The sequence below is a fragment of the Hyla sarda genome, chromosome 8, assembly GCF_029499605.1.
Source record: "Hyla sarda isolate aHylSar1 chromosome 8, aHylSar1.hap1, whole genome shotgun sequence".
Classification (NCBI taxonomy): domain Eukaryota; kingdom Metazoa; phylum Chordata; class Amphibia; order Anura; family Hylidae; genus Hyla; species Hyla sarda.
This window is the reverse complement of record NC_079196.1, coordinates 228,577,773-228,649,861: the sequence shown is the minus strand read 5'-3', so window position 1 is coordinate 228,649,861 and position 72,089 is coordinate 228,577,773. Positions and strand designations below refer to the sequence as shown.

The following is a 72,089-nucleotide window of genomic DNA, read 5'->3' as shown; positions in this document are numbered from 1 at the left end:
TCTGAGCTTAGTTCTCTACATCTACAGAAGATCTGAGCTTAGTTCTCCTACATCCACAGAAGATCTGAGCTTAGTTCTCTACATCTACAGAAGATCTGAGCTTAGTTCTTCTACATCCACAGAAGATCTGAGCTTAGTTCTCTACATCTACAGAAGATCTGAGCTTAGTTCTCTTACATCTACAGAAGATCTGAGCTTAGTTCTCCACATCTACACAAGATCTGGGCTTAGTTCTCCACATCTACAGAAGATCTGGGCTTAGTTCTCCTACATCTACAGAAGATCTGAGCTTAGTTCTTCTACATCCACAGAAGATCTGAGCTTAGTTCTCTACATCTACAGAAGATCTGAGCTTAGTTCTCTTACATCTACAGAAGATCTGAGCTTAGTTCTCCACATCTACACAAGATCTGGGCTTAGTTCTCCACATCTACAGAAGATCTGAGCTTAGTTCTTCTACATCCACAGAAGATCTGAGCTTAGTTCTCTACATCTACAGAAGATCTGAGCTTAGTTCTCTTACATCTACAGAAGATCTGAGCTTAGTTCTACATCTACAGAAGATCTGGGCTTAGTTCTCCTACATCTACAGAAGATCTGGGCTTAGTTCTCTACATCTACAGAAGATCTGAGCTTAGTTCTCTACATCTACAGAAGATCTGAGCTTAGTTCTCCTACATCTACAGAAGATCTGAGCTTAGTTCTCTACATCCGCAGAAGATCTGAGCTTAGTTCTCTACATCCACAGAAGATCTGAGCTTAGTTCTCTACATCCGCAGAAGATCTAAGAGATTACAATCATGATCATCATTATCATTATTATCTTCGTCATGGCAGTGATACATTAGATGAGGAGTTCTCCATAGAGGATGATGAAGCAGTGTCGGTGCGGTGAGGGGTGACGTGTCGGGGCGTGCAGAGCACAGGACGGTTATGTTGTGCAGGTGGAGACGTCTCCTGCTGACTCAGCAGATCCCGCTGTCTCGTGACTCCAGATAATCATCAGCACCGAGCAGATACAGACTGTGTGAAATGTCTCCAGAATCCTCCACATGGTATAAAGTCTGTGCCCAGGATCGGGGAGAATTGCCCGTATGCTCCGCCTGAGTGAGCGTCCATCCCATCACTAATAGTGATCACAACAGATAGGGAATATATATATATATACGCACACATACATGTATCTGGTATTCTGTAGTAGTACACTATGCAGTGAGCTCCCCCTAGAGGTGGCTGCAGGACGACACTATCATGTAATTACGCAGGGGATTTGTATCAGATATAAAGATACATTCTGAGAATATTGGAATCGAATGTGAAAATTCATAAGTACTTTTAGTGAGAAATTACTAAAACCATATTCAGATCTCCTGGACGTCTATATAATATCACACAAGCCATGTGACTATGTGTCAGTATAATACGGATCAGTTATCTTTGCTCCGACCCATTGACATATATTCATCTGAATGGCAGTAATATGATATTTTTCACAATTTTCAAAATGAAATCATTGATTTGTACATTTCCTTCATACCCTTTAGACTTGGGGTGTTTGTATTTATGTGGGGGGGGGGGGGATTCACCTAAACTTGCGTAGAGAAAAGTCATACAAAAGAGCTGATAAGTACTGGGAGGATTAAGATTTTTTTACAGAAGTAATTTACAATCTGTTTAACTTTCTGGCATTTAAAATATTTTTTTCCCACCGGAGTACCCCTTTAAGCTCCACCCAGGGACAGCTTGCCCACCTAATTTAGCTGAGGCTGCAGGTTACCTACTATCTACAGTGTGTATGTATTCCTAGTGTACACATGGTGAGGGTTGTAGTCCTGCAACAGCTAATAAATGCAATACTCAGGGAAAATAGATAATTTGATAATATAAGTGATTGACAAATACTAAAGTGTCTGCAGATCCCACCTGATTGTCCTGGGGTCCCCACCAGCCATAATCCGGCCATGTCTACATGCACACGGCTCTCAGACACAATATATTTCATAAAGAGCTATTACCGTATATACTCGAGTATAAGCCGAGTTTTTCAGCACGATTTTTTGTGCTGAAAACGCCCCCTCGGCTTATATTCGAGTGAAATCTCCGCCTGTCAATCCCTTCTCAGTGGTCTTCAACCTGCGGACCTCCAGATGTTGCAAAACTACAACTCCCAGCATGCCCGGACAGCCATTGGACCTCTGGAGGTCCGCAGGTTGAAGACCACTGCGGCCTTCGTCATCATCCAGACCCCCCTTTAGTTTTGTACTCACCTCCCCTCGGTGGGAAGGAAGGGTGAGCTGGTCCGGGCCATCTATGCTGCAGGGACCGTCCGGTGGGGAGGGTTAGTCGTTCCGGGCTGTCCATCTTCACCGGGGGGCCCTCTTCTCCGCTCCGGCCCCGGACGAGTGATGTTGCCTTGACAACGACGCAAAGGGACTTCCCTGCGCATGAACGTCCCTGTGCGTCGTCGTCAAGGCAATGTCACTAGTCCGGGGCCGGCCCGGAGCGGAGAAGAGGGCCTCCCGGTGAAAATGGACAGCCCGGAACGACTAACCCTCCCCACCGGACGGTCCCTGCAGCATAGATGGCCTGGACCAACTCACCCTTCCTTCCCACCGAGGGGAGGTGAGTACAAAACTAAAGGGGGGTCTGGATGATGACGAAGGCTGCAGTGGTCTTCAACCTGCGGACCTCCAGATGTTTCAAAACTACAACTCCCAGCATGCCCGGACAGCCGATGGCTGTCCGGGCATGCTGGGAGTTGTAGTTTTGCAACATCTGGATGTACGCAAGTTGAAGACCACTGATGAAGGGATTGACAGGCGGTGATGATGAAGGGGGGGGGGGGGGGATGATGTATTTCCCACCCTAGGCTTATAGTTGAGTCAATAACTTTTCCTGGGTTTTTGGGATGAAATTAGGGGCCTCAGCTTATATTGGGGTTGGCTTATACTCGAGTATATACGGTAAACACAGCTACATAACTTCTGAAGAGTACGGATGGAGAGATTTCTACTGGCGCCCTCTGGTGGTTACACAGAAAAGTACTGTTTGTGGAAGGAACTCTTCCTCCATAGTAAAATATTCTTATCAACTAAGAATAGTCAATTGGAAAATAAATCACCAGCGCCATCTTGTGCTGACAAACAGATATATACATAATTATCTAAAGCACCTCTTGCATATATTTTTGAAGGTCCTTTTCAAATAAAAGAAATGACTTTGCCCAATAGCAACAGCACAACTAGAGACAAGTCCCACGAACCCGGACCCGACCCGAATTTTGGGGTGGGTGCGACATGCAGAACTTTAGAACATTTCCGAGTTTGGTTTGCCTGAAGCTGGAAATATGCAAAATCATTAACATAAGGGATGAGGAATAGAGATGAGCGAATCGAAGGTGATGAACCCGAAATTGTTACGAATTTCATGAAATATTCGCTTCGCAACAAATGCGAATATCGCTGCGATTTGCTTCATTAAACTCCATTTTACAGCGTTCCAGGCTCTTGTAGAGCTAAGATGGCGGATCCACATGTGAGTACATGGGGCAGGGGATTATGGGAGGGCGGGAAACAGGGGCGGGAATGAAGGTAGGCGGGCTGACCCTGAATCACATGTGAGATGCAGCCTATCAGTGTTCACTGACCCCTGTGATGTCACAGCCCCTATATAATCGGCGGCCATCTTGCCTCTCTCCATTTCATCTATGCAGTCAGATGGAGAGGACAGGACTGTGTGTGTGTGAATAGCTCATACCACAGCGTTACACTGCAACTGCTAGTCACATCAGCATTAGGGAAAGGCAGGAGTGCAGAGTGCTGTGCTGTTACTCTGAGAAGGATCATTGATTGCTAAACCTCCTATTCACGTTATTGAGCATTGCAGCAGAGAGGGGCAGATAGCTGTCAGTTGCCTCATACAGATCTCCAAGCTGCCTCAACTTTATCAACCATCGTATCTCCTCATTTTTCAGCACAATTGAGTTTTTTTTTCTCCACAAATCTTCTGCTGCTCAGAATTGTGTGACAGAGTGCAATTTAGGGGTTAATCCATGGATTTTTTTTTTGTGGTGCTGCACTGTTGGGTCCTGCTGCTGTTCAGAAATACGTGATTGTTCAGCGGACTGTAGTGCATTTGTCTGCCCTCATACGTGCATAACACATGCCTACATCCAAGCAGTCTACTATTCTGTATCTGTAACAAGTCTAGATACAGGGAAAGTCCTGACTCCTGACAAAAGTAATCACCGGCTGGTGTTTTTTAAAAAATACTGATTTTTTCTGCGCATAGTTGCACATCTTACTGCCCTCATCAGTGCAGACCGCATATGTACATCCAAGTATTGTACCATTTAGTACCTGTTAATCTGTAATGGGCCTACATACTGTGAAAGGACAGCCGTAAGTAATCGCCTGCTGCTGTTCTAGACAAATACTGTATAAGAGTAGTGTAGCGTATTGTAATACCCTCATAAACGCACTAAGTATGTCAGGCAGAGAAGTGCCAGGATGTGCACAGAGGAGTGGCAGAGGCCTAAATACTTCAGGCAGAGTTGGCAGCAGACTAGGGGCGAGTGGCAGCAGGAGTCGCACAGTGGTTGTGTCTCCAGCAGCAACCCATCTGCCGTCGTCGATTGGTTATCACGCTCAACCACATCATCACAAGTGACATCTGACACCCCCAGTCAACAGTCGGTGGGTTCCTCAGACACAACCCTCAGTTGGCATGGCCCGGGAGCAGTCCGTGTCCTCCCATTGCCTTTGTCCTATGCTGTTCCCTCTCCTAGAGAAGTATCTTATGCTGTGGGTTCAGCTCCACTATTTACTGAGGACGATCTAATAGAGGACAGTCAGCAGCTACTGGACAGCCAAGAAGGGGAGGAGACATGCGCCGCTTGCTCCGCTAGGCAGCCAAGTAGTGATGAGGAGAGTGACATGGGAGGCGGTGTTGCAAGTGTTCAGGCTCCGGAAGCAGACACTGTTGGGGAACCTGAGGAGGATATCAGTGACGTGCACACACCTGTTAATGATGATGAAGCCGATCGCAATTGGGAGCCGGGTGCAGAAGGGGCTTCATCATCATCAGGAGAAGAGAGTTGCAGGTTGCCCTTGAGGCAGCAAAGCGGTAGCATGGTTGGCAGTCAGCGTGGTGGCAGGAGTGGAAATTCAGGAGCCAAATGTGCCCGGGGGAGACCACCTGCTTCGTGGCAGCCTACCTTTCTGGGAGGTAGTGGAACAGGGGTTCCTGGAGACGGCACCAGTAGCAGTCAATTTGATGGTGGGAAAATCAGCTACTCGGCGGTGTGGAAGTTTTTCATAAGTCATCCGGAGGAGATTCACGTAGCCACATGCAAGATCTGTTGGCAGAAGGTGAAGCGTGGCCAGGGTCCCAATTTCGGCACCACAGCCCTGCGTCAACACATGCTTCGCCACCATAAAGTGGCCTGGGAGAACCGTGGCTCCGATGTAGTGGTCCAGCCTGCCGCATCACCCAGTGGCCATCCGCTCCCTCCTTCATCCAGCCAAGGCTCCACCACCTCAGCCGAAGGGAGCTGTGTGTAAAACCCTCCTTCTGTCGCTCCTGCTTCTCCCGCTTTTAGTCAGCCATTCCGCCAACAATCCATCGGCGAAGCCATGTCCAAGAGACAACAGTATGCGCCCACTCATCCAACGGCGCAGAAGTTGAATGTGCTCCTGTCCAAGTTGCTGGTGTTGCAGTACCTCCCTTTTCAACTGGTGGACTCTGCACCTTTCAGGGAATTGATGGCTTGTGCCGAGCCGAGGTGGAGAGTCCCAAACCGTCATTTCTTTGCGAAGAAGGCAGTACCAGCCCTGCATAAGTTTGTACAAGAGAAGGTGGGCCAGTCCTTGAGCCTGTCAGCCCGTTGGTCCTGCGACAGTGTGCGACTCCGCCTCCACATCCTCCACTGTGTCCTAAGCCTCCACTGCCCGGACAAGTCTCAGTGGTCCTTCAGCATACCATGTGTGCAGGGCATGGCGGTGTCACGCTGTTCTTCACATGGTTTGCCTTGGTGAAAAGTCTTGGAAACAATGGCCGGTCAGGGCAATGGAGACGTTGGGCCTACATCTCACGACAACATGAGCCCTGTGGGGGCTTGTTAGATTAGGTCCTTTGTACCCACACGTAGGGGTCCCTGACACTAAAACTTGGGAGTTAACAGTTCAATTTCAAATTCATTGATTTAAATTTCAAATAAAAAAATCAGATATTTCAATGGTCTCCTCATGCATCAGCCAACTCCAGGCTGTGTCATTCAGGCAATATATGGTTTACTGATGCCGCTGCTGTGCTTGGGTCTGGGAATAAAAATTTTGTTATGGTAGGTAGCACCCGCTATCAAAATCTTTGGTTTAAATTTCTAAATTCATCTTCTAATCTTAGTGATTGTGAAGGCCTAGTGAATATTCATGCTGCTGTCAACTCCAGGCTGTGCCATTCAGCCACCATATGGTCTCCTCATGCTGCCAACATGTCCACGCTGTGTCATTCAGCCACTATATGGTCTCCTCATGCTGCCAACACCTCCACGCTGTGTCATTCAGTCACTATATGGTCTCCTCATGCTGCCAACATGTCCACGCTGTGTCATTCAGCCACTATATGGTCTCCTCATGCTGCCAACACCTCCACCCTGTGCCATTCAGTCACTAAATGGTCTCCTCATGCTGCCATCACCTCCACGCTGTGTCATTCAGTCACTATATGGTCTCCTCATGCTGCCAACACCTCCACACTGTGCCATTCAGTCACTATATGGTCTCCTCATGCTGCCAACAGCTCCACGCTGTGTCATTCAGTCACTATATGGTCTCCTCATGCTGCCATCACCTCCACGCTGTGTCATTCAGTCACTATATGGTCTCCTCATGCTGCCAACACCTCCACGCTGTGTCATTCATCCACTATATGGTGTCCTCATGCTGCCAACACCTCCACGCTGTGTCATTCAGCCACTATATGGTCTACTCATGCTGCCAACACCTCCACACTGTGTCATTCAGCCACTATATGGTCTCCTCATGCTGCCAACACCTCCACACTGTGTCCTTCATCTACTATATGGTCTCCTCATGCTGCCAACACCTCCATGCTGTGTCATTCAGCCACTATATGGTCTCCTCATGCTGCCAACACCTCCATGCTGTGCCATTCATCCACTATATGGTGTCCTCATGCTGCCAACACCTCCACGATATGTCATTCAGGCACTATATGGTCTCCTCATGCTGCCAACACCTCCACACTGTGTCATTCAGCCACTATATGGTCTCCTCATCCTGCCAACACCTCCACGCTGTGTCATTCAGCCACTATATGGTCTCCTCATGCTGCCAACACCTCCACACTGTGTCATTCAGCCACTATATGGTCTCCTCATCCTGCCAACACCTCCACGCTGTGTCATTCAGCCACTATATGGTCTCCTCATGCTGCCAACACCTCCACGCTGTCATTCAGCCACTATATGGTCTCCTGACACTGATGCCACCACCAGGCTCTGTCATTGTGCTGCTGTGCGGCAGTGATTCTAAGAGTGATGCCGGTAATCTGCATGTTATTCTGAACAACAGTATTATTTCACTACCCCAGCACACTCCATATGCGTGTTAGAACACAGCAAAGTGTTCGATACCCCTATAGAGGCTGTATGTAGGCAAGAAATAGCCATTTTTAATATAGATTTGTCGCAAAAAAATTCGGATCAAAACGAACTTTTTCGGAAGATTCAGCGAATCGGCCAAATCGAATTTTTGAAAAGTCTGCTCATCTCTAATGAGGAAAAAATGGTGGGGGGGGGGGGGGGGGGGAGATTTATCATGCCTCCTATGTACAAGAATATAACTACTATAATACTGCCTCCTATGTACAAGAATATAACTACTATAATACTGCTTCTATATACAAGAATATAACTACTATAATACTGCTCCTATATACAAGAATATAACTACTATAATACTGCTCCTATATACAAGAATATAACTACTATAATACTGCTCCTATATACAAGACTATAACTACTATAATACTGCCTCCTATATACAAGAATATAACTACTATAATACTGCTCCTATATACAAGACTATAACTACTATAATACTGCCTCCTATATACAAGAATATAACTACTATAATACTGCTCCTATATACAAGAATATAACTACTATAATACTGCCTCCTATATACAAGAATATAACTACTATAATACTGTCCCCTATATACAAGAATATAACTACTATAATACTGCTCCTATATACAAGAATATAACTACTATAATACTGCCTCCTATATACAAGAATATAACTACTATAATACTGCTCCTATATACAAGAATATAACTACTATAATACTGCTCCTATATACAAGAATATAACTACTATAATACTGCTCCTATATACAAGAATATAACTACTATAATACTGACCCTATATATAAGAATATAACTACTATAATACTGCTTCTATATACAAGAATATAACTACTATAATACTGCCCCTATATACAAGAATATAACTACTATAATACTGCTCCTATATACAAGAATATAACTACTATAATACTGCCCCTATATACAAGAATATACCTACTATAATACTGCCCCTATATACAAGAATATAATTACTATAATACTGCCCCTATATACAAGAATATAACTACTATAATACTGCTCCTATATACAAGAATATATCTACTATAATACTGCCTCCTATATACAAGAATATAACTACTTTAATACTGCTCCTATATACAAGAATATATCTACTATAATACTGCCTCCTATATACAAGAATATAACTACTATAATACTGCCCCTATATACAAGAATATACCTACTATAATACTGCTCCTATATACAAGAATATAACTACTATAATACTGCTCCTATATACAAGAATATAACTACTATAATACTGCTCCTATATACAAGAATATAACTACTATAATACTGCTCCTATATACAAGAATATATCTACTATAATACTGCCTCCTATATACAAGAATATAACTACTATAATACTGCTCCTATATACAAGAATATATCTACTATAATACTGCCTCCTATATACAAGAATATAACTACTATAATACTGCCCCTATATACAAGAATATACCTACTATAATACTGCCCCTATATACAAGAATATAATTACTATAATACTGCCCCTATATACAAGAATATAACTACTATAATACTGCTCCTATATACAAGAATATATCTACTATAATACTGCCTCCTATATACAAGAATATAACTACTATAATACTGCTCCTATATACAAGAATATAACTACTATAATACTGCTCCTATATACAAGAATATAACTACTATAATACTGCTCCTATATACAAGAATATAACTACTATAATACTGCCTCCTATATACAAGAATATACCTACTATAATACTGCCTCCTATATACAAGAATATAACTACTATTATACTGCCTCCTATATACAAGAATATAACTACTATAATACTGCTCCTATATACAAGAATATAACTACTATAATACTGCTCCTATATACAAGAATATAACTACTATAATACTGCTCCTATATACAAGAATATAACTACTATAATACTGCTCCTATATACAAGAATATAACTACTATAATACTGCCTCCTATATACAAGAATATAACTACTATAATACTGTCCCCTATATACAAGAATATAACTACTATAATACTGCTCCTATATACAAGAATATAACTACTATAATACTGCCTCCTATATACAAGAATATAACTACTATAATACTGCTCCTATATACAAGAATATAACTACTATAATACTGCTCCTATATACAAGAATATAACTACTATAATACTGCTCCTATATACAAGAATATAACTACTATAATACTGCCTCCTATATACAAGAATATAACTACTATAATACTGCCCCTATATACAAGAATATACCTACTATAATACTGCTCCTATATACAAGAATATAACTACTATAATACTGCTCCTATATACAAGAATATAACTACTATAATACTGCCCCTATATACAAGAATATAATTACTATAATACTGCCCCTATATACAAGAATATAACTACTATAATACTGCTCCTATATACAAGAATATATCTACTATAATACTGCCTCCTATATACAAGAATATAACTACTATAATACTGCTCCTATATACAAGAATATAACTACTATAATACTGCTCCTATATACAAGAATATAACTACTATAATACTGCTCCTATATACAAGAATATAACTACTATAATACTGCCTCCTATATACAAGAATATACCTACTATAATACTGCCTCCTATATACAAGAATATAACTACTATTATACTGCCTCCTATATACAAGAATATAACTACTATAATACTGCTCCTATATACAAGAATATAACTACTATAATACTGCCTCCTATATACAAGAATATAACTACTATAATACTGTCCCCTATATACAAGAATATAACTACTATAATACTGCTCCTATATACAAGAATATAACTACTATAATACTGCCTCCTATATACAAGAATATAACTACTATAATACTGCTCCTATATACAAGAATATAACTACTATAATACTGCTCCTATATACAAGAATATAACTACTATAATACTGCTCCTATATACAAGAATATAACTACTATAATACTGACCCTATATATAAGAATATAACTACTATAATACTGCTTCTATATACAAGAATATAACTACTATAATACTGCCCCTATATACAAGAATATAACTACTATAATACTGCTCCTATATACAAGAATATAACTACTATAATACTGCCCCTATATACAAGAATATACCTACTATAATACTGCCCCTATATACAAGAATATAATTACTATTGTTACGCCGAGCGCTCCGGGTTCCCGCTCCTCCCCGGAGCGCTCGCTTCACCTCCTCCGCTGCAGCGCCCCGGTCACGTCCTCTGACCCGGGGCGCTGCGATCCTGCTGCTAGCCGGGATGCGATTCGCGATGCGGGTAGCGCCCGCTCGCGATGCGCACCCCGGCTCTCCTACCTGACTCGCTCCCCGTCTGTTCTGTCCCGGCGCGCGCGGCCCCGCTCCCTAGGGCGCGCGCGCGCCGGGTCTCTGCGATTTAAAGGGCCACTGCGCCGCTGATTGGCGCAGTGGTTCCAATTAGAGTTATCACCTGTGCACTCCCTATATTACCTCACTTCCCTTGCACTCCCTTGCCGGATCTTGTTGCCTTAGTGCCAGTGAAAGCGTTCCTTGTGTGTCCCTTGCCAGTGTTTCCAGACCTTCTGCCGTTGCCCCTGACTACGATCCTTGCTGCCTGCCCCGACCTTCTGCTACGTCCGACCTTGCTTCTGCCTACTCCCTTGTACCGCGCCTATCTTCAGCAGCCAGAGAGGTGAGCCGTTGCTAGTGGATACGACCTGGTCACTACCGCCGCAGCAAGACCATCCCGCTTTGCGGCGGGCTCTGGTGAAAACCAGTAGTGGCTTAGAACCGGTCCACTAGCACGGTCCACGCCAATCCCTCTCTGGCACAGAGGATCCACCTCCTGCCAGCCGGCATCGTGACAGTAGATCCGGCCATGGATCCCGCTGAAGTTCCTCTGCCAGTCGTCGCTGACCTCACCACGGTGGTCGCCCAGCAGTCACAACAGATTGCGCAACAAGGCCAACAGCTGACTCAACTGACCGTTATGCTACAACAGTTGCTACCACAGCTTCAGCAGTCATCTCCTCCGCCAGCTCCTGCACCTCCTCCGCAGCGAGTGGCCGCTCCTGGGATACGCTTATCCTTGCCGGATAAGTTTGATGGGGACTCTAAGTTTTGCCGTGGCTTCCTTTCCCAATGTTCCCTGCATCTGGAGATGATGTCGGACCTGTTTCCCACTGAAAGGTCTAAGGTGGCTTTCGTAGTCAGTCTTCTGTCCGGAAAAGCCCTGTCATGGGCCACACCGCTCTGGGACCGCAATGACCCCGTCACTGCCTCAGTACACTCCTTCTTCTCGGAAATCCGAAGTGTCTTTGAGGAACCTGCCCGAGCCTCTTCTGCTGAGACTGCCCTGTTGAACCTGGTCCAGGGTAATTCTTCCGTTGGCGAGTATGCCGTACAATTCCGTACACTTGCTTCAGAATTGTCCTGGAATAATGAGGCCCTCTGCGCGACCTTCAAAAAAGGCCTATCCAGCAACATTAAAGATGTTCTGGCCGCACGAGAAATTCCTGCTAATCTACATGAACTTATTCACCTAGCCACTCGCATTGACATGCGTTTTTCTGAAAGGCGTCAGGAACTCCGCCAAGATATGGACTCTGTTCGCACGAGGCGTTTCGTCTCCTCGGCTCCTCTCTCCTCTGGTCCCCTGCAATCTGTTCCTGTGCCTCCCGCCGTGGAGGCTATGCAGGTCGACCGGTCTCGCCTGACACCTCAAGAGAGGACACGACGCCGTATGGAGAACCTCTGCCTGTACTGTGCTAGTACCGAACACTTCCTGAGGGATTGTCCTATCCGTCCTCCCCGCCTGGAAAGACGTACGCTGACTCCGCACAAAGGTGAGACAGTCCTTGATGTCTACTCAGCTTCTCCACGTCTTACTGTGCCTGTGCGGATGTCTGCTTCTGCCTTCTCCTTCTCTACAGTGGCCTTCTTGGACTCTGGTTCTGCAGGAAATTTTATTTTGGCCTCTCTCGTCAACAGGTTCAACATCCCAGTGACCAGTCTCGCCAGACCCCTCTACATCAATTGTGTAAATAATGAAAGATTGGACTGTACCATACGTTTCCGCACGGAGCCCCTTCTTATGAGCATCGGATCTCATCATGAGAGGATTGAACTTTTGGTCCTCCCCAATTGCACCTCGGAGATTCTTCTTGGACTTCCCTGGCTTCAACTTCATTCCCCAACCCTGGATTGGTCCACTGGGGAGATCAAGAGTTGGGGGTCCTCTTGTTCCAAGAACTGTCTAAAACCGGTTCCCAATAACCCTTGCCGTAACCCTGTGGTTCCTCCAGTAACCGGTCTCCCCAAGGCCTATATGGACTTCGCGGATGTTTTCTGCAAAAAACAGGCTGAGACTCTACCTCCTCACAGGCCTTATGATTGCCCCATCGACCTCCTCCCGGGTACTACTCCACCCCGGGGCAGAATTTATCCTCTCTCTGCCCCAGAGACTCTTGCCATGTCCGAATACGTCCAGGAGAATCTAAAAAGGGGCTTTATCCGTAAATCCTCCTCTCCTGCCGGAGCCGGATTTTTCTTTGTCTCCAAAAAAGATGGCTCCCTACGTCCTTGCATTGACTACCGCGGTCTTAATAAAATCACGGTTAAGAACCGCTACCCCTTACCCCTCATCTCTGAACTCTTTGATCGCCTCCAAGGTGCCCACATCTTCACTAAATTGGACTTAAGAGGCGCCTATAACCTCATCCGCATCAGAGAGGGGGACGAGTGGAAAACGGCATTTAACACCAGAGATGGACACTTTGAGTATCTGGTCATGCCCTTTGGACTGTGCAATGCCCCTGCCGTCTTCCAAGACTTTGTCAATGAAATTTTTCGTGATCTATTATACTCCTGTGTTGTGGTATATCTGGACGATATCCTAATTTTTTCTGCCAATCTAGAGGAACACCGCCGGCATGTCCGTATGGTTCTTCAGAGACTTCGTGACAACCAACTCTATGCCAAAATTGAGAAATGTCTGTTTGAATGCCAATCTCTTCCTTTTCTAGGATATTTGGTCTCTGGCCAGGGACTACAGATGGATCCAGACAAACTCTCTGCCGTCTTAAATTGGCCACGCCCCTCCGGACTCCGTGCTATCCAACGCTTTTTGGGGTTCGCCAATTATTACAGGCAATTTATTCCACATTTTTCTACCATTGTGGCTCCTATCGTGGCTTTAACCAAGAAAAATGCTGATCCCAAGTCCTGGCCTCCTCAAGCAGAAGACTCCTTTAAACAACTCAAGTCTGCCTTTTCTTCGGCTCCCGTGCTCTCCAGACCTGACCCTTCCAAACCCTTCCTATTGGAGGTTGATGCCTCCTCAGTAGGAGCTGGAGCTGTTCTTCTACAAAAAAATCCTTCCGGGCATGCTGTCACTTGTGGTTTTTTCTCTAGGACCTTCTCTCCAGCGGAGAGGAACTACTCCATCGGGGATCGAGAGCTTCTAGCCATTAAATTAGCACTTGAGGAATGGAGGCATCTGCTGGAGGGATCAAGATTTCCTGTTATTATCTACACCGACCACAAGAACCTCTCCTACCTCCAGTCGGCCCAACGGCTGAATCCTCGCCAGGCCCGGTGGTCTCTGTTCTTTGCCCGATTTAATTTTGAGATTCACTTTCGTCCTGCCGATAAGAACATTAGAGCCGATGCTCTCTCTCGTTCCTCGGATGCCTCAGAAGTTGATCTCCCTCCGCAACACATCATTCCACCTGACTGCCTGATCTCCACTTCTCCTGCCTCCATCAGACAGACTCCTCCAGGAAAGACCTTTGTTTCTCCACGCCAACGCCTCGGAATCCTCAAATGGGGTCACTCCTCCCATCTCGCAGGTCATGCGGGCATCAAGAAATCTGTGCAACTCATCTCCCGCTTCTATTGGTGGCCGACTCTGGAGACGGATGTTGGGGACTTTGTGCGAGCCTGCACTATCTGTGCCCGGGATAAGACTCCTCGCCAGAAGCCCGCTGGTTTTCTTCATCCTCTGCCTGTCCCCGAACAGCCTTGGTCTCTGATTGGTATGGATTTTATTACTGATTTACCCCCTTCCCGTGGCAACACCGTTATTTGGGTGGTCGTTGATCGATTCTCCAAAATGGCACATTTCATTCCTCTTCCTGGTCTTCCTTCTGCGCCTCAGTTGGCTAAACAATTTTTTGTACACATTTTTCGTCTTCACGGGTTGCCTACGCAGATTGTCTCGGATAGAGGGGTCCAATTCGTGTCTAAATTCTGGAGAGCTCTCTGTAAACAACTCAAGATTAAATTAAATTTTTCCTCTGCATATCATCCCCAGTCCAATGGACAAGTAGAAAGAATTAACCAGATCCTGGGTGATTATTTGCGACATTTTGTTTCCTCCCGCCAGGATGACTGGGCAGATCTCCTTCCATGGGCCGAATTCTCGTATAACTTCAGGGTCTCTGAATCTTCCTCCAAATCCCCATTTTTCGTGGTGTACGGCCGTCACCCTCTTCCCCCCCCTCCCTACCCCCTTGCCCTCTGGTCTGCCCGCTGTGGATGAAATTTCTCGTGACCTTTCCATTATATGGAGAGAGACCCAAAATTCTCTCTTACAGGCTTCTTCACGCATGAAGAGGTTCGCGGATAAGAAAAGAAGAGCTCCCCCCGTTTTTTCCCCTGGAGACAAGGTATGGCTCTCCGCTAAATATGTCCGCTTCCGTGTCCCTAGCTACAAGTTGGGACCACGCTATCTTGGTCCTTTCAAAATTCTGTGTCAGATTAATCCTGTCTCTTATAAACTTCTTCTTCCTCCTTCTCTTCGTATCCCTAATGCCTTTCACGTCTCTCTTCTCAAACCACTCATCCTTAACCGTTTTTCTCCCAAATCTGTTCCTCCCACTCCTGTTTCCGGCTCCTCGGACGTCTTCTCGGTCAAGGAGATTTTGGCTGCCAAAAAGGTCAGAGGAAAAAATTTTTTTTTAGTAGACTGGGAGGGTTGTGGTCCTGAAGAGAGATCCTGGGAACCTGAGGACAACATCCTCGACAAAAGTCTGCTCCTCAGGTTCTCAGGCTCCAAGAAGAGGGGGAGACCCAAGGGGGGGGGTACTGTTACGCCGAGCGCTCCGGGTTCCCGCTCCTCCCCGGAGCGCTCGCTTCACCTCCTCCGCTGCAGCGCCCCGGTCACGTCCTCTGACCCGGGGCGCTGCGATCCTGCTGCTAGCCGGGATGCGATTCGCGATGCGGGTAGCGCCCGCTCGCGATGCGCACCCCGGCTCTCCTACCTGACTCGCTCCCCGTCTGTTCTGTCCCGGCGCGCGCGGCCCCGCTCCCTAGGGCGCGCGCGCGCCGGGTCTCTGCGATTTAAAGGGCCACTGCGCCGCTGATTGGCGCAGTGGTTCCAATTAGAGTTATCACCTGTGCACTCCCTATATTACCTCACTTCCCTTGCACTCCCTTGCCGGATCTTGTTGCCTTAGTGCCAGTGAAAGCGTTCCTTGTGTGTCCCTTGCCAGTGTTTCCAGACCTTCTGCCGTTGCCCCTGACTACGATCCTTGCTGCCTGCCCCGACCTTCTGCTACGTCCGACCTTGCTTCTGCCTACTCCCTTGTACCGCGCCTATCTTCAGCAGCCAGAGAGGTGAGCCGTTGCTAGTGGATACGACCTGGTCACTACCGCCGCAGCAAGACCATCCCGCTTTGCGGCGGGCTCTGGTGAAAACCAGTAGTGGCTTAGAACCGGTCCACTAGCACGGTCCACGCCAATCCCTCTCTGGCACAGAGGATCCACCTCCTGCCAGCCGGCATCGTGACAACTATAATACTGCCCCTATATACAAGAATATAACTACTATAATACTGCTCCTATATACAAGAATATATCTACTATAATACTGCCTCCTATATACAAGAATATAACTACTTTAATACTGCTCCTATATACAAGAATATATCTACTATAATACTGCCTCCTATATACAAGAATATAACTACTATAATACTGCCCCTATATACAAGAATATACCTACTATAATACTGCTCCTATATACAAGAATATAACTACTATAATACTGCTCCTATATACAAGAATATAACTACTATAATACTGCTCCTATATACAAGAATATAACTACTATAATACTGCTCCTATATACAAGAATATATCTACTATAATACTGCCTCCTATATACAAGAATATAACTACTATAATACTGCTCCTATATACAAGAATATATCTACTATAATACTGCCTCCTATATACAAGAATATAACTACTATAATACTGCCCCTATATACAAGAATATACCTACTATAATACTGCCCCTATATACAAGAATATAATTACTATAATACTGCCCCTATATACAAGAATATAACTACTATAATACTGCTCCTATATACAAGAATATATCTACTATAATACTGCCTCCTATATACAAGAATATAACTACTATAATACTGCTCCTATATACAAGAATATAACTACTATAATACTGCTCCTATATACAAGAATATAACTACTATAATACTGCTCCTATATACAAGAATATAACTACTATAATACTGCCTCCTATATACAAGAATATACCTACTATAATACTGCCTCCTATATACAAGAATATAACTACTATTATACTGCCTCCTATATACAAGAATATAACTACTATAATACTGCTCCTATATACAAGAATATAACTACTATAATACTGCTCCTATATACAAGAATATAACTACTATAATACTGCTCCTATATACAAGAATATAACTACTATAATACTGCTCCTATATACAAGAATATAACTACTATAATACTGCCTCCTATATACAAGAATATAACTACTATAATACTGTCCCCTATATACAAGAATATAACTACTATAATACTGCTCCTATATACAAGAATATAACTACTATAATACTGCCTCCTATATACAAGAATATAACTACTATAATACTGCTCCTATATACAAGAATATAACTACTATAATACTGCTCCTATATACAAGAATATAACTACTATAATACTGCTCCTATATACAAGAATATAACTACTATAATACTGCCTCCTATATACAAGAATATAACTACTATAATACTGCCCCTATATACAAGAATATACCTACTATAATACTGCTCCTATATACAAGAATATAACTACTATAATACTGCTCCTATATACAAGAATATAACTACTATAATACTGCCCCTATATACAAGAATATAATTACTATAATACTGCCCCTATATACAAGAATATAACTACTATAATACTGCTCCTATATACAAGAATATATCTACTATAATACTGCCTCCTATATACAAGAATATAACTACTATAATACTGCTCCTATATACAAGAATATAACTACTATAATACTGCTCCTATATACAAGAATATAACTACTATAATACTGCTCCTATATACAAGAATATAACTACTATAATACTGCCTCCTATATACAAGAATATACCTACTATAATACTGCCTCCTATATACAAGAATATAACTACTATTATACTGCCTCCTATATACAAGAATATAACTACTATAATACTGCTCCTATATACAAGAATATAACTACTATAATACTGCTCCTATATACAAGAATATAACTACTATAATACTGCTCCTATATACAAGAATATAACTACTATAATACTGCTCCTATATACAAGAATATAACTACTATAATACTGCCTCCTATATACAAGAATATAACTACTATAATACTGTCCCCTATATACAAGAATATAACTACTATAATACTGCTCCTATATACAAGAATATAACTACTATAATACTGCCTCCTATATACAAGAATATAACTACTATAATACTGCTCCTATATACAAGAATATAACTACTATAATACTGCTCCTATATACAAGAATATAACTACTATAATACTGCTCCTATATACAAGAATATAACTACTATAATACTGACCCTATATATAAGAATATAACTACTATAATACTGCTTCTATATACAAGAATATAACTACTATAATACTGCCCCTATATACAAGAATATAACTACTATAATACTGCTCCTATATACAAGAATATAACTACTATAATACTGCCCCTATATACAAGAATATACCTACTATAATACTGCCCCTATATACAAGAATATAATTACTATAATACTGCCCCTATATACAAGAATATAACTACTATAATACTGCTCCTATATACAAGAATATATCTACTATAATACTGCCTCCTATATACAAGAATATAACTACTTTAATACTGCTCCTATATACAAGAATATATCTACTATAATACTGCCTCCTATATACAAGAATATAACTACTATAATACTGCCCCTATATACAAGAATATACCTACTATAATACTGCTCCTATATACAAGAATATAACTACTATAATACTGCTCCTATATACAAGAATATAACTACTATAATACTGCTCCTATATACAAGAATATAACTACTATAATACTGCTCCTATATACAAGAATATATCTACTATAATACTGCCTCCTATATACAAGAATATAACTACTATAATACTGCTCCTATATACAAGAATATATCTACTATAATACTGCCTCCTATATACAAGAATATAACTACTATAATACTGCCCCTATATACAAGAATATACCTACTATAATACTGCCCCTATATACAAGAATATAATTACTATAATACTGCCCCTATATACAAGAATATAACTACTATAATACTGCTCCTATATACAAGAATATATCTACTATAATACTGCCTCCTATATACAAGAATATAACTACTATAATACTGCTCCTATATACAAGAATATAACTACTATAATACTGCTCCTATATACAAGAATATAACTACTATAATACTGCTCCTATATACAAGAATATAACTACTATAATACTGCCTCCTATATACAAGAATATACCTACTATAATACTGCCTCCTATATACAAGAATATAACTACTATTATACTGCCTCCTATATACAAGAATATAACTACTATAATACTGCTCCTATATACAAGAATATAACTACTATAATACTGCTCCTATATACAAGAATATAACTACTATAATACTGCTCCTATATACAAGAATATAACTACTATAATACTGCTCCTATATACAAGAATATAACTACTATAATACTGCCCCTATATACAAGAATATAACCACTATAATAATGCTCCTATATACAAGAATATAACTACTATAATACTGCCCCTATATACAAGAATATAACCACTATAATACTGCTCCTATATACAAGAATATAACTACTATAATACTGCTCCTATATACAAGAATATAACTACTATAATACTGCTCCTATATACAAGAATATAACTACTATAATACTGCTCCTATATACAGGAATATAACTACTATAATACTGCTCCTATATACAAGAATATAACTACTATAATACTGCTCCTGTGTTCATAGATAGATGACATCTGTGATAGGATATTGTTTCGAGCTGTTTGTTGGTTGACACCTTTTATATTATTATTTCCTTCTTTGTAGGATCAGTATAATGTACATGTGATCCTCTCTTTGATGGTTACATTGGGCTGGATCCTGTAGTCATTGTGTTCTATTATTCCTCCGCAGGGCGGGTGAATGTCCTGGAATGTTATCTTGGGTTAATCATTAAGCTTTAGTCTCATCAGCTGCCGGAGCTCAGAGGGAGGAGCAAGGACATAATGAAAGTGAAACCTGTTCAGAAGTGAAAGTAACTACTAGTCATGGAGAATCTGACGGAGAGAAACACAGTGTGAACTAGATGACAGCCCCCCAGGATTCACAGAGGCCAGAGCTGGCACCATTTACATACACCTGGACTGGAACCACCGACACACAACACCACCGGGAAGACATAAAAGACAACAGAACCGGAACCGCCAACAGACAACAGGGCACGAAGAACCATCCACCGACAATAGAACCAGAACCACCAACAGACAACAGGGCCAGAACCACCAACAGGAACAGGGCCAGAAGAACCACCCACAGACAAAAGAACCAGAACCACCCACAGACAACAGGTCCAGAGCCACTCACAGGACTAGGACCATCTACAGACAATAAGGCCAGAGGAAACTCTTAAAGACAACAGAACCGGAACCACCCACAGACAATAGGGCCAGGACCATCTGCAGACAATAGTGCCAAAGGAACCACTTACATACAACAGAACAGAAACTACCCACAGACAACAGGGCCAGAAGAACCATCCGGAGACAAAAAGGTCAGAATAACCCACAGACAATAGGGCGAGAGGAACCACTCAAAGACAACAGGGCCAGAACCACCTACAGACAACAGGGTCGGAGCCACTCAGAGACACCAGGGCATAAAGCACCCACAGACGACAGGGTCTGAACAATCCACAGAGACCAGGGCCGACATCACTCACAGAGACCAGGGCCGGTACCATTCAGAGACAGGCCTGGCACCATTTACAAAGACCAGAGCCAGCACCACTCACAGAGACCAGGCCCGGCACCATTTACAAAGACCAGAGCCGACACCACTCACAGAGACCAGGCCCGGCACCACTCACAGAGACCAGAGCCGACACCACTCACAGAGACCAGAGCCGACACCACTCACAGAGACCAGGCCCGGCACCACTCACAGAGACCAGAGCCGACACCACTCACAGAGACCAGAGCCGACACCACTCACAGAGACCAGAGCCGGCACCACTCACAGAGGCCAGAGCCGACACCACTCACAGAGGCCAGAGCCGACACCACTCACAGAGACCAGAGCCAGCACCACTCACAGAGACCAGGGCCGACACCACTCACAGAGACCAGGGCCGGCACCACTCACAGAGATCAGAGCCAGCACCACTCACAGAAACCAGGGCCGACACCACTCACAGAGACCAGAGCCAGCACCACTCACAGAGACCAGAGCCGACACCACTCACAGAGACCAGGGCCGGCACCACTCACAGAGATCAGAGCCAGCACCACTCACAGAAACCAGGGCCGACACCACTCACAGAGACCAGAGCCAGCACCACTCACAGAGACCAGAGCCGACACCACTCACAGAGACCAGAGCCGACACCACTCACAGAGACCAGGGCCAGCACCACTCACAGAGACCAGGGCCGGCACCACTCACAGAGACCAGGCCTGGTACCATTTACATAGACCAGGGCCAGCACCACTGACAGAAATCAGGCCGGGTACCATTTACAGTGACCAGTGCTGGTATCATTTACAGAGACCAGGGCCAGCACCACTCACAGAGACCAGAGCCGACACCACTCACAGAGACCAGTGCTGCTACCATTTACAGAGACCAGGGCCAGCATCACTCACAGAGACCAGGCCCGGCACCACTCACAGAGACCAGAGCCCACACCACTCACAGAGACTAGAGCCGACACCACTCACAGAGACCAGAGCCGGCACCACTCACAGAGACCAGAGCCAGCACCACTCACAGAGACCAGGGCCGACACCACTCACAGAGACCAGGGCCGACACCACTCACAGAGACCAGGGCCGACACCACTCACAGAGACCAGGGCCGACACCACTCACAGAGACCAGGGCCGGCACCACTCACAGAGATCAGAGCCAGCACCACTCACAGAAACCAGAGCCGACACCACTCACAGAGACCAGAGCCGACACCACTCACAGAGACCAGAGCCGACACCACTCACAGAGACCAGAGCCAGCACCACTCACAGAGACCAGAGCCAGCACCACTCACAGAGACCAGAGCCGGCACCACTCACAGAGACCAGAGCCGACACCACTCACAGAGACCAGAGCCAGCACCACTCACAGAAACCAGAGCCGACACCACTCACAGAGACCAGAGCCGACACCACTCACAGAGACCAGAGCCGACACCACTCACAGAGACCAGGGCCGGCACCACTCACAGAGATCAGAGCCAGCACCACTCACAGAAACCAGGGCCGACACCACTCACAGAGACCAGAGCCAGCACCACTCACAGAGTCCAGAGCCGACACCACTCACAGAGACCAGAGCCAGCACCACTCACAGAGACCAGAGCCGACACCACTCACAGAGACCAGAGCCGACACCACTCACAGAGACCAGGGCCAACATCACTCACAGAGACCAGGGCCGACATCACTCACAGAGACCAGTGCTGGTACCATTTACAGAGACCAGAGCCGACACCACTCACAGAGACCAGAGCCAGCACCACTCACAGAGACCAGAGCCGACACCACTCACAGAGACCAGAGCCGACACCACTCACAGAGACCAGAGCAGGCACCACTCACAGAGACCAGAGCCGACACCACTCACAGAGACCAGGGCCGACACCACTCACAGAGACCAGAGCCGACACCACTCACAGAGACCAGAGCCGACACCACTCACAGAGACCAGAGCCGACACCACTCACAGAGACCAGAGCCGACACCACTCACAGAGACCAGGGCCGGCACCACTCACAGAGACCAGAGCCGACACCACTCACAGAGACCAGAGCCGACACCACTCACAGAGACCAGAGCCAGCACCACTCACAGAGACCAGAGCCGACACCACTCACAGAGACCAGAGCCGACACCACTCACAGAGACCAGGGTGGGCCCCACTCACAGAGACCAGAGCCAGCACCACTCACAGAGACCAGAGCCGACACCACTCACAGAGACCAGGGTGGGCACCATTCTCAGTGATTAGTCCTATATTGTACAGCCAGACTGAGGTGACATTTGACCAGCTTCTAATCTCCCCCCCACAGAGGTTCCTGGACAATAATAAATGTTGAGTGGATCCCTGACCAGGTTCTGTCCCCTGTTATTATTTTTGGGAGTTGTAGATATGGAGTCACCTCTGTGTGACAGGAGACTTGTGTCCTCCAGTGATGATACAGAGGTGGACACTGCAGATATGTTGGACCATGGGGAAAAAACATCAACTATTAAGAGATAATCCATGAATATGGAGCTCTACATACCCCCAAAGCTTCCATACATGGGGGGTCCAAATCACAAGAAGTGACCCCAATACATTCCCCTAGATGTAAGGACAGAGGTGATAATAATGGTGGAGTAAAGAAAATAATAATAATAATAATCTCTATATCTCTTCTCTTTGTAGCTTTGTTTCTACAATTCAAAGATGAGAAAATTCAGCCTGTGCCTCCTCATTGTCCTGTGTATTGTGCCCAACGTCTCCACTCAAGGTGAATCAGCTCTACTGTCATATACTCATATCTATCTATATCTATCTCTATCTATCTATATCTATATCTATCTGTATATCTATCTCATATCTATCTATATCTATCTATCTATATCTATCTATCTCATATCTATCTATCTCATATCTATCTATATCTATCTATCTATATCTATCTATATATCTATCTCATATCTATCTATCTCTATCTATCTCATATCTATCTATATCTATCTATATATCTATCTCATATCTATCTATCTCTATCTATCTCATATCTATCTATATCTATCTATCTATCTATCTATCTATATCTATCTGTATATCTATCTCATATCTATCTATTTCATATCTATCTCATATCTATCTCATATCTATCTATCTCATATCTATCTATCTATTTCATATCTATCTCATATCTATCTATCTCATATCTATCTCATATCTATCTATCTATCTATTTCATATCTATCTCATATCTATCTATCTCATATCTATCTCATATCTATCTATCTCATATATATATATCTATCTCATATCTATCTATCTCATATCTATCTCATATCTATCTATCTCATATCTATCTCATATCTATCTATCTATCTCATATCTATATATCTATCTCATATCTATCTATCTCATATCTATCTATCTCATATCTATCTATCTCATATCTATTGTCACGATGCCGGCTGGCAGGTAGTGGATCCTCTGTGCCAGAGAGGGATTGGCGTGGACCGTGCTAGTGGATCGGTTCTAAGTCACTACTGGTTTTCACCAGAGCCCGCCGCAAAGCGGGATGGTCTTGCTGCGGCGGTAGTAACCAGGTCGTATCCACCAGCAACGGCTCAACCTCTCTGACTGCTGAAGATAGGCGCGGTACAAGGGAGTAGACAGAAGCAAGGTCGGACGTAGCAGAAGGTCGGGGCAGGCAGCAAGGATCGTAGTCAGGGGCAACGGCAGGAGGTCTGGAACACAGGCTAGGAACACACAAGGAAACGCTTTCACTGGCACAAGGGCAACAAGATCCGGCGAGGGAGTGAAGGGGAAGTGAGGTATAAATAGGGAGTGCACAGGTGAACACACTGATTGGAACCACTGCGCCAATCAGCGGCGCAGTGGCCCTTTAAATCGCAGAGACCCGGCGCGCGCGCGCCCTAGGGAGCGGGGCCGCGCGCGCCGGGACAGGACAGACGGAGAGCGAGTCAGGTACGGGAGCCGGGATGCGCATCGCGAGCGGGCGCTACCCGCATCGCGAATCGCATCCCGGCTGGAGACGGTATCGCAGCGCACCGGGTCAGTGGAGCTGCCCGGAGCGCTGCGGTAGCGAGAGAGAAGCGAGCGCTCCGGGGAGGAGCGGGGACCCGGAGCGCTCGGCGTAACATCTATCTATTTCATATTTATCTATCTCATATCTATCTATCTATCTCATATCTATCTATCTCATATCTATCTATCTCATATCTATCTATCTCATATCTATCTATCTATCTCATATCTATCTATCTCATATCTATCTATCTCATATCTATCTATCTCATATTTATCTATCTCATATTTATCTATCTCATATATATCTATCTATCTATCTTATATCTCTCTATCTCATATCTATCTATCTATCTTATATCTCTCTATCTCATATCTATCTCATATCTATCTATCTATCTCATATCTATCATCTATCTATCTATCTCATATCTATCTATCTCATATCTATCTCATATCTATCTATCCATCTCATATCTATCTATCTCATATCTATCTATCTATCTCATATCTATCTATCTATCTCATACCTCTCTATCTCATATCTATCTATCTCATATCTATCTATCTCATATCTATCTATCTATCTATCTATCTATCTCATATCTATCTCTCTCATATCTATCTCATATCTATCTATCTATCTATCTATCTCATATCTATCTCATATCTATCTATCTCATATCTATCTCATATCTATCTATCTATCTATCTATCTCATATCTATCTCATATCTATCTATCTATCTCATATCTATCTATCTCATATCTATCTCATATATATCTATCTCATATCTATCTATCTATCTATATCATATCTATCTCATATCTATCTATCTATCTATCTATCTATCTATCTATCTTGACAAGGGGTTGTGGCTTCACAGTGAATGGATGTGGCGTAACATATATCACACTAAGAAAAAAATATTTGTATATTTTTAAACAAAACTTCAAGTTGTTATAATGGATACAAATAAAAAAATGTTGCAGTATCTTGTAATAACCTTTTCTTATTGGACTAACAGAATTTTGTAAATTTGCTTTGGACTTTATAAAGGGAGGATCCCGAAAGCTTCTCTGCGAAATTCTGTTAGTCCAATAAAAAAGGTCATTACAAGATACTACAACATTTTATGATCTGCATCACTGGACTCATACGGCTGCTCAAATTTACTACAGTTGTTATAATAATTAGACAAGTCTAAAACTGAAGCTATACGTCTAGAAGCGTCCATACATTTACAAGACCTGTCATCAGTCACAGTCTCTACACCTCAGCTCTCACTTCAGTTCCTTTTCATCACAGACACAATAGGAGTCTCAGCTTAGTGTTACACCTAGTGGTTAAAATGAAAACTGCAAGATGTCAGGATTACTTTATAATTTCGATAGGAAAACAGAAAATAAAAAAATACAATTTTTTTTTTTTAAATATGCTTAACATAAAAACTTTATTGGTTGTTTCTGATGACACATTCTGTTAATGTTTCTAAACTTTATATCATATTTTATTTCCGGGGCAGGACTGATCCTGTTGACTGAGGCTCCCGGGGACACGTCTTCTGCTCATAATCAGTATTGGGGATAAATTAGCCAGGATTTGTAGCATTAGGGCAGGTTCACACAGGGCGCAACCACAGTGTATAACACGCTGCGTATTGGCCGAAGACTGTCACAGAGGGACTGCAGATCAAGCGCTGCAGCCGGGAGCTCGCTCGGCAGGCCTCTGTGACTGCCGTCAACCAATCCACAGCGGGAAACACGCTGCGGTTGCGGCCCATGTGAACCTTTCCTTTCCTATTGGAATGCTGGGAAAAAGAAAAACTTAAAAAAAACAGTCATTTTGTGAGTTGTGAAAATGCCGCAATTTATCCACAAACCATGACTACTCCAAGAGCCCCAGCCATAAGGTCGAAGGGGTCATCTAGAACTTTCCATCATCTAGGATACAGATAAGTAGGACATTGGCAGAGATAGGAGTGTCCCATATCCGTACATCTAGAATCTTCACTCTGACCCATGTGTTACGGCTGAGGTGAAGTGGATCCAATGAACCTGTGTGGATGACGCGGGCCGTACCAGGGAGCGGAGTCTAAGGTGCTGCTGGTTTTCACCAGAGCCTGCCACAAAGCGGGATGGACTTGCTGCGGCAGGCGGCACCCAGGTCGCTACCCCTGATACGACTTGTCCTCACAGGCTGCCGAAGTGTAACGTGGCACAAGAAGGATGAGACAGGCGGAAGGTCAGGGCTGGCGGCACTGTAGCAAGGTCAGGTCACGTAACAAGAGGTCAGAAGGCAGGCGGCACAGGAGCAAGGTCGGGAAACTTGGCAAAGGTCAGATACACGGAAAGGCAAGACACAAATGAAAGCTTTCTCTAAGGCAATGATAGCACAAAGATCCGGCAAGGCAATAGAGAAAGTGCCGGCACTTATAACATTACTAATTAGCAAGAACTAATTAAGGGCATACTGGCCCTTTAAATTTCTGAGAGCTGGCGTGCACGCGGCCTAGGAAGCGACCACACGTGCGCCAGCATACAGAGGAAGCAGGAGCGAGGCAGGATGAGTTACGGGCCGGTAGATGGAACAGCATGTCTGGCCGCAGCACAACCCCTAACACCATGTTCTTCTATGTTCTACCACCAGGACCTACACACAGTAATGATCGGATCCGGTGGTTCCTTCTGCTCAGTCCATTGCTGGTCCTTCTGCTCACTGTGATCTTCTGGGCACTAGGTAAGAGCTCAATGGTTCAGTCGTAGCCTCAACATCTATTACATTGTCTAGATTATTGTGGTTTTTTCCTTTTCATTATGTAATGGTTCACCCAACAATTAAAGGGGTACTCCGCCCCTAGACATCTTATCCCCTATCCAAAGGATAGGGGATAAAATGTCAGATCCCAGGGGTCCCGCCGCTGGGGACCCCGGGATCTACCATGCAGCACCCACCTTTAGCGGCTTCCGGAACCGTCCATCTCGACCACGAGGACGGAGCATAGTGACATCATGGCTCTGCCCCCGTGTGAGGTCACGCTCCGCCTCCTCAATGCAAGTCTATTGGACTTGTGACAGCTGTCATGCCCCCTCCCATAGGCTTGCATTGAGGGGGCGGAGTCATTACATCACTATGCTCCGTCCTCGTGATCACCAGTAATCAGACCTGGAGCGAACATGCTTTGGGGACTGATTCTAAAGGGGTGCGGCGTGGAAGATCACGGGGTCCCCAGCATCGGGACCCCCGCGATCAGGCATCTTATCCTCTATCCTTTGGAGTACCCCTTTAAGGTCCCTTTCACACTATAAATTCATCTGTTTTAAAGACCCGTTATAATGTTCCATTTTCAAAACCCTTAAAATCGTGTCTTTAAAAGGGATGAATTTATAGTGTGAAAGGGGCCTAAGACTAAGTACATGCAGTGAGTACACTAAACCCCACCATATAGTGCTCTTATCCGACCGCACCCGCTGTGCACAGGTAGAAATTATTTTATCTATTAAGGGATTCTCTGTCATGTCTTTTCTCAGGTAAAAATGTTCTACGGAAACCAAGGCAAGATGTCCAAAAAATTGTCCTCCCTGCCCCTAATGCAGAGTATGTATCCATTCACATGCAACTAGGACATGGCGGTTCCTGTGGAGTCCCCCAAAAAGAAGGTGAGACTGATATATGTATTACTGCAGGATACTATACATCTACAAGGTACAGGTCTCCCACCTCCATAAAACCATCAACATAGATTTTTGGGAACCTTTTTATTAAATGCAGATTTGCATTTTTATACAAGGAATTCTTTGCCTCCCCACTTATCAATAGATCCGAAAAACACAATTGTGATTATTTGCTATTGTGTTTCCACCTTTTTTATTTTTTTTTATGCATTTGGTGGCTAAATTTTGGCACATGTTTCGTGCACCAGATTTTGCACCCCCTAAAAATCTGATGAATACGGCCAACTCTCCACTTTTCTTGAAAACCCTTCCAAAATGGGATGTGTCTACTTGGGGAAAGGGGTGTGTCCCTGAAAAAAGGGGTGTGTCCCTGAAAAAAGGGCGTGAACCTGAAAAAAGTGTTATGTCTCCAACATATTTACTAAGGTATTCACAGAAAATGTGGTGGATTTGATAAGAGAAGGGGTACGATATTGCACAATAACCCTGCAATCAGTATATGTGGCCCATCTTATTTAAATGTATTTGTACACTTATTTAGTCTTGCACCATATGAAGATGCACCCATCATAAGCGCACAGTTTTAGCAAAACCTAGGGTTCTTCAGAGCGAACAGTTCCAAACATCTAGTCCTTTATAGATCCAAAGGTCCTACGTGTTTCTTCCGCCATTATTCATCAGGGACCTGTTGGTAACATTCTATTGCCATGACAGTGTTGTATTGTAGTTGCGGCTTTGATGGTGGCCGTCATCCTGTGATTATTAACAGTGTATGGAGCGGCCTCTGGACTCATTCCGTACCCAGCGGGACCATTGGTGGTTCAGTGGAATGGATGTAAACATTATGGGGGAGATTTTTCAAAACCTGTGGAGAGGCAAAAGTGCCCAGTTGCCCATAGCAACCAATCAGCTCCCTTCTTTCATTTTCACAGGCCTTGTTAAAGCGATCTGATTGGTTGCTATGGGCAACTGGGCAACTTTGCCTCTCCACAGGTTTTGATAAATCTCCCCCCATCTGATCTGTTAAAATACAGTATAACATTAAAGGAGATATGTGGCAGAAAAAAACCCTGATCCCAGCGGTTTAACCCCCCACGATCTCCCGTACAGGGCTCTGGCTCGGCCCCAGCTCTGCTCCTCTACTGCGTGTATCATACCCGGCACAAAACACGCCCCCTCCATTCATCTCTATGGTAGAGGCGGAGACACACGAACATTGAGATGAATGGAGGGGGCGGGTTTTGACCAGCTTCCGTTACGGACACGATACGCGCAATAGAGGAGCAGAGCTGGGGCCGAGCCAGAGCCCTGTACGGGAGATCGCGGGGGGTCCCCTCACGATCTGCTGAATATCTACTTTTAAGAAACTGCACATTGAATGGCATTAAAAAATAATAATAATAACAATAATCACAAAAGTAATACATTTTTTAAATTTATTTTAGTTTTTTTTAAAGCCAGAAATTTTTTTTTTTTTTTTTTTTGGTCACATCACATACCACAAAAATATGAATGAGAAGAGATGAAAAGATCAAATCACTGCCAAAAAGAGACCAATAAAAACTACACATGCAAATAACAGGCCCCCTATACAACTTTGTGGACAGGAAAGTAAATTAAAAGTTATAGGGGTCTGAAAATGGCAAATAACTAAATAAATAACAAAAAATAAATAAATAAATAAATAAATAGATAACAAAATAAACTAATAAAATAAATAAATACATACATTAAATAAATAAATAAATAAATAAATAACAAAATAAATGAATAACAAAATAAATAACAAAATAAATGAGTAACTACAATAAATAAATAAATAGATAACAAAATAAACAAATAAAATAAATAAATACATACATTAAATAAATAAATAACAAAATAAATGAATAACAAAATAAATAAATAAATAAAAAATAAAAACATATTAAAAGCAATAAATAAATTATATATATATATATATATATATATATATATATGTATATATATATACATATATCTTTAGTAGTAAAACGTAAAATAAAGCAGACAAGTTGAATATCGTTGGAATATTACTGTACTCTTTTTTTTTTTAAATCAACTGGTGCCAGAAAGTTAAACAGATTTGTAAATTACTTCTATTAAAAAATCTTAATCCTTCCTGTACTTATTATCTACTGAATACTACAGCTGAAATTCTTTTCTTTTTGGAACACAGTGCTCTCTGCTGACATCATGAGCACAGTGCTCTCTGCTGACATCTCTGTCCATTTTATGAACTGTTCAGAACAGCATATGTTTGCTATGGGGATTTCCTTTTACTCTGGACAGTTCTTAAAATGGACAGAGATGTCAGCAGAGAGCACTGTGCTCATGATGTCAGCAGAGAGCTCTGTGTTTCAAACGGAAAAGAATTTCCACTGTAGAGAATTTACAAATCTGTTTAACTTTCTGGCACCAGTTGATTTAAAAAAAAAAAACGTTTTTCACCGGAGTACCCCTTTAAGTAGTTGATGACTCTCTTTATACATTTTTTAGATTTCTTTAGAATTCTTAGATAGGTTGAATATTTGATTTAGAATTCTCAGGATCTGCTGTCCCTGGGACAAGATCAACAGGAGTCATTTCTAGGACTGTTGGGTCCCCAGCAGATGGAACCGTCCAATATTTCCACCTGTCAGAGGTCACTGATCTCATAGATGAAGATGTTCTAGATCATTTATGTGACTGGGAGAAGGTCATCGATAATGTCCTACAGACCGGGCATCGAAGGTTCCTTTTTTTAAATAATTTTTGTCATAAGACAAGATGCGGTAAAGGGACATTGTTGTACATTACTGGGGAATACTGTAGACGCAGTTTATTTGTTTAGAAAATGAAGAACTAGAAGAAATACAAAGCACTAATCAGGAGGAAAGTCGTCATTCCTCGCCGGTGGGTCCTGTGAGGGTCTCAGAGAAATCACATCTGAAGAGGGAAAGAAGCTCCAGTGAGACATCTTCTAGAAGAAACACTCAGACGGATCCCTCCAAGGAACAGCACAGGATAAAAGCGGCGCACAAGACTTCAAAGGTAAAGTGATTTATTTACCCGGCATGCAACGCGTTTCGCTGGACAACCAGCTTCATCAGGCTCCTGATGAAGCTGGTTGTCCAGCGAAACGCGTTGCATGCCGGGTAAATAAATCACTTTACCTTTGAAGTCTTGTGCGCCGCTTTTATCCTGTGCTGTTCCTTGGAGGGATCCGTCTTAGTGTTTCACCTGTGTTGCCAGGAGCGGCTGCCGATCTTCGCCCGTTGAGGGTTATCCCATGTTTACACCATAGTTGTACTTGGCTGTAGTACAATTATATTCGGTGAGCATTTTTGCTTTTTTCATCTCCTTTTTACATTACGTTATCACACTAGGAGCGCTTCTCCTTGTCTATATCTTCTAGAAGACACTCAGATGTAGGTCAGTGGTCTCAAACTGTGGCCCTCCAGATTTTGCAAAACTTCAACTCCCAGCATGCCCGGACAGCCAACGGCTGTCCGGGCATGCTGGGAGTTGAAGTTTTGCAACATTTGAAGGGCTATAGTTTGAGACCACTGATGTTGAGTCCACACTCTACGTTGGGGACGTCTATCGGGGTAGAGATGACCCCATCACCTTTGCTTCTCGAAAGTTAAATGGTGCTGGTTTCTACTTTCCACTGAAAAAACCCCCCAAAAAAACAAATAGTCCCTAAATGGTGTTGTCCCAGCATGGATGGTGCATCCCTACCAAACATACATAAGGTCATTGAGCATTGGTGGTTGTTCTTCGAAGGTATGGAATAATGGTGGCCATACATTATCAATAACTGTCTGCCAAACAATTCTCTCCCAACCTCCCGAATGTTCATGTTTTGTCCTTGGGAGGGAGTTAAAGGGGTACTCTCCCCCTAGACATTTTATTCCCTTTCCAAAGGATAGGGGATAAGATGTCTAATTGCAGGGGTCTGACCGATGGGACCCCCTGCGATCTCCAGTGCGGCACCGCTGCATTCTGAATGCGGAGGCCTGGCCGGAAAAAAAACCTGATCCCAGCGGTTTGAGCCCCCGTGATCTCCTGTACAGGGCCCTGGCTCGACCCCAGCTCTGCTCCTCTATTGCGTGTATCGTACCCGGCACAAAACACGCCCCTTCCATTCATCTCTATGGTAGAGGTGGAGACACACAAACATTGTGTCTCCTCCTCTCACATAGAGATGAATGGAGGGGGCGTGTTTTGTGCCGGGTACGATACACGCATTAGAGGAGCAGAGCTGGGGGTCGAGCCAGGGCCCTGTACAGGAGATCGCGGGGTTCCCATCGGTCAGACCCCTCACGATTAGATAGGAGCCCCTACTACCCTGCAGGTAGAATTTTTTTTCTGCTGAATATCTCCTTTTACGAAACTGCACAGTGAATGGCATGAAATTAATTAGTAAATAAATAATAATAGTAATGAAAAAAAAAAGGGGTACTCTGCCCCTAGACATTTTATTCCCTTTCCGAAGGATAGGGGATAAGATGTCTGATTGCGGGGGTCTGACCATTGGGACCCCATGCGATCTCGGGTGTGGCACCGCTGCATTCTGAATGCGGAAGCTTGGAGCTTTCAGTTTGTGATAGCACACCACACCCCCTTCATTCATTTCTATGAGAGGGGGCGTGACGGCTAGTACATAGCCATCACGACTCCTCCCATAGATATGAATGGAGGGAGCGTGAAGGGTGTGGCCGCCCGGCATCTGGCATGGAGCTGAGCTCGCTCCGTGCATCGGATGACTGGGGTGCCGCGCTGGAGATCGTGGACCCCTGCAATCAGACATGGTATCCCCTATTCTTTGGATAGGGGATAAGATGTTTAGGGGCAGAGTACCCATTTAAAATCCAACATGCCGGACCCTCCCCTCCACCGATATTGGAGAGTTGGGATGCCGCCATACACCTTAGATAGTCTAAGTATAAAATGTATGGGCACCTTAAAGGGGAACTACTCTGCTCAGCGTTTGGAACAAACTGTTCCAAACGCTGGAGCCAGCGCCGGGAGCTTGTGACGTCATAATTTTGCCCCCTCATGACATCAAAACCCGCCCCCTCAATGCAAGTCTATGTGAGGGGGCGTGACAGCCATCACGCCCCGTCCCATACACTTTCATTGAGGGGGCGGGGCATGACGTCACAAGGGGGCAGGGCTATGCCGTCACGAGCTCCCGGCGCCGACTCCAGCGTTCGTAACAGTTTGTTCCAAAGGCTGAGCAGCAGAGTACCCCTTTAATTTGAGAATAGTGCCCGTCATGTCCACAACTAGACCAACCACATGCCTATTTTCCACCCGTGGAAGTAGTGAATCGGCTTAGCTTTTGAGTTTCTCTGACTCTCTGAATAATATTAAAGGGGGTGACTGTGGTGGCCCAGAACAGCTGCCCCAGCTGAAGGCCTGTATTACTGTGTTTTCTATGTTACACATGGGTCTTTCTAGATGTTTGTGTAATGTCATCCATACGATGAGCTATACAGGATGCAGAAGGTTGACCATTGCACATTGCACTGCATTTTCATGTAAAGCAAATAGAGTTGGTCTGCTAGCCAATGAGTCCAAAAACCTGTCCTATCTCTACCCACCTAGCCTGGGAAAAGAGGTGGAGGTTGATCTTTTGTAGAGTTCACAGCTGGGTGCACATGTTAATTACTCGGCTCCTGTCACGTTCCTCTAGGTATAGCCAAGTAAGTCAGGCTGCAGTTAGGCCCCATCACATTGTTGGGCTATGGGGGCAGTAGATTTAGGATACTGTAAAAAAAAAAAAGAATCTGAGACATACAGTAGCATACTTAATTCTTTTGAGAATAAGGGTAAGTCCTTCAACACCGCTCATCAGACCTTGGCATCCATGATATGTGATGTTCTTTATAATTGCTCTCATATAAAGCTCAATCACATACTGGATAATTCTGGTGTTTTTCGTTACTGTTGGTCAATATGACTCTCCTGGTAAGACACCATTTGAGTAAAGTGTAAACCTCACAATCATCTTCAGGTACATTGGTATAATGTCTGTTTGACCTGAAGGGTTTAACTTTCTTGAGCTTTGGTTTGGTTGCTATGGCCACACCCTAGCTACCTGGGCTGGTCAGCTGACCGTACTGAGATCGCACCTGTGTATCTAGCTGGCTTTTTAAACATGCAGTGTTCTTCTAGACCTTACCAGTGAAAGAACTTAGTTTGAGTAACCAGCATTGTATGTTCTCTGTAATTTGGATATTGATCTTGGCTTGAGTTTTGACCTTTCTTCTGCTCTTATGTATTGGCACTTCACTATCTCCAGTTGCTGGCCTGGCTATTCTGACCACAATTTCTGTGGGCTGTTCTTCAACTCCGACTGTTTTGTATTTTATTATTTTGACTCTGTCTGTCCCAAAAGGACCGTCCTTGTGGTTGTGGACCCGTTGTTTAGGATGGGTATGCAGGTAGGGAGGGGCAGTGGCTGTGGGCAAGAGTAGGGCTTCACTCTATCACCGCCCAACGTGTCAGTTGGGTTGGGGGTCAGTGTAAACCAGTGTAAAGTTCACCATTGTGGAAATGTTGTATGATGTTCTCACGTTAATTTACAGAAACAAATCTAGAATTACGAGATGAGAGAATTTGTCCAAGAGGAGAAAATACAAGAAGTCCTGATGATCATCAGTACCCATCTCCAGAGAGCGGAAGAACAATAGACTTAGAAGATGTCACAGTCAGGGGAGAACATACAGGTAGGACCTCACCATCACTTCTGCTATCTCTCTATCATCCTTAGGAAACATGGAAACCTTTACTTCATTTTCCATCATTGAAATTGTGACAATATCTCGGAACTTCTTAATTTGGGTTTTAAAATATTTATTTAATATTATTTATATAAGGTCTTTTTACACAGGTTGATTATTGGGAAAATTAGTGTTCGTAGGAAACCTGATAATTTGAGGAATGAGAAAACTCTAGATCTCTGGCTGATTGCATTGTTTCAGCCGCAAATCCCCCTGTGTAAACAGGTGATGTGCGGCCAACAATGATGACATAAAGGGTCCCATAACTCATCAAGCCTTATCTGCAACTGTCTGACAGGGCCCTTAGTCTGTGATAGTCAGTAATATTCCTGATGGATTAATGTTATTTCTGTTATAAGCAGTGATGGATCAATCATTTCTTATTCACAGAAAATGAATCAACTCCAGTGAAAAAAGACGAAATATCACAGGAAGGTGAAGACCAATGTTGTCCAATTGTCAAACATTACAGTAACTTGTCCAGTAAAACTTTCCTTCCAATTATTTTAGGACAATGTATTAGATGTTAAGGCTTAATGTGTACTTGTCAATAAGAAAACATTTTGACATGTCCCGAGAGCTCAGATACTGACCAATCACAAGAATGCTCTTCTCTCCCCGCTCTGTGTCTATGAGACCAGGACATGTCCTCTCCCCGCTCTGTGTCTATAAGATCAGGACATGTCCTCTCCCCACTCTGTGGCTATAAGATCAGGACATGTCCTCTCCCCGCTCTGTGTCTATGAGACCAGGACATGTCCTCTCCCCGCTCTGTGTCTATAAGACCAGGACATGTCCTCTCCCCGCTCTGTGTCTATAAGACCAGGACATGTCCCCTCCATGTTCTGTGTCTATAAGATCAGGACATGTCCTCTCCCCGCTCTGTGTCTATGAGACCAGGACATGTCCCCTCCATGTTCTGTGTCTATAAGATCAGGACATGTCCTCCCCCCGCTCTGTGTCTATAAGACCAGGACATGTCCTCTCCTCGCTCTGTGTCTATGAGACCAGGACATGTCCTCTCCCCGCTCTGTGTCTATAAGACCAGGACATGTCCTCTCCTCGCTCTGTGTCTATAAGACCAGGACATGTCCCCTCCTTGTTCTGTGTCTATGAGACCAGGACATGTCCTCTCCTCGCTCTGTGTCTATAAGACCAGGACATGTCCTCTCCCCGCTCTGTGTCTATAAGATCAGGACATGTCCTCTCCCCACTCTGTGTCTATAAGACCAGGACATGTCCTCTCCCCGCTCTGTGTCTATGAGACCAGGACATGTCCCCTCCATGTTCTGTGTCTATGAGACCAGGACATGTCCTCTCCTCGCTCTGTGTCTATAAGACCAGGACATGTCCTCTCCCCACTCTGTGTCTATGAGACCAGGACATTTCATCTCCTTGTTCTGTGTCTATAAGACCAGGACATGTCCTCTCCTCGCTCTGTGTCTATGATACCAGGACATGTCCTCCCCCCACTCTGTGTCCATGAGACCAGGACATGTCCTCTCCTTGCTCTGTGTCTATGAGACCAGGACATGTCCTCTCCTCGCTCTGTGTCTATAAGACCAGGACATGTCCCCTCCTTGTTCTGTGTCTATGAGACCAGGACATGTCCTCTCCTCGCTCTGTGTCTATAAGACCAGGACATGTCCTCTCCCCGCTCTGTGTCTATAAGATCAGGACATGTCCTCTCCCCGCTCTGTGTCTATAAGACCAGGACATGTCCTCTCCCCGCTCTGTGTCTATGAGACCAGGACATGTCCCCTCCATGTTCTGTGTCTATGAGACCAGGACATGTCCTCTCCTCGCTCTGTGTCTATAAGACCAGGACATGTCCCCTCCTTGTTCTGTGTCTATGAGACCAGGACATTTCCTCTCCCCGCTCTGTGTCTATAAGACCAGGACATGTCCTCTCCTTGCTCTGTGTCTATGAGACCAGGACATGTCCTCTCCTCGCTCTGTGTCTATGAGACCAGGACATGTCCCCTCCTTGTTCTGTGTCTATAAGACCAGGACATGTCCTCTCCCCGCTCTGTGTCTATAAGACCAGGACATGTCCTCTCCTTGCTCTGTGTCTATGAGACCAGGACATGTCCTCTCCTTGTTCTGTGTCTATAAGACCAGGACATGTCCTCTCCCCGCTCTGTGTCTGAGACCAGGACATGTCCCCTCCATGTTCTGTGTCTATAAGACCAGGACATGTCCTCTCCCTGCTCTGTGTCTATGATACCAGGACATATCCTCTCCCTGCTCTGTGTCTATGATACCAGGACATGTCCTATTCTCGCTCTGTGTCTATGAGACCAGGACATGTCCTCTCCGCTCTGTGTCTATGAGACCAGGACATGTCCTCTCCCTGCTCTGTGTCTATGAGACCAGGACATGTCCTCTACCCGCTCTGTGTCTTTGAGACCAGGGCATGTCCTCTCCCCACTCTGTGTCTATGAGACCAGGACATTCCATCTCCTTGTTCTGTGTCTATAAGACCAGGACATGTCCTCTCCTCGCTCTGTGTCCATGAGACCAGGACATGTCCTCTCCTTGCTCTGTGTCTATGAGACCAGGACATGTCCTCTCCCTGCTCTGTGTCTATGAGACCAGGACATGTCCTCTCCCCGCTCTGTGTCCATCAGACCAGGACATGTCCTCTCCCCACTCTGTGTCCATGAGACCAGGACATTTCCTCTCCTCGCTCTGTGTCTATGAGACCAGGACATGTCCTCTCCCTGCTCTGTGTCTATGAGACCAGGACATGTCCTCTCCCCACTGTGTCTATAAGACCTGGACATGTCCCCTCCCCTCTCTGTATCTATGATACCAGGACATGTCCCCTCCCCGCTCTGTGTCTATGAGACCAGGACATGTCCTCTCCCCACTGTGTCTATGAGACCAGGACATGTCCTCTCCCCACTGTGTCTATGAGACCAGGACATTTCCTCTCCACTCTGTGTCTATGAGACCAGGACATGTCCTCTCCCCGCTCTGTGTCTATGAGACCAGGACATGTCCTCTCCCCGCTCTGTGTCCATGAGACCAGGACATGTCCTCTCCCCGCTCTGTGTCTATGAGACCAGGACATGTCCTCTCCCCACTGTGTCTATGAGACCAGGACATTTCCTCTCTCCTCTCTGTGTCTATGAGACCAGGACATGTCCTCTCCCCGCTCTGTGTCTATGAGACCAGGACATGTCCTCTCCCCGCTCTGTGTCCATGAGACCAGGACATGTCCTCTCCTCGCTCTGTGTCTATGAGACCAGGACATTTTCTTTCCTCGCTCTGTGTCTATGAGACCAGGACATGTCCTCTCCCCGCTCTGTGTCTATGAGACCAGGACATGTCCTCTCCTCGCTCTGTGTCTATGAGACCAGGACATTTTCTCTCCTCGCTCTGTGTCTATGAGACCAGGACATGTCCTCTCCTCGCTCTGTGTCTATGAGACCAGGACATTTCCTCTCTGCTCTGTGGCTATGAGACCAAAACATGTCCTCTCTCTGCTCTTAGTTTAGCACACCCGAACATGCTGTCATATAAAACTCCATCACATACTTGATGAATCTGGCATCCTTATTTACTGTTGGTCATTATGACTTGTCTGGTACGACACCGTTTGAGTGAAGTGTAAACCTCACAATCATCTTCAGATTCATTGGGTTGTGGATCAGTGTAAATTTCATATGATGTTTTGACATTAATTTACAGAAACAAATAAAGAAGAATTACGAGATACGAGATTGTGTCCAGAAGAAAAAGATACAATGATTCCTGATTGTCACGATTCGGCTGGCAGGAGGTGGATCCTCTGTGCCAGAGAGGGATTGGCGTGGACCGTGCTAGTGGACCGGTTCTAAGCTGCTACTGGTTTTCACCAGAGCCCGCCGCAAAGCGGGATGGTCTTGCAGCGGCGGTAGCAACCAGGTCGTATCCACTAGCAACGGCTCAACCTCTCTGACTGCTGAAGATAGGCGCGGTACAAGGGAGTAGACAAGAGCAAGGTCGGATGTAGCAGAAGGTCGGGGCAGGCAGCAAGGATCGTAGTCAGGGGCAACGGCAGGAGGTCTGGAACACAGGCTAGGAACACACTGGGAAACGCTTTCACTGGCACGATGGCAACAAGATCCGGCCAGGAAGGGAAGGGGAAGTGAGGTTATATAGGGAAGTGCACAGGTGAATACACTAATTAAACCAACTGCGCCAATCAGCGGCGCAGTGGCCCTTTAAATCGTAGAGACCCGGCGCGCGCGCGCCCTAAGGAGCGGGGCCGCGCGCGCCGGGACAGGACCGACGGAGAGCGAGTCAGGTACGGGAGCCGGGGTGCGCATCGCGAGCGGGCGCCACCCGCATCGCGAATCGCATCCCGGCTGGAAGAGGTATCGCAGCACACCCGGTCAGCAGGTCTGACCGGGGCGCTGCGATTGCGAGGATGTTGCGAGCGCTCCGGGGAGGAGCGGGGACCCGGAGCACTCGGCGTAACAGTACCCCCCCCCTTGGGTCTCCCCCTCTTCTTGGAGCCTGAGAACCTGAGGACCAGACTTTTGTCTAGGATATTGTCCTCAGGTTCCCAGGATCTCTCTTCAAGACCACAGCCCTTCCAATCTACCAAAAAAAATCTTTTTCCTTTGACCGTCTTGGAGGCCAATATCTCCTTTACGGAGAAGATGTCAGAAGAACCGGAAACAGGAGTGACCCCATCTGAGAATCCCGAGACGTTGGCGTGGAGAAACGAAGGTCTTCCCTGGAGGAGTTTGCCTGATGGAGGCTGGGGAAGTGGAGATCAGACAGTCAGGAGGAATGATGTGTTGCGGAGAGACCTCTGCTTCCGAGGCATCCGAGGAACGAGAGAGGGCATCGGCCCTAATGTTCTTGTCGGCAGGGCGAAAATGAATTTCAAAGTTAAAACGGGCAAAGAACAACGACCACCTGGCCTGGCGAGGGTTCAGCCGTTGGGCAGACTGGAGATAGGAGAGATTCTTGTGATCGGTGTAAATGATAACTGGAAATTTTGATCCCTCCAGCAGATGTCTCCATTCCTAAAGTGCCAATTTAATGGCCAGTAGTTCTCGATCCCCGATGGAGTAGTTTCTCTCCGCCGGAGAGAAGGTCCTAGAAAAAAACCCACAAGTAACAGCATGCCCGGAAGAATTTTTTTGTAGAAGGACCGCTCCAGCTCCCACTGAGGAGGCATCTACCTCCAATAGGAAGGGTTTAGATGGGTCAGGTCTGGAGAGCACGGGAGCAGAAGAAAAGGCAGACTTGAGCCGTTTAAATGCGTCTTCCGCTTGGGGAGACCAGGACTTGGGATTGGCATTTTTCTTGGTTAAAGCCACGATAGGAGCTACAATGGTGGAAAAGTGTGGAATAAATTGTCTGTAATAATTGGCGAACCCCAAAAAACGTTGGATAGCACGGAGTCCGGAGGGGCGTGGCCAATCCAAGACGGCAGAGAGTTTATCCGGGTCCATTTGTAATCCCTGGCCAGAGACCAAGTATCCTAGGAAAGGAAGAGATTGACATTCAAACAGACATTTCTCCATTTTGGCATAAAGTTGATTGTCTCGAAGTCTCTGAAGAACCATGCGGACATGCTGGCGGTGTTCTTCTAAGTTGGCAGAAAAAATCAGAATATCGTCCAGATACACAACAACACAGGAATATAAGAGATCACGAAAAATTTCATTAACAAAGTCTTGGAAGACGGCAGGGGCGTTGCACAGGCCAAAGGGCATGACCAGATACTCAAAGTGTCCATCTCTGGTGTTAAATGCAGTTTTCCATTCGTCCCCCTCCCTGATGCGGATGAGATTATAAGCACCTCTTAAGTCCAGTTTGGTAAAGATGTGGGCACCTTGAAGGCGATCAAAGAGTTCTGAGATAAGAGGTAGAGGGTAGCGGTTCTTTACCGTGATTTTATTAAGTCCGCGGTAATCAATGCAAGGACGCAGGGAGCCATCTTTTTTGGACACAAAAAAAAATCCAGCTCCGGCAGGAGAGGAGGATTTGCGGATAAACCCCTTTTTTAAATTTTCCTGGATGTATTCAGACATAGCAAGAGTCTCTGGAGCGGACAGAGGATAAATTCTGCCCCGGGGTAGAGTAGTGCCCGGGAGGAGGTCAATAGGACAGTCATAAGGCCTGTGAGGAGGTAAAGTCTCAGCTTGCTTTTTGCAAAATACGTCAGCATAGTCCATATAAGCCTTAGGGAGACCGGTTACAGGGGGAACCACAGGGTCACGGCAGGGAGTACTGGGAACCGGTTTAAGACAGTCCTTGAAACAAGAAGTACCCCAGCTCTTGATTTCTCCTGTGGACCAATCAAGGGTTGGGGAATGGCGTTGAAGCCACGGTAATCCAAGGAGAATTTCGGAAGTGCAATTGGAGAGGACCAAAAACTAAATTTTTTCGTGATGAGGTCCGATGCACATTAGGAGGGGTTCCGTGCGGTAACGCACGGTACAGTCCAATCTTTGATTGTTAACACAATTGATGTAGAGGGGTCTGGCGAGACTGGTCACCGGGATGTTGAACCTGTTGATGAGAGAGGTCAAAATAAAATTTCCTGCAGATCCGGAGTCCAAGAAGGCCATAGTAGAGAAGGAGAAGATGGAGGAAGATATCCGCACAGGCACAGTAAGGCGTGGAGAAGCAGAGTAGACATCAAGAACTGTCTCCCCTTTGTGCGGAGTCAGCGTACGTCTTTCCAGGCGGGGAGGACGGATAGGACAATCCTTCAGGAAGTGTTCGGTACCGGCACAGTACAGGCAAAGATTCTCCATGCGGCGTCGTGTCCTCTCTTGAGGTGTCAAGCGAGACCGGTCAACTTGCATAGCCTCCACGGCGGGAGGCACAGGAACGGATTGCAGAGGACCAGAGGAGAGAGGAGCCGGGGAGAAAAAACGCCTTGTGCGAACAAAGTCCATATCCTGGCGGAGCTCCTGACGCCTTTCGGAAAAACGCATGTCAATGCGAGTGGCTAGATGAATGAGTTCATGCAGGTTAGCAGGAATTTCTCGTGCGGCCAGAACATCTTTAATGTTGCTGGATAGGCCTTTTTTAAAGGTCGCGCAGAGGGCCTCATTATTCCAGGATAATTCGGAAGCAAGAGTACGGAATTGGATGGCGTACTCTCCAACGGAAGAATTACCCTGGACCAGGTTCAGCAGGGCAGTCTCAGCAGAAGAGGCTCGGGCAGGTTCCTCAAAGACACTTCGAATTTCCGAGAAGAAGGAGTGTACAGAGGCAGTGACGGGGTCATTGCGGTCCCAGAGCGGTGTGGCCCATGACAGAGCTTTCCCAGACAGAAGGCTGACTACGAAAGCCACCTTAGACCTTTCAGTAGGAAACTGGTCCGACATCATCTCCAAGTGCAGGGAACATTGCGAAAGAAAGCCACGGCAAAACTTAGAGTCCCCATCAAATTTATCCGGCAAGGATAGTCGTAGGCCGGAAGCGGCCACTCGCTGCGGAGGAGGTGCAGGAGCTGGCGGAGGAGATGATTGCTGAAGCTGTGGTAGTAGCTGCTGTAGCATCATGGTCAGTTGAGACAGCTGGTGGCCTTGTTGCGCTATCTGTTGCGACTGCTGGGCGACCACCGTGGTGAGGTCGGCGACAACTGGCAGTGGAACTTCAGCGGGATCCATGGCCGGATCTACTGTCACGATTCGGCTGGCAGGAGGTGGATCCTCTGTGCCAGAGAGGGATTGGCGTGGACCGTGCTAGTGGACCGGTTCTAAGCTGCTACTGGTTTTCACCAGAGCCCGCCGCAAAGCGGGATGGTCTTGCAGCGGCGGTAGCAACCAGGTCGTATCCACTAGCAACGGCTCAACCTCTCTGACTGCTGAAGATAGGCGCGGTACAAGGGAGTAGACAAGAGCAAGGTCGGGCGTAGCAGAAGGTCGGGGCAGGCAGCAAGGATCGTAGTCAGGGGCAACGGCAGGAGGTCTGGAACACAGGCTAGGAACACACTGGGAAACGCTTTCACTGGCACGATGGCAACAAGATCCGGCCAGGAAGGGAAGGGGAAGTGAGGTATACATAGGGAAGTGCACAGGTGAATACACTAATTAAACCAACTGCGCCAATCAGTGGCGCAGTGGCCCTTTAAATCGTAGAGACCCGGCGCGCGCGCGCCCTAAGGAGCGGGGCCGCGCGCGCCGGGACAGGACCGACGGAGAGCGAGTCAGGTACGGGAGCCGGGGTGCGCATCGCGAGCGGGCGCCACCCGCATCGCGAATCGTATCCCGGCTGGAAGAGGTATCGCAGCGCACCCGGTCAGCAGGTCTGACCGGGGCGCTGCGATTGCGAGGATGTTGCGAGCGCTCCCGGGAGGAGCGGGGACCCGGAGCGCTTGGCGTAACACTGATGATCATGGATACACATCTCCAGAAAGAACAAAATCCTCAGAAGATGTCACAGTCAATGGAGAACATACAGGTGGGACCTCACCATCACTTCTGTTATCTCTTATTGTCCATTGTTCTGAAGCGTTATCATTCGAAAAGATGTGAAAGTTTATTTTATTTCCATCATACAGGCATTGGAACTCACTAAATAAACTTTTGTAACATTTATTTAATGTGATAATAAAGGTCCTTTTACATGGGGCTATTATAGTGTGGATGAGCGTTCGTAGCCTCTGCATTCATTACATGGTCTAGAACAGTGTTTCTCAAGCGCGGTCCTCAAGTCCCCCCAACAGGTCATGTTTTCAGGATTTTCTTGGTCTTTCACAGGTGATATAATTGTGGTGATACCTGATGCACTGACCAGAATTATATAACCCGTGAAAGACTAAGGCTGGGTTCACATATGTACGGTGTCTAGCACAGTTTCTGTCAGGATGCCGGCTGGCAGGAGGTGGATCCTCTGTGCCAGAGAGGGATTGGCGTGGACCGTGCTAGTGGACCGGTTCTAAGTCACTACTGGTTTTCACCAGAGCCCGCCGCAAAGCGGGATGGTCTTGCTGCGGCGGTAGTGACCAGGTCGTATCCACTAGCAACGGCTCAACCTCTCTGGCTGCTGAAGATAGGCGCGGTACAAGGGAGTAGACAGAAGCAAGGTCGGACGTAGCAGAAGGTCGGGGGCAGGCGGCAAGGTTCGTAGTCAGGGTGGATAGCAGAAGTACTGGTACACAGGCTTAGGACACACAAAACGCTTTCACTGGCACAAGGCAACAAGATCCGGCGAGGGAGTGAATGAGAGGAGGTCAGATATAGTCAGGGACCAGGTGGAAGCCAATTAAGCTAATTGGGCCAGGCACCAATCATTGGTGCACTGGCCCTTTAAGTCTCAGGGAGCTGGCGCGCGCGCGCCCTAGAGAGCGGAGCCGCGCGCGCCAGCACATGACAGCAGGGGACGGGAACGGGTAAGTGACCTGGGATGCGATTCGCGAGCGGGCGCGTCCCGCTGTGCGAATCTCATCCCCAACGGCCATGACAGTGCAGCGCTCCCGGTCAGCGGGACTGACCGGGGAGCTGCAGGGAGAAAGACGCCGTGAGCGCTCCGGGGAGGAGCGGGGACCCGGAGCGCTAGGCGTAACAGTTTCCCTCTTGCGTGCACCGGAGGGAAACTGATGCTTATACTGATCCCCTTCATTTGAATGGGACAGTTCACCAGGACATGTCCTCTCCCCGCTCTGTGTCCATGAGACCAGGACATGTCCTCTCCTCGCTCTGTGTCTATGAGACCAGGACATGTCCTCTCCTCGCTCTGTGTCTATGAGACCAGGACATGTCCCCTCCTCGCTCTGTGTCTATGAGACCAGGACATGTCCTCTCCTCGCTCTGTGTCTATAAGACCAGGACATGTCCTCTCCTTGCTCTGTGTCTATGAGACCAGGACATGTCCCCTCCTCGCTCTGTGTCTATGAGACCAGGACATGTCCTCTCCTCGCTCTGTGTCTATAAGACCAGGACATGTCCTCTCCTTGCTCTGTGTCTATGAGACCAGGACATGTCCTCTCCCTGCTCTGTGTCTTTGAGACCAGGACATGTCTTCTCCCCGCTCTGTGTCCATCAGACCAGGACATGTCCTCTCCTTGCTCTGTGTCCATCAGACCAGGACATGTCCTCTCCTCGCTCTGTGTCTATGAGACCAGGACATGTCCTCTCCCCGCTCTGTTTCTATGAGACCAAGACATGTCCTCTCCCTGCTCTGTGTCTATGAGACCAGGACATGTCCTCTCCCTGCTCTGTGTCTATGAGACCAGGACATGTCCTCTCCTCTCCTCGCTCTGTGTCTATGAGACCTGGACATGTCCCCTCCCCTCTCTGTATCTATGATACCAGGACATGTCCCCTCCCCGCTCTGTGTCTATAAGACCAGGACATGTCCTCTCCTCGCTCTGTGTCTATGAGACCAGGACATGTCCTCTCCTCGCTCTGTGTCTATGAGACCAGGACATGTCCTCTCCCCGCTCTGTGTCTATGAGACCAGGACATGTCCTCTCCCCACTGTTTCTATGAGACCAGGACATTTCCTCTCCTTGCTCTGTGTCTATAAGACCAGGACATGTCCTCTCCCCACTGTTTCTATGAGACCAGGACATTTCCTCTCCCCGCTCTGTGTCTTTGAGACCAGGACATGTCCTCTCCCCACTCTGTGTCTATAAGACCAGGACATGTCCTCTCCCCACTGTTTCTATGAGACCAGGACATTTCCTCTCCCCGCTCTGTTTCTATGAGACCAGGACATGTCCTCTCCCTGCTCTGTGTCTATGAGACCAGGACATGTCCTCTCCTTGTTCTGTGTCTATAAGACCAGGACATGTCCTCTCCCTGCTCTGTGTCTATGAGACCAGGACATGTCCTCTCCTTGTTCTGTGTCTATAAGACCAGGACATGTCCTCTCCCCGCTCTGTGTCTATGAGACCAGGACATGTCTTCTCCTCGCTCTGTGTCTATAAGACCAGGACATGTTCTCTCCCCGCTCTGTGTCTATGAGACCAGGACATGTCCTCTCCCTGCTCTGTGTCTATAAGACCGGGACATTTCCTCTACTCTCTCTGTGTCTATAAGACCAGGACATGTCCTCTCCCCGCTCTGTTTCTATGAGACCAGGACATGTCCTCTCCCCACTGTTTCTATGAGACCAGGACATTTCCTCTCCCCGCTCTGTGTCTTTGAGACCAGGACATGTCCTCTCCTCGCTCTGTGTCTATGAGACCAGGACATGTCCTCTCCCCGCTCTGTGTCTATAAGACCAGGACATGTCCTCTCCTCGCTCTGTGTCTATGAGACCAGGACATGTCCTCTCCTCGCTCTGTGTCTATGAGACCAGGACATGTCCTCTCCCCGCTCTGTGTCTATGAGACCAGGACATGTCCTCTCCCCACTCTGTGTCTATAAGACCAGGACATTTCCTCTCCCCGCTGTTTCTATGAGACCAGGACATTTCCTCTCCCCGCTCTGTGTCTTTGAGACCAGGACATGTCCTCTCCCCACTCTGTGTCTAAAAGACCAGGACATGTCCTCTCCCCACTGTTTCTATGAGACCAGGACATTTCCTCTCCCCGCTCTGTTTCTATGAGACCAGGACATGTCCTCTCCTTGTTCTGTGTCTATAAGACCAGGACATGTCCTCTCCCTGCTCTGTGTCTATGAGACCAGGACATGTCCTCTCCTTGTTCTGTGTCTATAAGACCAGGACATGTCCTCTCCCTGCTCTGTGTCTATGAGACCAGGACATGTCTTCTCCTCGCTCTGTGTCTATAAGACCAGGACATGTTCTCTCCCCGCTCTGTGTCTATGAGACCAGGACATGTCCTCTCCCCGCTCTGTGTCTATGAGACCGGGACATTTCCTCTACTCGCTCTGTGTCTATAAGACCAGAACATGTCCTCTCCTCGCTCTGTGTCTATGAGACCAGGACATGTCCTCTCCTCGCTCTGTGTCTATGAGACCAGGACATGTCCCCTCCTCGCTCTGTGTCTATGAGACCAGGACATGTCCTCTCCTCGCTCTGTGTCTATAAGACCAGGACATGTCCTCTCCTTGCTCTGTGTCTATGAGACCAGGACATGTCCTCTCCCTGCTCTGTGTCTTTGAGACCAGGACATGTCCTCTCCCCGCTCTGTGTCCATCAGACCAGGACATGTCCTCTCCTTGCTCTGTGTCCATCAGACCAGGACATGTCCTCTCCTCGCTCTGTGTCTATGAGACCAGGACATGTCCTCTCCCCGCTCTGTTTCTATGAGACCAAGACATGTCCTCTCCCTGCTCTGTGTCTATGAGACCAGGACATGTCCTCTCCCTGCTCTGTGTCTATGAGACCAGGACATGTCCTCTCCTCTCCTCGCTCTGTGTCTATGAGACCTGGACATGTCCCCTCCCCTCTCTGTATCTATGATACCAGGACATGTCCCCTCCCCGCTCTGTGTCTATAAGACCAGGACATGTCCTCTCCTCGCTCTGTGTCTATGAGACCAGGACATGTCCTCTCCTCGCTCTGTGTCTATGAGACCAGGACATGTCCTCTCCCCGCTCTGTGTCTATGAGACCAGGACATGTCCTCTCCCCACTGTTTCTATGAGACCAGGACATTTCCTCTCCCCGCTCTGTGTCTATAAGACCAGGACATGTCCTCTCCCCACTGTTTCTATGAGACCAGGACATTTCCTCTCCCCGCTCTGTGTCTTTGAGACCAGGACATGTCCTCTCCCCACTCTGTGTCTATAAGACCAGGACATGTCCTCTCCCCACTGTTTCTATGAGACCAGGACATTTCCTCTCCCCGCTCTGTTTCTATGAGACCAGGGCATGTCCTCTCCCTGCTCTGTGTCTATGAGACCAGGACATGTCCTCTCCTTGTTCTGTGTCTATAAGACCAGGACATGTCCTCTCCCTGCTCTGTGTCTATGAGACCAGGACATGTCCTCTCCTTGTTCTGTGTCTATAAGACCAGGACATGTCCTCTCCCCGCTCTGTGTCTATGAGACCAGGACATGTCTTCTCCTCGCTCTGTGTCTATAAGACCAGGACATGTTCTCTCCCCGCTCTGTGTCTATGAGACCAGGACATGTCCTCTCCCTGCTCTGTGTCTATAAGACCGGGACATTTCCTCTACTCGCTCTGTGTCTATAAGACCAGGACATGTCCTCTCCCCGCTCTGTTTCTATGAGACCAGGACATGTCTTCTCCCCACTGTTTCTATGAGACCAGGACATTTCCTCTCCCCGCTCTGTGTCTTTGAGACCAGGACATGTCCTCTCCTCGCTCTGTGTCTATGAGACCAGGACATGTCCTCTCCCCGCTCTGTGTCTATAAGGCCAGGACATGTCCTCTCCTCGCTCTGTGTCTATGAGACCAGGACATGTCCTCTCCTCGCTCTGTGTCTATGAGACCAGGACATGTCCTCTCCCCGCTCTGTGTCTATGAGACCAGGACATGTCCTCTCCCCACTCTGTGTCTATAAGACCAGGACATGTCCTCTCCTTGTTCTGTGTCTATAAGACCAGGACATGTCCTCTCCCTGCTCTGTGTCTATGAGACCAGGACATGTCCTCTCCTTGTTCTGTGTCTATAAGACCAGGACATGTCCTCTCCCCGCTCTGTGTCTATGAGACCAGGACATTTCCTCTCCCCGCTCTGTGTCTATAAGACCAGGACATGTCCTCTCCCCACTGTTTCTATGAGACCAGGACATTTCCTCTCCCCGCTCTGTGTCTTTGAGACCAGGACATGTCCTCTCCCCACTCTGTGTCTATAAGACCAGGACATGTCCTCTCCCCACTGTTTCTATGAGACCAGGACATTTCCTCTCCCCGCTCTGTTTCTATGAGACCAGGGCATGTCCTCTCCCTGCTCTGTGTCTATGAGACCAGGACATGTCCTCTCCTTGTTCTGTGTCTATAAGACCAGGACATGTCCTCTCCCTGCTCTGTGTCTATGAGACCAGGACATGTCCTCTCCTTGTTCTGTGTCTATAAGACCAGGACATGTCCTCTCCCCGCTCTGTGTCTATGAGACCAGGACATGTCTTCTCCTCGCTCTGTGTCTATAAGACCAGGACATGTTCTCTCCCCGCTCTGTGTCTATGAGACCAGGACATGTCCTCTCCCTGCTCTGTGTCTATAAGACCGGGACATTTCCTCTACTCGCTCTGTGTCTATAAGACCAGGACATGTCCTCTCCCCGCTCTGTTTCTATGAGACCAGGACATGTCCTCTCCCCACTGTTTCTATGAGACCAGGACATTTCCTCTCCCCGCTCTGTGTCTTTGAGACCAGGACATGTCCTCTCCTCGCTCTGTGTCTATGAGACCAGGACATGTCCTCTCCCCGCTCTGTGTCTATAAGGCCAGGACATGTCCTCTCCTCGCTCTGTGTCTATGAGACCAGGACATGTCCTCTCCTCGCTCTGTGTCTATGAGACCAGGACATGTCCTCTCCCCGCTCTGTGTCTATGAGACCAGGACATGTCCTCTCCCCACTCTGTGTCTATAAGACCAGGACATGTCCTCTCCTTGTTCTGTGTCTATAAGACCAGGACATGTCCTCTCCCTGCTCTGTGTCTATGAGACCAGGACATGTCCTCTCCTTGTTCTGTGTCTATAAGACCAGGACATGTCCTCTCCCTGCTCTGTGTCTATGAGACCAGGACATGTCTTCTCCTCGCTCTGTGTCTATAAGACCAGGACATGTTCTCTCCCCGCTCTGTGTCTATGAGACCAGGACATGTCCTCTCCCCGCTCTGTGTCTATGAGACCGGGACATTTCCTCTACTCGCTCTGTGTCTATAAGACCAGGAGATGTCCTCTCCCCGCTCTGTTTCTATGAGACCAGGACATGTCCTCTCCCCACTGTTTCTATGAGACCAGGACATTTCCTCTCCCCGCTCTGTGTCTTTGAGACCAGGACATGTTCTCTCCCCGCTCTGTTTCTATGAGACCAGGACATGTCCTCTCCTTGTTCTGTGTCTATAAGACCAGGACATGTCCTCTCCCCGCTCTGTTTCTATGAGACCAGGACGTGTCCTCTCCTTGTTCTGTGTCTATGAGACCAGGACATGTCCTCTCTCTGTGTCCATGAGACCAGGACATGTCCTCTCCTCGCTCTGTGTCTATGAGACCAGGACATTTTCTCTCCTCACTCTGTGTCTATGAGACCAGGACATGTCCTCTCCCCGCTCTGTGTCTATAAGACCAGGACATGTCCTCTCTGCTCTGTGGCTATGAGACCAAAACATGTCCTCTCTCTGCTCTTAGTTTAGCACACCCGAACATGCTGTCATATAAAGCTCCATCACATACTAGATGAATCTGGCATCCTTATTTACTGTTGGTCATTATGACTTGTCTGGTACGACACCATTTGAGTGAAGTGTAAACCTCACAATCGTCTTCAGATTCATTGGGTTGTTGATCAGTGTAAATTTCATATGATGTTTTGACATTAATTTACAGAAACAAATAAAGAAGAATTACGAGATATGAGATTGTGTCCAGAAGAAAAAGATACAATGATTCCTGATGATCATGGATACACATCTCCAGAAAGAACAAAATCCTCAGAAGATGTCACAGTCAATGGAGAACATACAGGTGGGACCTCACCATCACTTCTGTTATCTCTTATTGTCCATTGTTCTGAAGCGTTATCATTCGAAAAGATGTGAAAGTTTATTTTATTTCCATCATGCAGGCATTGGAACTCACTAAATAAACTTTTGTAACATTTATTTAATGTGATAATAAAGGTCCTTTTACATGGGGCTATTATAGTGCGGATGAGCGTTCGTAGCCTCAGCATTCATTACATGGTCTAGAACAGTGTTTCTCAAGCGCGGTCCTCAAGTCCCCCCAACAGGTCATGTTTTCAGGATTTTCTTGGTCTTTCAAAGGTGATATAATTGTGGTGATACCTGATGCACTGACCAGAATTATATAACCCGTGAAAGACTAAGGCTGGGTTCACATATGTCCGGTGTCTAGCACAGTTTCCCTCTTGCGTGCATCGGAGGGAAACTGATGCTTATACTGATCCCATTCATTTGAATGGGACAGTTCACAATCATCCAGTGTCTCAATTTTGATGCAGCTTGATGCATTCCCCTGTCCGTTGCCCAGAAACAATGGACGCCGGATGCCATACAACTGATGACAAGTTGTCATCAGTTGTGGCATCAGTTGCATCGAGATTTAGGCTGCCAGACACCGGACATATGTGAACCCAGCCTAAGGAAATCCTGAAAACATGACCTGTTGGGGGCACTTGAGAACTGCAATTGGGAAACACTGCTCTAGATTATTCCATTTATTGGCTTTTACTACTGAATTGATTACCCGACAATTGAGTACATGCAGTGAGTATACTAAACCCGCCATACAGTGCTCTGATCTAACCTAACCCACTATACCCAGATAATATATTAAGTGATTCTCTGTTTTATTTTTTCTCAGGTACAAATGTTCTGTGTAAACCAACACAAGATGCCCAAAAAATTGTTCCCCCTGCCCCTAATACGCATTTTGTATCTATTGATGTTCAACCAGGACATGATGATTCTTGTGGAATCTCTCAAGAAAAAGGTGAGAAATAATGCAATAGCCATTAGAATTAGTTAACCGAGAAGCAAATCTCTGTATCCCCTGGGAAGAAGATGACTGGTGCCACCAGAACATACAGGTGTTTTTTTTCCCCATAACATGCCTGCCTCCTCCCTTCTCTCCCAGCCTACATGATTGGTGTACAGGGCTTGGCTTCCATCACTGAGCCTTGTTTGTCAATCAGTTGAAGCAGAGAGGGGTGGAGGGAGGAGGCAGGCATGCCGAGGCCTGGCACAATCTCTTGACACTTGAATTCTGAGCATGACCTGCAGCTGCCAATTAAAAAAAAAAAATCAAAATTTTTTAGAATTTTTAACATTGGCAAAACATGATGCAAAATTGGGTATTGTTTTAATTGTGCCGACCTAAGGTATCAAGATAACCTGTTGGTTTGCCTGCACGATGTCCACTCTCTGCTCTTTATAAAACCAAGATATTCTGTAGGCCAAAAGAAATTAGTTAGAAAAAAGAGACTAACCAAAAAATTGGACTTTTGCTAGTATCGGCGCTTCCCCTCTCAGGTAGTTCCAAGAAGTATATTCCGTGCCCAAGGTAGTTTAAATAAACCACTTCAATTTATTGGAGATTATTGCAGCAGAAATTTTTCGAGTCCAGTCCGGATTCTTCGTCAGGCAATGTATACAAAAGAAACAAAAACAATCACAAACATATTTAAAACCCACAGGATTTTTAGCACCCGGGTGAAAGGTACTGTAGGTCACAAGACCGGAAAAACATCACAAGTTACAGAATACTTTGGTGGTCAGTGTAAACCAGTGTAAAGTTCACCATTGTGGAAATGTTGTATGATGTTCTCACGTTAATTTACAGAAACAAATCTAGAATTACGAGATGAGAGAACTTGTCCAAGAGGAGAAAATACAAGAAGTCCTGATGATCATCAGTACCCATCTCCAGAGAGAGGAAGAACAATAGACTTAGAAGATGTCACAGTCAGGAGAGAACATACAGGTAGGACCTCACCATCACTTCTGCTATCTCTCTATCGTCCTTAGGAAACATGGAAACCTTTACTTCATTTTCCATCATTGAAATTGTGACAATATCTCGGAACTTCTTAACTTGGGTTTTAAAATATTTATTTAATATTATTTATATAAGGTCTTTTTACACAGGTTGATTATTGGGAAAATTAGTGTTCGTAGGAAACCTGATAATTTGAGGAATGAGAAAACTCTAGATCTCTGGCTGATTGCATTGTTTCAGCCGCAAATCCCCCTGTGTAAACAGGTGATGTGCGGCCAACAATGATGACATAAAGGGTCCCATAACTCATCAAGCCTTATCTGCAACTGTCTGACAGGGCCCTTAGTCTGTGATAGTCAGTAATATTCCTGATGGATTAATGTTATTTCTGTTATAAGCAGTGATGGATCAATCATTTCTTATTCACAGAAAATGAATCAACTCCAGTGAAAAAAGACGAAATATCACAAGAAGGTGAAGACCAATGTTGTCCAATTGTCAAACACTACGGTAACTTGTCCAGTAAAACTTTCCTTCCAATTATTTTAGGACAATGTATTAGATGTTAAGGCTTAACCCCTTAAGGACCGGGGGTTTTTCCGTTTTTGCATTTTCGTTTTTTGCTCCTTGCCTTTAAAAAATCATAACTCTTTCAATTTTGCACCTAAAAATCCATATGATGGCTTATTTTTTGCACCACCAATTCTACTTTGTAATGACGTCAGTCATTGTGCCCAAAAATCTACGGTGAAACGGGAAAAAAAATCATTGTGAGACAAAATTGAAAAAAAAAAAACGCCATTTTGTAACTTTTGGGGGCTTCCGTTTCTACGTAGTACATTTTTCGGTAAAAATGACACCTTACCTTTATTCTGTAGGTCCATATGATTAAAATGATACCCTACTTATACAGGTTTGAATTTGTTGCACTTCTGGAAAAAATCATAACTTCATGCAGAAAAATTTATACGTTTAAAATTGTCATCTTCTGACCCCTATAACTTTTTTATTTTTCCGTGTATGGGGCGGTATGAGGGCTCATTTTTTGCGCCGTGATCTGAAGTTTTTAACGGTATCATTTTTGCATTGATAGGACTTATTGATCGCTTTTTATTCATTTTTTCATGATATAAAAAGTGACCAAAAATGCACTATTTTGGACTTTGGAATTTTTTTGCGCGCACGCCATTGACGTGCGGTTTAATTAACGATATATTTTCATAATTCGGACATTTCCGCACGCGGCGATACCATTTATGTTTATTTTTATTTTTATTTACACTGTGTTTTTTCTTTTATGGGAAAAGGGGGGTGATTCAAACTTTTAATAGGGAAGGGGTTAAATGATGTTTATTCACTTTTTTTTTGCACTTTTTTTTTGCAGTGTTATAGGTCCCATAGGGACCTATAACACTGCACACACTGATCTTTTACATTGATCACTGGTTTCTCATAAGAAACCAGTGATCGATGATTCTGCCGCATGACTGCTCATGCCTGGATCTCAGGCACTGAGCAGTCATTCGGCGATCGGACAGCGAGGAGGCAGGTAGGGGCCCTCCCCGCTGTCCTGTCAGCTGTTCGGGATGCCGCGATTTCACCGCGGCTATCCCGAACAGCCCACTGAGCTAGCCGGCATGCTTTCGGTTTCACTTTAGACGCGGCGTTCAACTTTGAACGCCGCGTCTAAAGGGTTAATAGCGCGCGGCACAGCGATCAATGCCGCGCGCTATTAGCCACGGGTACCCGGCCGTTGTTAGAGGCCGGGCCCGAACCGCTATGACGCGGGGCCACGCCGTGGCCCCGCGTTATAGATCGGGAGTGGACACATGACGTTCCAGTACGTCATGTGTCCTTAAGGGGTTAATGTGTACTTGTCAATAAGAAAACATTTTGACATGTCCCCGAGAGAGCACACATACCGACCAATCACAAGAATGCTCTTCTCTCCCCGCTCTGTGTCTATGAGACCAGGACATGTCCTCTCCCCGCTCTGTGTCTATAACACCAGGACATGTCCTCTCCCCGCTCTGTGTCTATAAGATCAGGACATGTCCTCTCCCCGCTCTGTGTCTATGAGACCAGGACATGTCCTCTCCCCGCTCTGTGTCTATAAGACCAGGACATGTCCTCTCCCCGCTCTGTGTCTATGAGACCAGGACATGTCCTCTCCTCGCTCTGTGTCTATAAGACCAGGACATGTCCTCTCCCCGCTCTGTGTCTATGAGACCAGGACATGTCCTCTCCCCGCTCTGTGTCTATGAGACCAGGACATGTCCTCTCCTCGCTCTGTGTCTATAAGACCAGGACATGTCCTCTCCCCGCTCTGTGTCTATGAGACCAGGACATGTCCTCTCCCCGCTCTGTGTCTATAAGACCAGGACATTTCCTCTCCTCGCTCTGTGTCTATGAGACCAAGACATTTCCTCTCCTCGCTCTGTGTCTATAAGACCAGGACATGTCCTCTCCTCGCTCTGTGTCTATGAGACCAAGACATTTTCTCTCCCCGCTCTGTGTCTATGAGACCAGGACATGTCCCCTCCTCGCTCTGTGTCTATGAGACCAGGACATGTCCCCTCCTTGCTCTGTGTCTATAAGACCAGAACATGTCCTCTCCTCGCTCTGTGTCTATGAGACCAGGACATGTCCTCTCCTCGCTCTGTGTCTATGAGACCAGGACACTTCCTCTCCCCGCTCTGTGTCTATAAGACCAGGACATTTCCTCTCCCCACTCTGTGCCTATAAGACCAGGACATGTCCTCTCCCTGCTCTGTGTCTATGAGACCAGGACATGTCCTCTCCTCGCTCTGTGCCTATGAGACCAGGACATGTCCTCTCCCTGCTCTGTGTCTATGAGACCAGGACATGTCCTCTCCTCGCTCTGTGTCTATGAGACCAGGACATGTCCTCTCCCCGCTCTGTGTCTATGAGACCAGGACATGTCCTCTCCTCGCTCTGTGTCTATAAGACCAGGACATGTCCTCTCCTTGCTCTGTGTCTATGAGACCAGGTCATGTCCTCTCCCCCGCTCTGTGTCTATAAGACCAGGACATGTCCTCTCCCCGCTCTGTGTCTATAAGACCTGTCACGTACTGGCAGGACTGGTAGTGGATCCTCTGGACCAGAGAGGCGATGGCGCGGGTTGTACCAGAGGTTACTGGCTTTTACCAGAGCCCACCGCAAGGCGGGATGGTCTTGCTGCGGCGGTAACCACCAGGTCGTATCCTCCAGTAGCAACTGAACCTCTCAGGCAGCTGATAAGGCGTGGTACACAGGGAGCAGGCAGGAGCGTAGTCGGACGTAGCAGAGGTCAGGGCAGGCGGCAAGGGTTCACAGGTGAGTAGGCGGTAGCAACGGGTTCGGCAACAGGCAAGGCAATACACACAATAGGGAACGCTTTCTCAGAGGCACTAGGGCACAAAGATCCGGCAAGAGCAGGAAGGGGCAGGTGCCTTTTATAGGGAAGGCAGGGGAAGTGAGGAACCAGTGCACCAATTACCGGTGCGCTTGCCCTTTAAATTTACCGAAGGCAGCGCGCGCGCGCCCTAGAGAGCGGGCCGCGCATGCCGGGAGGCAGAGAAGGACGGTGCAAGGAGCGGGGAGCCAGGTGAGTGGAGCTCACGGTCAGTGTGATCCAGGGTCAGAAGGCCGAGGGGGCGGACGCTCCGGTCCGGGGATGGGGGACCGGAGCGCACGCCTTAACAAGACCAGGACATGTCCTCTCCTCGCTCTGTGTCTATGAGACCAGGACATGTCCCCTCCTTTTTCTGTGTCTATAAGACCAGGACATGTCCTCTCCCCGCTCTGTGTCTATAAGACCAGGACATGTCCTCTCCCCGCTCTGTGTCTATGAGACCAGGACATGTCTTCTCCTCGCTCTGTGTCTATGAGACCAGGACATGTCCTCTCCCCGCTCTGTGTCCATAAGACCAGGACATGTCCTCTCCCCGCTCTGTGTCTATGAGACCAGGACATGTCCTCTCCCCACTCTGTGTCTATGAGACCAGGACATGTCCCCTCCTTGTTCTGTGTCTATAAGACCAGGACATGTCCTCTCCCCACTCTGTGTCTATGAGACCAGGACATGTCCTCTCCCCGCTCTGTTTCTATGAGACCAGGACATGTCCTCTCCCCACTGTTTCTATGAGACCAGGACATTTCCTCTCCCTGCTCTGTGTCTTTGAGACCAGGACATGTCCTCTCCCCGCTCTGTTTCTATGAGACCAGGACATGTCCTCTCCTTGTTCTGTGTCTATAAGACCAGGACATGTCCTCTCCCCGCTCTGTGTCTTTGAGTCCAGGACATGTCCTCTCCTCGCTCTGTGTCTATGAGACCAGGACATGTCCTCTCCCCGCTCTGTGTCTATGAGACCAGGACATGTCCTCTCCCCTTTCTGTGTCTATAAGGTAAGGACATGTCACTCTCCCCACTGTTTCTATGAGACCAGGACATTTCCTCTCCCCGCTCTGTGTCTTTGAGACCAGGACATGTCCTCTCCCCACTCTGTGTCTATAAGACCAGGACATGTCTTCTCCTCGCTTTGTGTCTTTGAGTCCAGGACATGTCCTCTCCTCGCTCTGTGTCTATGAGACCAGGACATGTCTTCTCCTCGCTCTGTGTCTATAAGACCAGGACATGTCCTCTCCCTGCTCTGTGTCTATGTATGAGTCCAGGACATGTCTTCTCCTCGCTCTGTGTCTATGAGACCAGGACATGTCCTCTCCCCGCTCTGTGTCTATGAGACCAGGACATGTCCTCTCCTCGCTCTGTGTCTATGAGACCAGGACATGTCCTCTCCTCGCTCTGTGTCTATAAGACCAGGTCATGTCCTCTCCCCGCTCTGTGTCTATGAGACCAGGACATGTCCTCTCCCCACTGTTTGTATGAGACCAGGACATTTCCTCTCCCCGCTCTGTGTCTTTGAGACCAGGACATGTCCTCTCCCCGCTCTGTTTCTATGAGACCAGGACATGTCCTCTCCTTGTTCTGTGTCTATAAGACCAGGACATGTCCTCTCCCCGCTCTGTTTCTATGAGACCAGGACATGTCCTCTCCTTGTTCTGTGTCTATAAGACCAGGACATGTCCTCTCCCCGCTCTGTGTCTATGAGACCAGGACATTTCCTCTCTGTTCTGTGTCTATGAGACCAGGACATGTCCTCTCCCCGCTCTGTGTCTATGAGACCAGGACATGTCCTCTCCTCGCTCTGTGTCTATGAGACCAGGACATTTTCTCTCCTCGCTCTGTGTCTATGAAACCAGGACATGTCCTCTCCCCACTGTGTCTATGAGACCAGGACATTTCCTCTCTGCTCTGTGGCTATGAGACCAGGACATTTCCTCTCCGTTCTGTGTCTATGAGACCAGGACATGTCCTCTCCTCGCTCTGTGTCTATGAGACCAGGACATGTCCTCTCCTCGCTCTGTGTCTATGAGACCAGGACATGTCCTCTCCCCACTGTGTCTATGAGACCAGGACATGTCCTCTCCTCGCTCTGTGTCTATGAGACCAGGACATGTCCTCTCCCCACTCTGTGTCTATGAGACCAGGACATGTCCTCTCCTCGCTCTGTGTCTATGAGACCAGGACATTTTCTCTCCTCGCTTTGTGTCTATGAGACCAGGACATGTCCTCTCCTCGCTCTGTGTCTATGAGACCAGGACATTTCCTCTCTGCTCTGTGGCTATGAGACCAAAACATGTCCTCTCTCTGCTCTTAGTTTAGCACACCCGAACATGCTGTCATATAAAGCTCCATCACATACTAGATGAATCTGGTATCTTTATTTACTGTTGGTCATTATGACTTGTCTGGTACGACACCATTTGAGTGAAGTGTAAACCTCACAATCATCTTCAGATTCATTGGGTTGTGGATCAGTGTAAATTTCATATGATGTTTTGACATTAATTTACAGAAACAAATAAAGAAGAATTACGAGATACGAGATTGTGTCCAGAAGAAAAAAGATACAATGATTCCTGATGATCATGGATACACATCTCCAGAAAGAACAAAATCCTCAGAAGATGTCACAGTCAATGGAGAACATACAGGTGGGACCTCACCATCACTTCTGTTATCTCTTATTGTCCATTGTTCTGAAGCGTTATCATTTGAAAAAGATGTGAAAGTTTATTTTATTTCCATCATGCAGGCATTGGAACTCACTAAATAAACTTTTGTAACATTTATTTAATGTGATAATAAAGGTCCTTTTACATGGGGCTATTATAGTGCGGATGAGCGTTCGTAGCCTCAGCATTCATTACATGGTCTAGAACAGTGTTTCTCAAGCGCGGTCCTCAAGTCCCCCCAACAGGTCATGTTTTCAGGATTTTCTTGGTCTTTCACAGGTGATATAATTGTGGTGATACCTGATGCACTGACCAGAATTATATAACCCGTGAAAGACTAAGGCTGGGTTCACATATGTACGGTGTCTAGCACAGTTTCCCTCTGGCGTGCACCGGAGGGAAACTGATGCTTATACTGATCCCATTCATTTGGATGGGACAGTTCACAATCATCCAGCGTCTCAATTTTGATGCAGCTTGATGCATTCCCCTGTCCGTTGCCCAGAAACAATGGACGCCGGATGCCATACAACTGATGACAAGTTGTCATCAGTTGTGGCATCAGTTGCATCGAGATTTAGGCTGCCGGACACCGGACATATGTGAACCCAGCCTAAGGAAATCCTGAAAACATGACCTGTTGGGGGGCACTTGAGAACTGCAATTGTGAAACACTGCTCTAGATTATTCCATTTATTGGCTTTTACTATGGAATTGATTACCGAACAATTGAGTACATGCAGTGAGTATACTAAACCCGCCATACAGTGCTCTGATCTAACCTAACCCACTATACCCAGATAACATATTAAGTGATTCTCTGTTTTATCTTTTCTCAGGTACAAATGTTCTATGTAAACCAACACAAGATGCCCAAAAAATTGTTCCCCCTGCCCCTAATACGCATTTTGTATCTATTGATGTTCAACCAGGACATGATGATTCTTGTGGAATCCTCAAGAAAAAGGTGAGAAATATATATATATATATATATATATATATATATATATATATAATCTGTATCCACTACCAATGAGAGCTCACTGCACTCAGATTTAGTGGTGGTTCTAATGGAGCTGTATACAACAGGCTAAAGTGAGCTCCCCCTAGTGGTGGTTTTAATCCATAAGGATTCTAATAAATGTAATACATTTTAACAATGCTGGACAGTATATAGCATGTGTTATCTTGGCTGTATTGTTATGCAAATAGAATAATGCATAGCCATTAGAATTAGTTAACCGAGAAGCAAATCTCTGTATCCCCTGGGAAGAAGATGACTGGTGCCACAGAACATACAGGTGTTTTTTTTCCCCATAGCATGCCTGCCTCCTCCCTTCCTCCCATCCTACATGATTGGTGTACAGGGCTTGGCTTCCATCACTGTGCCTTTGTCAATCAGTTGAAGCAGAGAGGGGTGGAGGGAGGAGGCAGGCATGCCGAGGCCTGGCACAATCTCTTGACACTTGTATTCTGAGCATGACCTGCAGCTGCCAATTTAAAAAAAAAAATCTACATTTTTTAGAATTTTTAACATTAGCAAAACATGATGCAAAATTGGGTATTGTTTTAATTGTGCCGACCTAAGGTATCAAGATAACCTGTTGGTTTGCCTGCACCATGTCCACTCTCTGCTCTTTATAAAACCAAGATATTCTGTAGGCCAAAAGAAATTAGTTAGAAAAAAGATACTAACCTAAAAATTGGACTTTTGCTAGTATCGGCGCTTCCCCTCTCAGGTAGTTCAAGAAGTATATTCCGTGCCCGAGGTAGTTTAAATAAACCACTTCAATTTATTGGCGATTATTGCAGCAGAAATTTTTCGAGTCCAGTCCGAATTCTTTGTCAGGCAATGTATACAAAAGAAACAAAACAATCGCAAACATATTTAAAACCCACAGGATTTTTAGCACCCGGGTGAAAGGTACTGTAGGTCACAAGACCGGAAAAACATCACAAGTTACAGAATACTTCGAAATAATTACTTGTCAATTAATAAAAATGTGACGACTTAAATGAACATAGAATGTTTTTGACATCCATAAAAATGTAGCTTGCACTATGTGTAAGGCTGGGTGCACACTATGTTTCCACTATACGGGGGACAGAATCCAGCTGGGGGTGGGGGGGGGGGGAGTGAAAACTGTGCGCTCCCATATCCCAGCAGGACCCGGTCCGTATCTCATTCATTTGAATGAACCAACCAAAGAGAGATAGTGACTCCAGTCGGGTCATTTTTGCCCCGTATCTGGTTTTGTGACCTGACCTAAAACCGCAGTATACCATGGTTTAAAGGGGACCTCTCATCAAATAAACTTTTGATATATTTTAGATTAATGAATGTTGAATAACTTTCCAATAGCATGTTAATGAAAAATATGCTTCTTTCTATTGTATTTTTCCCGATCAGTCCTGTCAGCAAGCATTTCTGACTCATGCTGGAGTCCTAAACACTTAGAGCTGCCAGCCTGCTTTGTTCACAGCCAAACAGGCTGTGAACAAAGCAGGCTGGCAGCTCCGAGTGTTCTCCTTTGTGAACAAAGAAGACTGGCAGCTCGTAGTGTTTAGGACTCCAGCATGAGTCTGAAATGCTTGCTGCCAGGACTGGTAGGGAGACCCCTAGTGGTCATTTCTTCAAAGTGGAAAATTAAATAGAAAGAAGCAGATTTTTTAATAACATGCAATTGTAAAGTTATTCTGCGTACATTAATCTATAATATATCAAAAGTTTTTTTGATGAGAGGTACCTTTTAAGGTCCGGTCAGAAAACCCGAAACGGGGCAAAAATGAGCCGAACAGAGTCACAATCTGACTTTGGTCGATTCATTCACATGAGATACGGGCCAGGTCCAGCTGGGATACGGGAGCGCTGGATTTCACTTTCCCCAGCAGGATCTGGTCCCCGTATAAACAAAACATAGTGTAAACCCAGCCTAATCAATACAAATAATTAGAGTCAGAGGAATAAAGAGTTAAAAAGGTGCCATGCCTAGATACACAACCAGCGGGTATGCGCTAGGATTTTATGATTGAAGCCGTGACTCTGGTGGAGGGATTAATGGCAGCAGCTGTCAACACTAACAACAACTGGCGACTTCTCAAAGGTCACCTAATTGACCCTCAGCTATACCTCATTAGTGTTAATGGGCTAAGAGTAGAGAGAACTGATGATGACTAGAAGTCCCAGCATGTCCAGGGATGGCAGTACCAGGGATTTAAGAGCAGAGAATGCTGTAAACACAGAAGGTATTATACTAGTGAAGGCTTTGAAATGATATAAATATATGTATAACAACATACAGAGATATATGTTTAAAGGGGTACTCCGGTGGAAAACATTTATTTTATTTTTTTTAAATCAACTGGTGCTTTAAAGTTAAACAGATTTGTAAATGACTTCTATAAAAAAATATTTTTAGCTGCTGTATTCTACAGAGGAAATCCTTTTCTTTTTTCATTTCTTTTTTGTCTTGTCCACAGTGCTCTCTGCTGACACCTGATGCCCGTATCAGGAACTGTCCAGAGCAGGAGAAAATCCCCATAGCAAACTTATGCTGCTCTGGACAGTTCCTGACACGGGCATCAGGTGTCAGCAGAGAGCACTGTGGACAAGACAAAATTCAGAAAGAAAATAATTTCCTCTGTAGCATACAACTGCTAAAAAGTACTGGAAGGGAAAATATTTTTTAATAGAAGTCATTTACAAATCTGTTTAACTTTCTGGCACCAGTTGATTTAAAAAAAAAAAAAAAAAAAAACGTTTTCCACCGGAGTACCCCTTTAAGTTAGGTCATAGTACAATCCACATATGTCCAAAAAGATGAGACTAATATTCCATATTAAAGATATATATATATATATGAATGATAATTTAAGACCATATTGTGAGGGTAAAACTAGCATTGCATATACTAAAATAGACCATTACAATCTTAGAATAACTTACAATGCCTATAAATACAGTTGAATGACTTACCGAAAAATACTTAAAGTGGTACTCTGCCCCTAGACATCTTATATTGTGGGGGACCCCCACGATCTCCCTGCTGCACCCGGCGTTCGTTTACAGCGCCAGGTAGAGCTCCGAAGGCTTGTGATGTCATGGCCACGCCCCCTCAATGCAAGTCTATGGGAGGGGGCGTATTGGCTGTCACGCCCCCTCCCATAGACTTGCATTGAGGGGGCGTGGCCGTGACATCACGAGCCTCCGCCCCTCATTGCCAGTCATTCGGCACTGAGCGAAGTTCAGCCAAGATTGTGGGGGGTCCCCAGTGCCGGGACCCCTACAATCAGACATCTTATCCTCTATTCTTTGTATAGGGGATGAGATGTCTAGGGGCGGAGAACCCCTTTATTGCACGAATAGATGAATAAATAGTTGTCCGACATACAGGATTCATATCTCCTGAAAATGATCAGCTGATCTTGTATCTTTTTCTTTCTAATTGTTATTTATAGATTTTATATTCTTGCTCCTATTTTGTGTTTTTACTTTATTTTATTATATTCAAAAAAGGCTCCAGCGATCAGATATTTGTTGTATTTTGTTATATTCCGGATTAGCTCTTTTGATTTGATAAAATGGATTCAATGATTTAAATATTAGTTTCTACTCTTCATTGAGTCCTCTCGGGGAAATAGTAGAGATATAGACTTACCGTATTTTTCGCCCTATAAGACGCACCGGCGTATAAGACGCACCCAATTTATATTTGTAAAATCTAAAAAAAATAAAGATTTTGAACCCAATAGTGGTCTTCAACCTGCGGACCTCCCAGATGTTGCAAAACTACAACTCCCAGCATGCCCGGACAGCCAACGGCTGTCCGGGAATGCTGGGAGTTGTAGTTTTGCAACATCTGGAGGTCCGCAGATTGAATACCACTGCATAGGAGGTAATACTCACGTGTCCCCGCCGCTCCGGACCCGTCACCGCTGCCCTGGATGTCGCTCCATCTCTGTCCCCGTCGCTCCGGAACGTCTCTGCTGCTGGCCGGGTATCCTCGCTCTCCGTCGCCGCCATCACGTTGTTACGCACGCCGACGCACGTACGCGACGACGTGATGAGGAGGAAGGAGAGCGCCGGCCATACAGGGGATCCCTGAACGGAGAAGACACCGAGGAGGCAGGTAAGGTCCCCCCCGGTGTCCTGTAAGCACTATCCTGGCTATTCAGTCGGGCTGTTCGGGACCGCCGCGGTGAAATCGCTGAACAGCCGGGTTAGTGTCACTTTCGCTTCAGACGCGGCAGTCAGCTTTGATCGCCACGTCTGAAGGGTTAATACAGGGCATCACCGCGATCGGTGATGTCCTGTATTAGCCGCGGGTCCCGACCGTTGATGGCCGCAGGGACCGCCGCGATTGGGGTGTATTCGCCGTATAAGATGCACCGACTTTTTCCCCCCAGTTTTGGGGATGAAAAAGTGCGTCTTATACGGCGAAAAATACGGTACATTATGGGTCCGTCCTGGTCACATGACAACATTTTCCCATCTCGTTCTCTCGATCGGTCAGGGGCTGACCGTACTCATTTAAAGCCTTTAGTTGGTCACCCAGAATGCCATTACCTTTATTACAGCTCATTGACCATGAACAATGTATTCCACCTGATTGGTCCGATTTCTATCTCGTAGAACCAATCTGCTTTCGTATCATACATATTGGTGGAGATTTATCAAAACCTGTGCAGAGAAACACTTGTCCAGTTGCCCATAGCAACCAATCAGATCGCTGCTATCAGTCGAAGTTGAAAGCAGCAATCTGATTGGTTGCTATGGGCAACTGGACAACTGTTTCTCTGCACAGGTTTTGATAAATCTCCACCATAAAGAATAATGTGTATGACTGTTAAAGGGGTACTCCGGCCCTGAGACATCTTATCCCCTATCCAAAGGATAGTGGATAAGATGTCTCACCACGCCGCAGGGGACCCCCGCAATCTTGTATTCGCCACCCACCTGTTTGAGCAGCACGCTGCAGTGCCAGCTCACAAACAGCCGGGTGGCGACCATGGGGCCGGAGTATCGTGATGTCACGACTCGGCCCCCGTGTGACGTCACCCCCCGCCCCCACTATGTAAGTCTATGGGAGGGGGCGTGACGGGCTGAGTCGTGACATCACGATGCTCCGATACTCCGACCCTGTGGTCGCCAACTGGCTGTTTGTGAGCTGGCACCGCGGCATGCTGCTCAAACAGGTGGGTGGCAAATACAAGATTGCGGGGGTCCCCAACGGCGGGACCCCCATGGTGAGACATCTTATCCCCTATCCTTTGCATAGGGGATAAGATGTCTAGGGCAGAGTACCCCTTTAAATGACTATGGGGCTATTACACACTATTTCCTTTACTTCTTAGCTGAGATTTAGTCATTTTGTATAACAGGCTCATTGCCTGAGGCTGCACCACTGACATATTCTGATGGCTACAGGTCATGTCGTGTGATTTCTGTTGTGGGCAGTGATGTCAGGAAAACATTCTGTGAATGTAAATCAATAGATACATGAATGTCCCCATGTATACAGTCAGAAGTGCCACTATTCAGGCCGGCAGCATGTAGACATCGATGTGGACAGAGAGTTAGATCTACATGGAGTCTCCATGACAACGCTACATCTGACACGTTTAACAGGTTATCTCAGTGGTGCAGCCTCAGACTGCTGTAAGGTCAAGTAAGTAGAATTTGTCCTAGAGATAATACATTGAATTTGTCATTTTTATAAATAGCTATGCCCTTACTTAGATTTATTTTTATTAATTCAATATCTTTTTTTAATTTTTGCTTTTTCAAGAATCATCACAAAGAACTCTTCTTCAGAAGTTAATGGCTCTGGATGTCTCGGCCAGAAATACTCTTCAAGAAAATGGGGAGATTGAAGATGCATTTTGGGATTCAGATGAAGAAGAATGCAAAAAGAGTGACATGCGGTCATCGGCGCCCTTTAACCCTCTAGATGTTCTGTGTGGCCTCCTGCATCGTTCAGATATGATTTTACGACAGCAGATTGTTTATAAAATGTCCATGTGCCAATTTGCTGTCCCTCTGCTTCTCTCTTCACCTGTCGAACAAGACTTCACCTTCATGTTGTGGTCAATGAGAGATATTGTGAAGAGATGGAGACCTCACTGTTTGATCAAGAGTAGAGATTATAAGGAAGACAATATAGTCAATGTCCCCATGCCCATATTCTCTTTTGTTAGACTTGGTTCTTGCAACATTTCTAAATCTCGATATCTGAACCAAGTCTTAAGTCCATCTCAACAGAACCATAACTTCTTTGTGCATGGAGACCTGCCTGGTGGGAATATTCCTAGGAAACACTCTGAGGGACTTGTGGAAATATTTTGGTATCTTCCAACTGGAAATGAACACTTAGATGTTTTTCCCGATCCCATTGCTGTTATGAATCTACGAGGAGACCTTGAGTCCAATCAGGAACAGTTCAGGTTCCTAAGAAGCGTATCATCCGGTATGTTTATATTTATTGAGGACATTAACAAGAACCAGCACAACCTGCTATCAAGTTTACAGAAGGAGGCAAATGTTTTCTTCATTCTAAATATAAGAGAAGGAGACATAAATGCTGACAACATGAAATCTCTCATCGAAGTTCTCCCAAGACAAAATACTTTAGTTAAGAATAAACGCCTCAATGACTCCAACGTGGTAAAGAGAATACGATCAGCAATGAAAGAGATACTTCCAAAAGTTAAAGAAACATTTAATCTAGAGGAAATTGCAAAGGAAGCCACAAAACGCAATATCCATGTTGATGAGAATTCCCCAGAATGCCAAGAAACTAAAGCAAAAGCCAAAGAAATTACAGATGAAATAAAAGATATAAATCAATATAAGGAGGAAACAATGAAACTACAGGGAAAGTTCTGGAAACAGATATCTAAAATAGAGAAGGAAATATGTAGAATGAGAGAATTAGGTGACCGGGATGTGGAAGAATATAAATCTGAGCTCCAGGCAAAACTAGTGAAACTCCAAGAGCTGCAGGGGAGGCACAGTCTGACACGGGGCATGGGGAAATTCCGAGAAGCATTGATGATGTCTTCTTTATTGAAAAGGAAATTATTTCTGAAATGGCTGAAAATACTTCTGGACACAGAAGGAAGACATCATCTCAGAGAATTACAGAACAAATACAAACTTAAATGCAGAAGTTCATCAACAACTGAACATGATCTCCAAAAAATCGACCAGAAAATAGCAGATAGTTCATTGGGTGTAGAACATTTTATACGTGAGTTGGGACAGTTTTATGAAATACACTTGAAAAAAGAAGGAAAGCTCATTGATTTGCCAGGAATAGCTGCTGACGTCTTGTTGGATGGGTTCCCATTGGAGCTGATTGATGGAGATGCCTCCAATATTCCCTTACAGTGGATAACTGATGTCCTGACTGAGCTGGATAAGAAGACCGGAGGACAATGTAGGGTGAGAGTGATAACTGTGCTGGGAGTGCAGAGTACCGGGAAGTCCACCCTTCTGAACACCATGTTTGGTCTACAGTTCCCTGTGGCCAGTGGACGATGCACACGAGGAGCCTTCATGACTCTTATTAATGCAAATACCTTTGAAGAAGAACTTAGTTGTGACTTCATTCTAGTCATTGACACTGAAGGACTGAAGTCCTTGGATCTGGCTTCTCTGGAGAACAGTTATGAACACGACAATGAATTGGCCACAGTTGTAGTTGGATTAAGTGACATCACCATAGTCAACATGGCCATGGAAAATGTAGAAGAAATGAAAGATATTTTACAGATTGTGGTCCATGCGTTTCTTAGAATGAAAGGAATAGGCAAGAAATCCAGCTGCCAGTTTGTTCACCAAAATGTGAGTGATGTGTCCGCTCATGTGAAGAACAGGAACGCCAGACAGAAATTTCTGGAACAGTTGAGTGAAATGGCAAAAGTAGCAGCTAGAATGGAGAAAAGAAGTGATGTGAATCATTTTTCAGACATTATCTCTTGTGATATTGAAAGAGATTCTTGGTACATTCCTGGGTTATGGTATGGGATACCACCTATGGCCTCTGTAAACACTGGGTACAGTGAAACGGTTAGTGAGCTGAAACAATCGACACTCAGATCCTTACAGTCAATGGCCAGAAAACCTCCAAATATTAGAGAATTTACAGAATGGATAAAAAGTCTGTGGGATGCGGTAAAACATGAGAAATTTGTCTTCAGCTTTAGAAACCATTTGGTCAGTGAGGCCTATAACCAGCTCTGTCTTCACTATGCAGATTGGGAATGGACATTTCAGAAAAACATTCACAGATGGATGATGGAGACAGAAACTTTCATCTATAATTTACCCTATGAGAAAATAAGTGCAGATTTATGGAACAAACTCCAAAATGATATGTATCAGCTATTAGACAAGGAGGAGACAGCCATGGAACGATGTCTGGAGGAATATTTTGAGAATGATTTTGAGAATGCTCATCTTCTGGAGATGTTTCGAGAAGACTTTATCAGAAGTGTGAAGTATCTCAGGAAACAACTTGAAAATGTTCTTCATGATAAGTGTGAGAAGACTATTCGTATCCAGAAAGATAAATCCCAGATTCAAGCCATGCAGGCCCAATATATTGACATAATGGAAGAAAGAATAGCAGAAATGATGATGGAAAGAAGGAAAAATGCTGAATATGTGGGGAACAGTGATACTCTGAATGAAGAATTTGAGGCGATGTGGGATAAAACTCTTTCCACTTTACGACTAAGTAAACTAGAAACACGCCATGTTGGCCGTGAAATAATTCCACACTTAAAAAGGAACATGGATTGTGATGATGGTGTGATCATGGAGTGGCTCCATAACCTCAACAAATATAAGGATAGCAACTTTGATCTGAAAAACAAGGATCATTCTAGCTATTCTCCTGAAGACATCAAGCATTTGAATGAACTTACCACCTCCTTAATTCACGAATGTAACAAACATGTTGAAGAAGTTACTGGCACCAAAGAAGACTTTAATGCCTTGTATGCTGAGGAGTTGCTGTCATTGATCGATAAAAGACTGAGGAGACGAAACTTCCAATATCCTAACATTACGAAACTCTTTGAGTTAGATCTTAAACTTCACATCTTTGGAAGTGCAGCCTTTAAATTCCAGAAGATGCATGAGGACTTTGTACAAAAAAATGATCCAAGGACCTGCCTGGAGACGCTGAAGCCTCACTACTACTCTGTCTTCAAAAACATGTATGAAAAAAGGGACGACTGTCGAAGGAAAGCCAAACAATTCTGTGAACTATGTGTGAAGCCGGCCATCACTGATCACATCAACAAGTGTCTCGGTAAGGAGATAATAGATGACGTCCTACAGACCGGTGGCCCAGAAGAATTCAAGAGTCGGAAACATTTACAGCTAGTGATTCTCGAAAAGTTGCTGAAGGAAAACTCTTGGGATCAGTATATAGATTATATCAATGATTATGAGAGTTTTCTCAAAAGTTGGATCTCAACCTACATTGCCGAACATTACAAAAGACGTATCCAAGTTCTACAAGTAAGAACCCTCCATTCTGTAATGGCCAAAGTGCAACAAACCCTCACTCATCCAACACTTATCTCTTCCAGAAACCTTAACGAGTTTTTAGTGAAGTTTTGTCATATTTTAGACAAAGATCTTGTCATTTCCAAGTCCGACATGAAAGTTGTCTTGTTCCAGAGTAATCTGAATGTCAAATCGTTTGCCGAGGATGTTGAGTTGTATCTTGGTTATGTACAAGATGAAATCCAGCTGCAGATGAACTCAATGAGTATAAAGTCAATACTTTCACAGCTGACATTGAAGCCTCAGGAGGAGCTCTTCAAGAAGCTCATTGGATGTGGGCAGCAGTGTCCATTCTGTAAAGCCCCCTGTGAAGCTGGAGGAGCTGACCACAAGGAGCACTTTACTTCTCTTCACCGACCTCAGGGACTTGGGCAACATACAGATGAGCCGACCAATGTTCTGGACCATTCTATATGTTCTACAAATGTCATCTCAAATAAGAGTTTTAGCAATAAGGACACAACTTGGAAGCCTCATCCTTACAAGGATTACAGGTCCCATTACCCAGACTGGGCCATCTATCCCGACATGGCTGCCAATGCCTCAAACTACTGGAAGTTTGTCTTAATAGAGTTTAATGAGTCATTTGCCAAACATTATGGAACAAACCCAGCAAAAATCCCAGAAGACTGGTACAAAATAACTCGCCATGAAGCTATAACCAGCCTGAAGGTAACTTTGCAATGATCTGAGTCACCTTCAGCGGTAATCGCTACTCTGCAATTATATATCTGTCCTGTAATCATCCTGCCGGCACTATATATAAAGCCACCGCTCTAATAGATACATATGTTCTCACCAGGATGAAATATGGCAGCCAAGTCAGGTCTTTTCTTTTTTCGAACAAAGTGAAGGACGATAAAGTAGGAGAGCAAAAAATACCCCCCAAAACACTTTATTATAAAATGTCTCTACTTCTTTTTCCTGATTATCTTATAATTTGTCCTACTTGGGTTATATGTCAAAAATTATTTACATGACAAAGTGCTCGGGGTGACAGTAAAAAAAAAAAAATGCTCATCTGTCGCTGATACCCTGCCGTGCTAGTATTGCTGCTCAGAGCTTTCTGTTCCCCATGCCGACTCAGTACCGCTGAGTCAAAAAATGGCCACTGAGGGCACATCTTGTGTGCCGAGATGTAGAACAAAAAAAGCTCAGAACATTTGGACCAGCACCATCTGAAAGGCACCAACGGTGCCTTTCCGATGGTGCTGGTCCCAATGTTCTGAGATCCCACCCTGTTTCCTTCCACCCTAAGCACTGGGTAACCCTAAAATTATGATAAATAGTAATGACCAGTAATACCTTTTACCTATACAACCAGATTTGCCATGATTATATGTGTACATTATGATTAAACTGAGTTTTATCTGGGTGAACGTGTGGAATCTTCTCCTTCTTGTTCTCCTGGAAGTTAACGTGTGGTGTCCACTTGGGATTTACCCCCATTTTTACTCCTAGAATTTATTAGGCCCCTTTCACACTACAGTTAGTACACGGCAGTGTGATGGCCGCTGGGAGAACCGGGCCGAATAACGGAAGAAAAATAACAGCCTGTGCTGACTCTAGTAAATGGGAGACGCCGGGACCAGTTGTTTGCCATTGCTCCCCGTTATGAGAACGGTCGTTAATGGAAAAAAAGAAAGAGACTTTGACGGCCATACTCAGCGGGGAGCAATGGCAGTGTGAAAGGGGATTTACTTAGATGGTGACTTCTAACTGAGGATGACGCTGGTCACAGTGAAGTCCACATCACGATCTGGTCTTACGCACAGTTCAGACAAGAAGTCGTCGACCAACATTCATGAGAATCATCTACAGGGATGAATAGTGGAGAAACATGAACACATTTTTACAGTAAAGTGTATTATCTTCTGAAAGGGATATTTCAGTATGACATATATATTTTTTTTACAACTGAATTAAGGTGCTTTAATAATACAAAAATTGTGAAGTCATTTGCCTATTTAATGGAGTCCAATCCCTGCTCCTCCACTCTTTCTCTGATATCTCAGCCCTGCAGAAAATGCCTGCTAAGTGGGTAACCTCTGAGGTCAGTGACTGGCTAAGGCTCCTTTCACACTGCCATTTGTGTCCGGCCGTTAGAAGATAGCGGGAGAAAAATCTTTGCTTGTGACATCTTTTTATCCCGCTATTCGGTGGAATAATGGCAACAATAATGGACGTCACAGAATCCCATTCAAGTGAATGGGATCCTCTGTGCCCGTTATGATTCCCGTTAAGCTCCGTTACAAAAACGGACGTTAATGGCGGTCAAAAAAAGAGCCCTTAATGTCCAT

At 45.6% G+C, this 72,089-nt stretch overlaps 1 protein-coding gene and 1 long non-coding RNA gene across 6 annotated transcripts; one reads left to right on the top strand and one right to left on the bottom strand.

Annotated features, from left to right (window-relative positions):
- The first annotated feature begins 20,313 nt into the window (after positions 1 to 20,313).
- Positions 20,314 to 71,286, top strand: LOC130283981 (up-regulator of cell proliferation-like). Of its 5 annotated transcripts, XM_056533828.1 has the most exons (8): positions 20,314 to 20,928; positions 23,798 to 23,882; positions 27,797 to 27,886; positions 28,678 to 28,806; positions 35,418 to 35,558; positions 51,003 to 51,140; positions 51,999 to 52,127; positions 65,999 to 71,286. In XM_056533828.1, exons 2-8 carry the CDS (start codon positions 23,819 to 23,821, stop codon positions 70,474 to 70,476), a joined length of 5,169 nt encoding a protein of 1,722 aa, XP_056389803.1. In that variant the 5' UTR covers positions 20,314 to 20,928; positions 23,798 to 23,818; the 3' UTR covers positions 70,477 to 71,286. The 5 variants fall into 5 exon arrangements, with proteins under 5 accessions (XP_056389803.1, XP_056389806.1, XP_056389805.1 ...); XM_056533831.1 differs by lacking the exon at positions 23,798 to 23,882 and having other exon boundaries at positions 20,315 to 20,928; XM_056533830.1 differs by lacking the exon at positions 35,418 to 35,558 and having other exon boundaries at positions 20,315 to 20,928.
- Positions 26,426 to 64,878, bottom strand: LOC130283998 (uncharacterized). The gene is made up of 3 exons (XR_008846897.1): positions 64,777 to 64,878; positions 60,907 to 61,050; positions 26,426 to 26,486 (listed from the first exon to the last, which is right to left on the bottom strand). It is a non-coding gene; the product is annotated as an uncharacterized LOC130283998 (long non-coding RNA).
- Positions 71,287 to 72,089: the final 803 nt, after the last annotated feature.

Excerpts from the sequence above, each read along its gene's own strand:
- LOC130283981 (XM_056533828.1), top strand. The coding sequence starts at position 23,819 with ATGAGAAAATTCAGCCTGTGCCTCCTCATTGTCCTGTGTATTGTGCCC. Across the intron at positions 51,141-51,998 it reads AGTCAATGGAGAACATACAG|GTACAAATGTTCTGTGTAAA; the intron begins GTGGGACCTCAC and ends ATTTTTTCTCAG. Across the intron at positions 52,128-65,998 it reads TGGAATCTCTCAAGAAAAAG|AATCATCACAAAGAACTCTT; the intron begins GTGAGAAATAAT and ends TGCTTTTTCAAG.